Raw genomic sequence first — 70,059 nt, forward strand, 5'->3', positions numbered from 1 at the left:
CATTGTAGTTGAACTGTTGCTAGATTAAAATGTATGAAATAGGCCACATGCTATCGGCTATTGTTATTATTATTTTATGCAGCCCTACACGTATTTGCCTACAAGGCACAACAAATCTGGTGTTCTTATTATATATATATATATATATATATATATATATATATATATATATATATATATTAGGGGTGGCACGGTACATGAAAAAACATCCGAACCGTTCGGTTCGGAGCGTGTGTGCGTCACACGGTTCGAAGCATGCGCAATGTAGCCTCGTGCCCGTGCTAATACAATGCTAAATCATAAATCAGATGTATGTAGAATAACATTACGATGTCCAGCAATCGATTTAAATAGTACACTGGGTTTACTTAGACATTTAATGAGATCTACTCCACTATATGTTGTTTTTTCACGTGAATAAATACATAGATCAACTGTTTCACGTATGTATTTTAATGGTCCAGTGGCAGAACTTTTGCCAAGCGTGTCATAGGTTCGGAGTTCTAATCCGATAATATTTATCGAATATAATATTTGTATTGGTACATCCGTGCCGCAAGATGTTTCAAAAGTGGTGGGGACAATATCGACCCTGGCAAAAAGTGGTGGGGATATGTCCCACCCACAAATTACGCCTATGATGACGAGACACGAGGAGAAATTGACAAAGAACTGTCCGACACAGCCCACATAGCTCTCACTACAGATGGATGGACCTCCAGGGCCACTGAAAGTTTCCTCACGGTGACCGCTCACTATATTACTTCGGAATGGGAAATGAGAAGCTGCGTTTTGCAAACACGCCCCATTTATGAAATAAATAAATAAATAATTAGATAATTAAGCTATATATCATATGCTGAAGTAAATTTTTGGAGTGGTAAAGATTAAAAGAAAAAATAACAACAAGAACCGTACAGAACCGAAAACCGTGACCCTAAAACCGTGATATGAACCGAACCGAGGGTTTTGTGAACCGTGCCACCCCTATATATATATATATATATATATATATATATATATATATATATACACTGAATTACTAAAATTATAAACGCAACACTTTTGTTTTTGCTCCCATTTTTCATGAGCTGAACTCAAAGATCTAAGACTTTTTCTATGAACACAAAAGGCCTATTTCTCTCAAATAGTGTTCACAAATCTGTCTAAATCTGTGTAAGTGATCACTTCTCCTTTGCTGAGATAATCCATCCACCTCACAGGTGTGGCATATCACGATGCTGATTAGACAGCATGATTATTGCACAGGTGTGCCTTAGGCTGGCCACAATAAAAGACCACTCTAAAATGTGCAGTTTTATCACACAGCACAATGCCACAGATGTCACAAGTTTTGAGGGAGCGTGCAATTGGCATGCTGACTGTAGGAATGTCCACCAGAGCTGTTGCCCGTGAATTGAATATTCATTTCTCTACCATAAGCCGTCTCCAAAGGCGTTTCAGAGAATTTGGCAGTACATCCAACCGGCCTCACAACCGCAGACCACGTGTAACCACACCAGACCAGGACCTCCACATCCAGCATCTTCACCTCCAAGATCGTCTGAGACCAGCCACCCGGACAGCTGCTGCAACAGTCGGTTTGCACAACCAAAGAATTTCTGCACAAACTGTCAGAAACCATCTTAGGGAAGCTCATCTGCATGCTCGTCGTCCTCATCGGGGTCTCGACCTGACTGCAGTTCGTCGTCGTAACTGACTTGAGTGGGCAAATGCCCACCAAATGCCGGTTTTCACTGTACAGGGCAGATGGCAGACAGCGTGTATGGCTTTGTGTGGGTGAGCAGTTTGCTGATGTCAGCATTGTGGATCGAGTGGCCCATGGTGGCGGTGGGGTTATGGTATGGGCAGGTGTATGTTATGGACAACGAACACAGGTGCATTTTATTGAAGGCATTTTGAATGCACAGAGATACCGTGACGAGATCCTGAGGCCCATTATTGTGCCATTCATCCACGACCATCACCTCATGTTTGCAGCATGATAATGCACGGCTCCATGTTGCAAGGATCTGTACACAAGTACTGGAGGCTGAAAACATCCCAGTTCTTGGATGGCCAGCATACTCACCGGACATGTCACCCATTGAGCATGTTTGGGATGCTCTGGATCTGCGTATACGACAGCGTATTCCAGGTCCTGCCAATATCCAGCAACTTCACACAGCCATTGAAGAGGAGTCAACAACCAACACAATCAACAACCTGATCAACTCTATGCAAAGGAGATGTGCACTGCGTGAGGCAAATGGTGGTCACACCAGATACTGGTTTTTGGACCCCCCCGGAAATATGTTGAAATAAAATGTCTTCGTATAAGCAACGTATTTAACTGCAAATTAACATTTATATGCTAATATATCATAAAAACGATAGGTTACAGACGAAAAATGAATGCTTAGACAAGATTTCGTTGATTAGTTTAGGATAGATTATAAAGTTTTTACTGTAAAAAAGACTACTGTCACATCAAATAAGCTTTTGTTCGCCTGTTAAATATATAGTATGTGATGTTTTGTCAAGTCAAGTCAAGTCATCTTCATTTATATAGCGCTTTTAACAATGTAGATTGTTCCAAAGTGGCTTTACAGAGATACAAGGATAGTTTAAAGTAACAGAGATTGTTTTGGCTTTATAGCAGTTCTTGAATAAAGTTATTTTCCAGCTAAAGATTCACTTCCGTCGCAACGATCATTAGTTATTAACTTAGGGACCTCTAACATGATACCGTTTTAACAGGAAACTCTACACAGACTTTAAACGCAAAACCTGTGAGAACGCTGATGGCGTGCACATGCGTATTACGAGTTCAGTCTATTGGTATTGCGCGTTTGAAATATGTGCGCAGGTTTGTAATTCCCTACAAACCAAGCCTTAAAAAACTACTTGTCTGGCCTTAACATTTTGATACAGAATTGTATCACTTCGGGGTAGATACGCAAACCTAATTTTCCCGACAACGCTTTATCTGTAGAGTGGTAAAGGGATCCTCCATAAGGAGAAACTAGTTGGCACTTTAGCACCACGTTATGACATTGGGTCCAGGCGCAGGTCCTTCATCAGATCTGGATACAGCCTGGATCCGGCAGGTCAAAAATGTTGTCAAAAATAAAGTAGGTATATTGAATTATCAACTAAGATGTTATTATAGTGTTTGTTCCAATATTCATATACTATATACTAATGAATCCTTGACTTACGTATAATAAAATGTATACTTTTTAAAAAGAAATATTATACTTGAAATATTGTTAAAATTGCAATTGTTTTTGATTTACATGTGAAAACTTTTTAATAAAATAGCAAAACATATTTACAAGGTAGATGTAAGCAACATCTTAACCCTCTGGGGTCTGAGGGGTTTTCTGGCCCTGGAGGTGTTCTGACATGCTCTGACATTTGTGCTTATTTCTGTTACTTGTGACATTTTCATGGCTAAAGTCTGATTACACTGTATTTAGCACAAACTCTGCTACAATAATATATCAACAGCATGTATGTAAAATTTTGTAGTTTTGAGATAATGACATTTATGCGTGGTTTGTGAAAATACAAAAAAAAATTGTCACTGAAATAAGGCCATGAAACGCATACTGATTATTTCTTCACAAGACTTTTGAAAATTGTATCATGTAGCCTAGAATATTTGCTCCAAAACTATGTGAAAATCATCCTGACTGCTCATTCAGATTAGACAATATACTGATTTAAAATTTGTAAGACGTGTTTTGTGTAAGAAAGCTTTATGCGGGAGGCGTGGTCACATCATTAATATGTATGGCTTTTCACAACTGAGAAAGACAAAGACCCTCCCCTAATGGCCCTATTAGGAGCTATCAGGCCCTGTCATTCTGAGCAACCTTGCACAAAGAATGAGGAGATTTAAAAAAGAATGGCTTTTTGATTGTTTGGATTTATTTACAACACAACATAATCCAAAGATACACAACAAATGACAAAAAAAGCACATTATTGAAAACAATGAACCAAAGACAGAGACCTTTGTGCCATTCCTAAAAACATTGTAAATACCTTTCTTTTCCAAGGTGTTTGATTTTCACTTTACCATGTTCATGTACAGAGACTCATGTGAATGTTGAAGTCAGCAGGACTCAGTGGCATCTGGTCCCTGTAAAAAAAAAAAAGAAGAAATTTAGGAATAGATTTTAGATTTTTCTGGTTTAAATTGCTTTTTTAAATTCACAGAATACACACACACAAACGCTTCCAACAATGTATAATGAACACCAGGTTTGTTGTGCCTTGTAGGCATAGGCTACGGGCAGTGCTGCATAAAATAATAATAATAACAATAACTAGCAGCCTATAAATCTTCCAAAAGATTTCAGTAACGACTACGCTAGAGAAAAATATATTGATTAGCATATGTTACTTCAAATGTTTCCATTCGTTATGATAATATTAAATGAGATAATAGTAAAAACATGAAACCTTTGTTTGGTGCGTTTTGCTTTTCAAACCCACAAATATGATGCATTTAAACACAGAGCGCGCTCCGAAATATGATACATTCAAACACACAGCATGCTCCGAAATATGAAAAATTCAAACGCAGAGCGCGCTCCAAAATATGAAACATTATGGTTACCATATTTTACATATCTACGTTTGAGCACATATCCACAAACACAGTATTTAACAGTAAACACGGGACTAAATATTATAATATTCACCCTATATCTAGCAACAGTTCAACTGCAATGTGAAGTTTATGCAACAATAACATAAACTAATAATTAAGATTTTCTTACCTTACATCTTTCTTGTCTTCAAATCGCGTTCTTCTTCTTCTGAGGTAAATCCAAAGTACTGTAAGCTCACTGCGTGTCTTCCAAACTCGACGAAAAGCAGAGACTTGTGTAGTGTGGTGTTTTGTTTTTAAGGTAACGAGCGCGTTAGCGTTCCATGTGGAGATTTGCATGTGAATCTCTTTTGCGCGCGTGGGTGTGGTCAAATTAAAAATAATGAGCAAGCGTTTGAGAAACTGGACATCTTGTTGGTTTTATACAAATTACTTAAGCAGAGAATATTTGTTTTCAGTTTGAATCCGACAATTTAAAAGTACACACTTAAATGTTTATAAAGATATATGGCTCATAAATGTGTGACAAGTTTTGTTTCAGTTTATAGACGTGCTCAAGAAAAAAAAGTTCACAGAGACGGAGAGGCAGAAAGCACACCCTGTTTATTTTCTTTATTTTACAAAAGCACAATGTTTTGATTGTAAGTGGACACATACAAAAGTAGACATATCACAGATTCTTTTTTCATATTTCTTTTTTCGGTATGACCATAAATGACAGAGTAATTTAAGTCTATTGTGCTATTATGTGAAGAAAATCCAGCAAAACACGCCGGCACGTTTGCCGACCCCAGAGGGTTAACCATACTTGTCCTTCTAGACTTGAGCGATGCCTTACTGTATCACATAAGATACTTCTTGACAGGTTAGCTTCTATTGGTATTACTGGCACTGCTCTGTCTTGGTTTAGGTCATATCTATCTGGACACAGTCAGCGTATATAAATTAAAAGGTTTTTGATCAAGAACATCTACAGTCACCACTGGTGTTCCCCAGGGTTCTGTCTTGGGCCCACTTCTTTTCATTATTTATATGCTCCCTCTTGGTTATATTTTGAGGAAATATGGTATTAATTTGACACCCAACTTTACCTGTCTGCCAAACCTACTGGTTCTTTTCCGCCACCATCTTTGTCCAGCTGTTTAGCTGAAATTAAAGATTGGCTTTCAGCTAATTTCTTGAAGGTAAATGGCAACAAAAATGAGGCTTTGCTTGTTGGCACTAGATCTGTTGTGTCTAAATCTAATTGTCTTTCTTTGTACATTGACAATACTGCAATCTGTCCTTCTTCACAGGTTAAAAGTTTGGGTGTCATCATGGATAGCACACTATCCTTTGTAACTCAAATTAATAATATCACACGGATTGCATACTTCCACTTGCGTAATATTAACCATCTCCGTCCCTTTCTTTCAAATAATAATAATGCAGTTCTCATTCACGCACTAGTCACTTCACATATAGACTACTGTAATGCTCTTCTCACAGGTGTTCCCTCCAAATTGCTACATAAGCTTCAGTTGGTTCAGAATTCTGCAGCTCGTGTTCTATCTAGAACACCTTCTACTGAGCACATTTCTCCAGTTCTTCAGCAATTGCACTGGCTTCCAGTAAAGTATAGAGTTGAATTCAAGATCTTGCTACTTACTTATAAGGCACTTCATAATCTTGCACCCCAATACCTTACACAACTTCTCCATGTTTACACTCCTTCACGTGCTCTCAGATCTTCTTCTTCAATTTCTCTTGTGGTACCTCGGATTCGACTAACTACCATCGGTGCCAGATCTTTTAGTGATGCTGCCGCCCACCTATGTAACTCTCTTCCCCTTGATGTTCGCAATAGCGATTGCTTGTTGACTTTTAAAACGTGTCTTAAGACATATCTTTTTATACAAGCTTTTTTATAACATGTTGTATTGAGTCTTTAATGCACTTTATATGCAGCTTGTTTGTTGTGTGGTATTGTCTTATGCAGTGACCTGTATATTGCTTGTGAGGTGACCTTGGGTGTTATGAAAGGTGCCATTAAATAAAATGTATTATTATTATTATTATTGCTCTGCTTCGACCTCCGTCCATTCGACCTATCCCGCTCCCTAGGTCCCGTCCGCCAGGGCCATTCAGAGGCCGGGTCCGGGGTGGGACAGCGCTGGACCAGTCAGGGGGCCCACGTGTTCAGCCCAGGGGCACGGGGTTTACCACCGCTGGGGCTGAGGCTACCCCTCCATTTCCCCTGGATTCAGGGGAACAGAGGGCAATCGAGAGACAGATTATCTCGGAACGTGATGATTTTCCCCTGCAGCAGTCTCAGGATTAGTCGTTAAAACATGCGTACCAATGGTCAGCCTCTCCAACCCGACTGTTCGCTCACCTATCCCTATTTTGCAATTATTAAAGACAGGCTGTATCGAGTGACACGACACTCAGACAAAGCAAATTACAACCCATTTGTTAGTAGGGCTGTCACTTTTGTGAAAAAATCCCATTCGATTTTTGAGATATAAGTGTTCATTGAATCGATTGTAAAATCGATTTTCCATGTCTAAAGACGTTTCCATATTAAACGCCAAATATGGGCAAATCCACGGACAACTAACAGGCATTAGGATGAACATAAAGAGGGCGCTCGAGACGCGCACAAGTCAGCAAATATTCCTGATGATTTATTGGCGTGAAGTTTCACTCTGAGAAAAGACCGTTAAAATCGATTACCTATTTTCGTTTTCGAAACTTGCGTTGGTTGGTCCGATCGACTGTGCAATCGATTTTCGAATGTAAAGTGACAGCCCTATTTGTTAGTACCAAAAAGCCGTCGGGAAATGCTTTTCCAGGTGGCTAATTCTAATAAAGTGAAAGACCAAGAGGAGAGAGATCATGAGGGTGAACGTGTGGGTCCAGAGAAAGCGCTGTGGGTGCGACTGTTTGTTTATTTTTCTTTGAGTTTCAATAAAACACCCACTGACTCTGTAAGCCGACCCTGTCCTCTTCCTTCCCAACATCTTGAACTCTGATACACTAATCTAAAGCACAGCATGTTTGCAATGATAACCAGGTAAGCCTATGCAATAAGTAGGATTACAATGACAAACAGACAAGCCTGAGCAATAAAGTTTTCCAATATAACCAGAAAAACCTTAATTTACTAATACACTACTGGCTTATGGAACAAGCATGAAGCTGATACCCAGATAAGCTTAGTACAGTATGTTGCCAATAATACTAGAAACCCTAAAGTAACAAGCATGGTCCGATAACAATTGCCTTGAGCAACAGGTATGGTACCAATAACAACGTTATTGTTACTGATACCTGGATAGCCTTAAGCAACAAAGCATGTTGCCAATAACCTGATAGCTTTTAAGCAATGAGCATAATAAGGTAACTTGGCTTAGCTATGCGAAGACATTCAGAGATGAATGGAGAGTGAAATATAGCCAGCTGTGATGTGGATGCATGATATCCTTCTTCATGCGTGGAGTGCAAATCTCATCTAAACTTTGTTCTTGAGGCAGTCACATTAGTATAACTTCAGCGAGTCCATGTCAATAATGCAGCATTGCCAGAAACAATGCTAACTCGGATCAGTTCCAAATCAAGCAGCTTATTATCAATGCAGCAAATGTATGTGTTCAAGTTCACATACTTGAAATTGAGGTGAAATCCGTGTGGGGAATGAATTCCTCTCACTAAATTACAGATTGTGTCAGAGATACCCCTCTACACACTAATGGAATCCCAGGAACTAGAGCCAAACAGATATTTGAGAAATCTAAAAAAACAATTTATTTATCATTCACTCAGTAAAAGCTAGGGCAGATCTTCCCACAATGAATAAATACACGATTTTTACAATGAAATAAAATCTGTTCCCAAACAACAAAGCAGCTGTCCAAATTGCTCTTTGCGCTGGCCGTTTAAGTCAAAGGCTGGGGGCGTGGCGATCGCGAGGCACAGGGGTTCCCTGAAGGCGTGGCCGAGTGCAGACTTGTCAGAACGGGGGATTCCGGAAGTAACGTCTTCGCCACCGGCAGTAGCTCCTCCGACCCAAACAAGACAGAATGTGACAATCAATACACAACAGAACTGTAGCAGAGTTTAAACTCTCGTTCATGGACCAGTGCAGAAAAACTACTTTCCTGTCCGGGATGGAAATAAAGCCTTTCTCTCCTCCCTCGAGTCGTCTAGCAGGCGGGCCGGCCCGGCTCCGGCGTGGCTTGGCGGCTTTCCGACCTAGAAGGAATCAATCAAAAGTCCTCAGCAAAAGCGACTACATCGAGCGCTAGACCATCAGCATCAAGCAGTGGATTACGAGAGGAATAAAAGGAACGTCCCTTTCTAGGGATACTTGCGTGCGTTGTATACTCGTGTCGTGTCTTCAATCGATCGTGCCGGTTACCAGCCGAGGAACACCCGCGTAGGGAAAGGAGATCAGCGTCCGGACAGCGCACCCATGGTAAGTTTCAGTCCACTTTTATAGAGTAGTAAGTTCATGATTATGATCGGGAGGTGTGGCAGCTATTCAGTCAATGGGGACCACCTGTAGTAGTCCATTACATACCACACCCACAGTAGGCTTCCGATAAAACAATGTAAACAAACACACGTGCTCATTATAAACACATATCACACGTGCTCAATATCTTTACACACAGACACTGCACACTGAATCTCCACTGCAATCGAAATCAACCGCACACACATTTACAAAGGAGCCATACTATCCCTCCACCCACTTTACATTTCCCCATCTGACAGCTACCCCCCGACTTTAACATAAGTCGTCCCGACTATGTCACCGCTTGGTACCTCAATGGCCGGGTGCCCTGTGTAGATCGCTGGGAGCGACGTGGCCCTAAGGACTCTTCTACAGGGGCTTCTGGTGATAGGCATTCCATCTCTGTTGGACCGTCATGTACCTGTGGGGCTGTACTGGGCCTCCCTTGAGAGTCAGGGTCACCACTGGTGGCCTCCATCTCCGCTAATTGAGGTGGTTCCAAGTGTGGTGGAAGGTCTGGAGTAGGTTCCTCGGGTACTGGTGGGGGCTGAGTGCTCCAGAATACCAGGGGTCTATATCCACGGTTGTTGCCACCCCCCTGTGGCCGGGACATCCCTTCCTCCTGGGTGGATCGCGCCTGGTCATTGGCTGGCAGCTGCGGAAAAGACACTGGACACACTCGCAAGTTATTCCTATGAGCAGTACGAATAGGACCTTCCTCACCTTCTGGACGAATCAGGTATACCGGTCGGCCCGGGCGCAGTTGGGAAACTACCACAAAGGGTGTCGGTCGCCATCGAGGTGCCAGCTTTCCATAGGCTCGCCGACGGAAGTGCCTGAGGAGGACACGCTCCCCAACCAGGAGGTCCAATGCCTTAGCTCTCTGATCCCGACGGGTCTTTTCACTTTGCTGCCTCTGCCAGGTATGTTGTTGGACTACTTTACATACCTGGTTAAGTACCTGATGATGGGACTGGACCCACCCGTTGAGGGTCTGTCGTTTAGTCACAGGCCCGGCCTCGTGGATCCAATCTACTGGAAGCCTTGCGTGTCTTCCAAACACCACGAAGTAAGGAGTAAGGCCAGTGGTGCCATGTGGGGTATTATTATACGCCTGAAGGAGGGCAGGTAATCTCGATGGCCACTGGGACTGTGCCTCATCTGTTAAGGTTCCTAGCAACTTCAGGAGTGTCTGGTTAAATCTCTCGCAGGCTCCATTACCCCGCGGGTGGTATGCCGTGGTTTGCTTCATCCGGCATCCACACAAGAGACAGAGCTGCTGAAATAGGTCTGAAGTAAAGGCCGCTCCACGGTCTGAGAGGATGTGCTCTGGACTCCCATATACCTGGAACAGGTTCTTCCATACGGCCTTGGCAGTGGTGGCGGCGGTCTGATCCCTGGTGGGCACTGCAAGAGCATATTTCGAGAACAAATCGGTCATTACCAGAATATAGGGATATGCATCTCCTGGACGACCCAACGACAATAAATCAATGCCCACCATCTGAAACGGATATGAAGTCTCTATGGGCACCAGGGGTGCTCTTACCTCGGGGCCTGCTTTGTACACTACACACCTAGGACAGTCAGCAGCCCACCCAGTCGAGTCCCGTCTCATCCCATACCAGAAGAAACGCTTTTTTTAGCAAGGAGAGTGTTCTTTCCGCACTAGGATGGCCGCCTTCTATGTGGTATTCCTGCCACAGAGTTTTCGTGTGGGCACTGGGAACCAGGATCTGGCTGCAGAATTCACCCATAGGCCCCTCTGTTCTGGTTACTCTCCGCAGGGCATCGTGGCCTACTTCAATCTGGTCCCACTCACGTAAGAACTGCTGGAGTTCCGCACTCAGTCCAACCTGTTCTTCTACAGGTGGGGGATGGCCCTGTTGTTTCCAGGAGAGCAACTGACTTAAGTCAGGGTCTTCACGTTGTCGAGTATACCACACGGGCTGCTCCGTACAATCCTCCTCTTCAGTGGACTTTGCTCCCACCAGCCGGGTCATGACCTCTTGTTGTTCCCCTGGAAGTCTAGATAAGACGTCAGCGTTACGGTTAGCAGTCCCCGGACGGTATCGGATTGTATACTTGAAGTTGGCTAGCTGGGCTGCCCACCGTTGTTCTACCGCTCCAAGCTTTGCCGTCTCCAAGTGCACGAGTGGATTGTTGTCCGTAAAGACTTCTACCTCCATTCCCCATAGATAGTCTTTAAACTTGTCAGTCATTGCCCACTTAAGGGCCAGCAGTTCCAACTTGAACGAGCTATAATTCTGGTCGTTCCTTTCAGTGGGATGGAGACTTCGACTGGCATAGGCAATGACGCGTTCTTTTCCGTCCTGCAACTGGGCCAGCACTGCACCCAGACCCTCCAGGCTTGCATCTGTGTACAAACGGAAAGGCAGGTTAAAATCAGCATAAGCTAAAATAGGGGGACTCACCAGAGCTTCCTTCAGCTGTTGGAACGCCTGTTCGCACTCTATTGTCCAATGGACAGGTGCAGTCTTGTGGGTGGTTGCCATCCCCCGTAGCAGGCCATGGAGAGGGGCAGCAATCTTTGCGAATGCAGGAATATACCGACGGTAATACCCCACTAGCCCAAGAAAGGACCGGACCTGGCGGACATTCTGCGGGGCAGTCCAGGCCTGGATGACTGCGGCCTTCTCAGGGTCGGTGGCCACCCCTTCTGAGCTTACTATATGTCCCAAATAGGTCACTTGTTTCTTAAATAATCGACACTTTCTGGGCTGGAGTTTTAAGCCATGGCCATTGAGTCGCTCAAACACTCTGTCCAAGTCCTGGAGGTGCTGATTAAAGCTTGATGAATACACAATGACATCATCGAGATATATTAATAGTGATTCATTCAGAAATTCACCAAGACAGCGCTGCATGAGTCTTTGGAACGTTGCTGGCGCGTTACAAAGCCCAAAGGGCATACGCTCAAACTCATATAGCCCTAGGGGGGTGGTGAAGGCAGTCTTCTCCCTGTCCCGCTCGTCCACCTCGACTTGCCAATAGCCACTGGCCAGGTCCAATGTAGAGTACCACTGGGCGCCTTTGAGACTAGTCAGAGACTCCTCGATACGGGGGAGGGGGTAGGCATCTTTATGCGTGGCGGAATTAAGCTTCCGGTAATCTACACAGAATCGCCAAGACCCATCCTTCTTTTTTACGAGTACGATTGGGGCAGCCCACGGGCTAGAACTCTCCCTGATGACCCCACCATCCAGCATGTTCTTCAGCAAGCTCTTTAATTCGGGATACAGCGAGGGTGGGACTGGTCTGTATCGCTCACGGCTAGGAGGGGCAGCCCCAGTGTGGATCTGGTGTTTCACGATATTAGTGTGACCAAAGTCCTCATCATGCTCCGCAAAGATGGAACGCCATTTCATCAACAACTCCTGCAGGCGTCGGCGCTGTTCCTGGTTCAATGCAGCACCCTCTTGTTCAAGGCCAGATGGTAAGGTGGAGGGACCGGCACAGACAGTGCTGACCCCAACTTCGACCACTCCAGGACTGCCCGGTGTCAGTATAAGCTCCCTCTGCCCAACGATGTGTTCAGGTGGCAGTGGGGTAACTTCTGCAAGTGGCCGACGCTGGGGGACCTCTACAGGGAACATAGTTGGGTTGCAGAGCCTCAAAGGCAGGTGGCCGTCCTGTACTACAGCAATAGTGCGTGCTGTACGCCAACTTGACTCCTCATCTGCCAATGGTTCAATCAGCACTGTGCAGTTGTCTCTAGGCACTTCATCACTCGTTCGACACCACAGCACCATCTCTGTCTGAGGAGGAATAACAACAGAAGGCTGCTTAGTTAACTTCGCCACCCCATGCCCCAATGCTGTTGGCCCCTTCTGCTGTATTCGTCGACATACTGCAAAGGCCTTCTCCCATAAGTTACCTTCAGTTGGCGCCACAGCAGCCCGGAAGGCCACCACCCCTGGATGGATACCCTGCATGAGTTCTTTCCAGCATTCGGTTATCACATTCATTCCCAAGACTGCTCTGTCACTGCCCAAACATTGGTCTTCAACAATTATCACACCCTTGTTGGGAATACATACCCCTCCTACCTTAAAGTCCATCATGGCGTAGCCTATGTAAGGGATTTGTAGTCCATTGGCTGCCTTCAATGTCAACAAGTTTGATTCATCTATTGTATTAAGGACGGTCTCCTGGAGTTGGCTTTTAAACAGGGTCTCGCTGAAGAGGGTTACTTGAGAACCTGTATCCAAAAGACATTTAATTAGTTTACCATTGACTTCTACTTCTACTCCAGGGCACGTACCTATTAAGGCAGGTTTTGACGACGGGCCACCCTTGGCTGCATTCACCCCCGCCACTCCTTCCCCTGTGACGGGGGTCGCTAAAAACCCTTTGGCTGTCCTCGTCTTGGGCAGTATCTTTGTATGTGACCTGCTTCACCACAATCCAGACAGATTGGCCGGCCATGTACGTCCCACTGATAATTCATGGTGGATGGAGGTGGACGTTGACGTCGCACTGGAGGAGGAGCCTGCCGGATCCCAGGGATGGCTGATTGGCTAGTTACCGGAGTCACATAGGGGGATTGATTCCACAGTTCTTCTACCAATTTGCTACTAAGGGTCTTTAACTGTGCTGCCAGCTCGTCCCGCAGCTCGGACTTCAGGCTCTCTCGGAGGTCATCCAGGTCAGACTTACGTCCACCCCTTACATCAGAAGGAACGTCTGGGTACGGATAGCATGAGCCTCTGCTTCAGCAGGGAGGCCGTCTAACTCCCTTTCCAATACACGAGCTTCTTTCAGGGCAGCCTGAAACGTCAGCCTCTCATCTCTTCGCAAAAGTCGCTGTAGCTCCTGTCGTACTGGTCCTGTCCGAAGGCCAAGCACCAACTGGTCGCGTAATAGGGCATCTTCATCCGTGGCGGCATTCTGTTCGGTGGCGCGCCACCTAGCATAGCATTCTCGTAGCCTCAAGCCAAATAGACTGACGCCCTCATCTAGACCCTGGTAACATTTGTAGAACTCTGCACGTCGCTGAGCATGGGTGGCTGTATCCCCAAAAATCCTTCCTAAGGCCTCTATGACCTTCTCACCGTCAGCACGGTCCACATCCGGTAGGAGGGCTGCTTCCCGTCGGACTTCTCCATCCAGGGTGCTCAAGACAAAATCTACCTGTTGTTGGGCATTCAGGGGTTGGGCGCGCAGCATGGCTCTCATCTGGGTCTGCCATTCTCCAAACTTACGTCGCTCTCCAGTGAATTTAGGGGCCCAGGACGCACTGAAAAACCAGGGCATAATTAGCGGCGACATAGGTGGGACTGTTACATTACTACCCGACTGCCCGTCATCATTCTGTTGGCTCATGTTGCTGGGATCCTGCCGACTGCGCCACTAAAAGGTGTCAGAGATACCCCTCTACACACTAATGGAATCCCAGGAACTAGAGCCAAACAGATATTTGAGAAATCTAAAAAAAACAATTTATTTATCATTCACTCAGTAAAAGCTAGGGCAGATCTTCCCACAATGAATAAATACACGATTTTTACAATGAAATAAAATCTGTTCCCAAACAACAAAGCAGCTGTCCAAATTGCTCTTTGCGCTGGCCGTTTAAGTCAAAGGCTGGGGGCGTGGCGATCGCGAGGCACAGGGGTTCCCTGAAGGCGTGGCAGAGTGCAGACTTGTCAGAACGGGGGATTCCGGAAGTAACGTCTTCGCCACCGGCAGTAGCTCCTCCGACCCAAACAAGACAGAATGTGACAATCAATACACAACAGAACTGTAGCAGAGTTTAAACTCTCGTTCATGGACCAGTGCAGAAAAACTACTTTCCTGTCCGGGATGGAAATAAAGCCTTTCTCTCCTCCCTCGAGTCGTCTAGCAGGCGGGCCGGCCCGGCTCCGGCGTGGCTTGGCGGCTTTCCGTCCTAGAAGGAATCAATCAAAAGTCCTCAGCAAAAGCGACTACATCGAGCGCTAGACCATCAGCATCAAGCAGTGGATTACGAGAGGAATAAAAGGAACGTCCCTTTCTAGGGATACTTGCGTGCGTTGTATACTCGTGTCGTGTCTTCAATCGATCGTGCCGGTTACCAGCCGAGGAACACCCGCGTAGGGAAAGGAGATCAGCGTCCGGACAGCGCACCCATGGTAAGTTTCAGTCCACTTTTATAGAGTAGTAAGTTCATGATTGTGATCGGGAGGTGTGGCAGCTATTCAGTCAATGGGGACCACCTGTAGTAGTCCATTACATACCACACCCACAGTAGGCTTCCGATAAAACAATGTAAACAAACACACGTGCTCATTATAAACACATATCACACGTGCTCAATATCTTTACACACAGACACTGCACACTGAATCTCCACTGCAATCGAAATCAACCGCACACACATTTACAAAGGAGCCATACTATCCCTCCACCCACTTTACATTTCCCCATCTGACAGCTGCACAAATTTCTAGTTATATGATGTGGGTTTGCCTGCCGATTTTGTCATTTAATTAGGTCCTGAGCAACGCAAAAGAAAGCTGCTGATAGTACAAACAAGAGGAGTGGCTAGCCGCACACTGATCCACTCAAGACTAGAAGTCTACAAAAACATATTTTATTTTTCAAATTGCATCGTGCAAAAAAGTGCAAAGTGCATGTGGGTTAAAAACAGAATAGACACCAGCAAACGTTTCAGCACATTGCTATCTTCAGTGCTCATTTAGCAAACAACATTCACCCTTTTTAAGCAAGTCAGCAATTAAGGACAAAAAAAGGTACCAAATGGTCCTTATATATAGGGATGCTGTGACAGACGTCATATTCCTATAGGTAGACGAGGATCATCTGAGAGTCAGCAGATACAAGCTTGACTGACGTGACCTGCCAGAACTAACGCCAAGCTTGATTGTATAATATATTTAAAAAAATGCATTAATATTATTTGGAATTTATATCAGTAACTGATAACTCAAAGCAAAGTCAAATAATTAGTCTCTGTTTTACTCAAAGGAACTCTCAACCCCAAATACAGAACAGAGCTTTAAAATTCACCAGAAACAATTCCTTTGCTCTCCAACAATTCTTTTCATCAGAATTTGCTGTCTGTGTCATATGTGCACATTGGCAAGTGGAACACATCCTCTTGTGGGCTCAAAAAGTGTCTTCCTCGCTTCTTGCTTTCAGGTTTAAAATGAGCTACACGTCACAGGAGAGCAAATGATGCATTTGTCCATACTTGCTGCCCATGAGGCATGTGCAAATTCGCAAGAAAAGTGGTTCTCAAAATGGAAATACTGCCCTTAAACTGTAGGGAATATGGATTAGTTCAGTCAACTGTGGTGAATCTCAGGCAAAGACCGGCAAGACAAATATATTTATGAGCTTTTGAGGCAGGAGGGGCAGTGCTTTATAAGGACTGGTCTTTGAGTGCTTACTCATCTTGAAACTTCAGTCCCAGAGAAAATCGCAATATACATTTTAATTTGTTTAGAGTTTCACAACCATCTATTTTATCTTCAAAGATGGTCCAGACTTCACTACAGCGCCAGCAGACTGTTTCACCGTGATTGTATAATGTAGGCTCAAGTGCCAAAGTTAAAAGGATCTAGGTGCAGCTTTATTTGTGAAGGCAAGATAGAGGACATGAACAAAAACAGCCATGAATACTGACTTACCAAACGACACTGCCATAAAGGACAAAACATTGAAATGGTTTGTTTATTTTACTCTTTTTCTTCTTCTTCTTCTTCTTCTTTTTTAATGTTAATCATACAACAAACATATTTTGTGATGTATTTTCCTAGTTTAATATTTGAAGTCCAGTTTTGGGATAAGGGAAAACACTAAAGGCAGCATGCAAAAATGACAAATCATTGTCTTGTCAGCTGTGACAGCCTGCCTGAATAAAAATGTCACAACTTGCTCCACCCTGTGACAACACGTTTCTACCTTCAATTCTTGCCTGATTGTATGCCAGCGTGGCCTAATTGTTCACTTGTAACCCAGTTGCAAAAATATGTTTATATATATGGTGATAATTTTAGTTTAAAGGGGAAAACTTGTTTTTGTTTTGAAAAAAGTTTGGACATTTGACTTAACTCAGGGTGTCCATACATACAGTACAATACCAATACCAAGGCTACATTGATTTGATCAAAATACAGTAAAACTGTAATATTGTGAAATATTATTACAATTTAATAATAATAACAATAATAATAATAGACAAAGTTGTGCTGCTTAATATTTTTGAGGAAACCATTACATATTTGTTCAGGATTTTTGGATGAATAGAAAGAACAGCATTTATTTGTAAAAGTTTTTTTTATTTTTTTATGAATGTCTATCTTTTGTGAGTATGCCTATAGGTTGTGTCATGTTTTTTTACAATAAGAAAGAGCAAATTCTTGAACTACAGGTTTTAACCAGTTTTAACAAAGTGGGTTGGCTTATTCATTATTAGCCACAAGAGGGCAGTCAAGATAAATTGCGTGACAACTTATTCAGTGCTTACAGTAAACACCATCCCAGTACAGAGCGGAAGTGTGGGGGCAGAAGGTCCTATCTTATTGTTTGAAGGCAGAAGGAAAAGCCGCACCCTCTGTTATGCTGTCAAGGGTCACACTAGGATAAAAGTTACAATCAGACTGAGAACACTGTAATGGATCTGTGTTCATGTTACAGTCATCTTTATTTATTCTATCTATCTATTTTAATAAGTGGCAGGTACTTCAAAGAACTCAGCTGTCAGAACTTAAAAATCTGTAATTGTGTGATCTCTATCATAAACACACCTTTTTAAGTAACACATTTCACTATAAAAGCTTGTTAGGTTTTAATGATGAAACAATGTTAATTATTATTATTTTATTTTTTTTGTGAGGTTTTTTTTAGGAAACATCCAGGCCAGTTGGTAAAAAACAAAAAACAAAGCAATTGCTCTAAAGTGATGCAAATAGTGAGAGAAAATCTTTAAAGTAATTTGTTTGCAGATGCCGCTTGGTTTGACATTTTGTTATCTAATGCAATGATATTCAGACTGTTTAAGTGTCAAAAATACTTTTTGAGACCGCTGACATCTAGTGTCCAAGAAATAAAGGGACAGTATTAAGCAATCCTGAAACAAAGGTCAAAGTTTGTCTTCAGCTTCAGCTGGCTAGTGAAGTAATCTAGTGGGTGTTGTGGTTCAGCCAGTCCTCAGTGGTTTTGTTTCTTATCTTCAAACACACATTTCTTGCAGACGTCTACAACAAAGAGGTCTGTGGTTAAAAATATACCTCCACCCAACTCTGATACCTAGACTCTGTTGATAGAAATTTCTAAAAAGTGTAAAGTGTTTGGCTGCAAGAAGTGTGAGCTATTTTGTAACCAAATAACAAGCAATAACACTTCAATGACAATCACATAAGCAAATGTGTGACACTGACCACTTTGTATACTTGCTTTCATTGAAGTACACAGATTAGAACATTCTCAAATCATACTGGGTGACATATTATGAATCTTCAGGTTTTGCACAAACTCATTGGAGATTATGCCAATTTAGACTTCAGGTATGCTTGAATCATCAGTAAATTGTTTGTATAATTGTGTACAATAGTGTTGTGTGCGTGAGGATGAGCTGTCTTGTCCCTCTATATTTTTGTGAGTTGCATGTGAGCCGGACAGGAAGGGTCAGGATTAGAGAAACAGGAAGCTGACATAAGGAACTATTGTGCGTCACACAGATATTCACTGCTTAAAGACATTCCAGCCTCACCTCTGAAATGAAGTTTTTCCACAGTTCTCCAATGAAACTCTTGCTTTTCGCTGGTAAGTCACTTTGATCACATCCTATGATCTATTCTTCTAATAATTATATATATTTATATATATAATATTCGTCAGTAATTCTTACACTTTTTACTCAAGTTAATACTATTTTTCAAGATATGTTTATTTTTGACAGTAAGTTTCTGTTGCTACATACCTATATACATGTACATACAGTATTGACTGTTAGCTTTCTATGACTGGCCAGGAAAAATATACAGTATATTGATCATATGTTGACGCCTGTAGTGGAGCATGACGGCATGTTGCGTAATTTGTCAAAATGGGGACCTGCTGTTTATTGACAAGTTTTAATAAAATTAAATAAAGTACAAACGATACATATTTATGTATTAAATGTATTATAGGTTATTTATTTGCTTTTCAGCTAAATTTAAACAATAAAACAATTATGAACACACACACACAAATGTCAGCATTAATGTGACAACATACCCAATGTCTTATTATTATTTTTTTACACTTATGAAAATTACCCTTGTACTGAGAACACAATCGTGTGTGATTTTATTGTGTTCATTTGTTGTTCAATTGGTTACACAACAGCTATTGCAGAAACATGATGGTAAAGATATTTTTGTGATCTAGATGACAGATTTCTTAAAAAAAAAAATTTAAAAAAAAAATCTAATTTAAGAATTTTCTAATTTTCTAATTTAAGAAAGTATCAGACTTGGTGTTTGAAACCAAGGTACAAAACCGTAGGGAAAGCAAGCATTTGTGTAACAGGACGTTTTATGCTAAATTGTATTAACCATGTGACAAATAACATAAATGTGACCATGTGACAAATAACAGGTCTGTAATTCATGTGCATCCATCTTTGAAAATAATTGTATTTCTATTATATATTTATATTGATATATATCTTTTTTTTTTCTTCTTTTTTTAATATAGCTTGGTTTACAAGTGTGCTGGATCCATGCAGATTTGCTGACATTTGCCAGTCCTGTCACCAGAATGCCACCTGCAAGCCTATTGATTCCAAAAATGAATGCCAGTGCAAACAAGGGTTCACTGGTGATGGAATCAAAAATTGCCAGGGTTTGCAATTTATTTTATTACATTAAAACAAACTGGTAAACTTATTAGTGTAAGAACAACAAAGCAACAAGTTCAAACAGAAAAGACTGTAGTCCGACTGTATTGTATGAGTAGTTTATAAATCTTGTTACAATATGTGGGTCCCGCTTTATATTAGGTGTCTTTAACGACTATGTACTAACATTTAAATTAAGAATTTTTATACAATGCACTTATTGTGTACATCCATGTTTACATTGTACATTGTACTAAAAAAAACCCCTGCATGTAATTACAGCTTAATTTCTGTAATAACATTTATAATTACAGTGTTGACCATTCTCTTTCACTTTTCATTCCATTCTTTTTGCACATTCTCTTGGATAATATTCTGATTGTTCCAATTCAATCTGACTTCTGACCTTTAATGCTGACTGAATCATAATCATACACTGTTTGTTCGTTGGCCTGAGGAGAACTCCTACTATAGAACTATAGAACTACTTAATATAGGGTAGGTTTAGGATTTGGTTCAGGGTTAGTCGCATGTAATTATGCACAATTTACTGTTATTACTATGGTAACTACATGAAAGATTTGTAACAAGGACACTGTAAAATAAAGAGTTACCAAATAGTGTAACCCAAAAGTGTTGTAAAATATATTTACAGTACATTGACACCTACTGCTACAGGTCCCGGAGTCCTCGGGGGGGACTGTAAGCATTTTAAAATCTTTGCAGTAATTGAGAGAGAGAGACAATAGTTAATAGCCGCTTTCCGACCGGAGGAACCTTTTCACAGTTCCTAGAACTATTGGCTAAAGTACCCGGATGTCGGCGTGTTCGCACCGCAGGAACTAGGAACGATTTTAGTTCTAGGAACTCCATTTGGAGGAACTAATTTAGGTCCTACTTCAGAGTAGGGTCTAAACCAGCACTATAGGAACTACCTGTGACGTTAGTGTACGCTGATGACCGAACGCACGCGGAACACCAGCACCCGCCATTTTTAAAACGGCTAACTGTTATATGTAAACACACAGATTATAGCCTATATATTTACTCCAGAAACTAACTATACAAACATGGAAAACAGTGATAGATGGGCCTCTAAACCTTTATGCTGAAGAGAAAATCCAACGCAACTTGTCTACTTTCTATAACAGTTCTATCTAATAACATATTAAACAGTACTGTTAGACAGATCGCTAACTAATAAACAGAGAATGCGAGCATTGTTTGCTCTGGCGTTCTCAGCGCGTCAAAATAACGGTCTGTCGCGCCTTCAAAATAAAAGTTGCCGCGCTTGCGTCACTCCCTTACCCCTCCTACCAGTTCCTATGGCCACATGGCCAGTGCAAACGCAAACAGCAAAACTAAGTTTGGGGGAGAGTAGTTCATAGAACTGTTTAGAAGTGGACAGTTCCTATAAGTTCCTATAACTACATGGTCGGAAAGCGGCTATTGATTGCTTAAAAGATCCAGTTGATGTCACCCCTTAAGTGTCACCGGCCCACCGGGCCCACAGGCATTACATATTTAAACAACTAGAGAGTATCTAGAGAGTAAATGAGAGCGAGAAACAAGAGTTAGTGGCTGCTTAAAATATTCTTTTCCCTTTCATTCGGGAACTCCTACATCTCGTCGGAGGAGTTTCCAACGGATTGGGATCACGCTAGGAAGACCAATTGCCTTCGAGTGAAATAAAACGAGCCAATGAACATTGGCATGCAACATTTGCATTCCGCAGCCCGCCTACGAGAGCGGGTATAAAGGCGGAAGCAAGCGCATACACAAACGCTTTTAGCTTCGGAGCTGACTGGTTGTGTCCTCTCTGAGTGAATGAGCTTTAAGATTGTATCTATCTTACGCTCTACGAGTCTGCTGTTTCGGGAAGGGATCTCTCTGTGTTGGTGAGACGGCGTTTCAGCGACCGCGCGATTTCCTGTCTGCCGGCTGCGTCTACACACTGTTAATTCAAAAGCTGTTTTCACAGCTGGTAAACGGTTGAGTGCGCACAGCGGGCTTGTAGTTTCCCCGCTGTGTTGCCGCGTTGGGTCCCTGTGTGCTTCAGCACAAAAAAGAGAATACTTTCTTCCTGAAAGAGCAACACGAGTGAAGATCGCGTCCTTTTCAGGATGACGTTTCACTCGTGTGTTTCTGGATGCGATCGTTTCCTGTCCTCATTTGACGGCCACGTTCATTGTTTCACATGCCTAATCAGTGTGTGAGACTACGTTCGTGGGTGGTTCATGTTCTCTCAGGAGTGCATGACCACGTCGGCACGTTGTTCGTCTCCCCTTTTTAAAGGCTCGAGCCGCTCAGCGTGCCGTGTGCCGTCGAGCGGCGGTTGACAGCGCGGGTTGTCACGGCAACCCATCGCGCGTCATTCGGCGCTCAAAATGCGCGAAGATCAAGACTCGCGTGCCTCTATGAGGTGAGTCCCTTTGCTTATTTCCCGATCTAGTTTCTCTTCTGGTGCTCCAGAAGAGGGCTACTTTGGCGAATAACATTGGTGATCTGAGGGTTACAGTGAGCACGAACCACTCACTCCTCTAGCGCATCGCAAACATGCTGAGACTGTGTTCGTGAGTGGTTTGTGCTCTCTACATGAGAGCATGACCACGTCGGCACGTTGTTCGTCCTGCCTGAGGGCTTGAACACTCAGCGTGCCGTGTGTCATCGAGGCGATGGCCACGTTCACTGTCTTGCATGCCTGGTTGACGGCCATGATCGCTGTTTCACATGCCTAATCAGTGTGTTGAGACTGCGTTCATGGGTGGTTCATGTTCTCTCATGAGTGCATGACCACGTCGGCACGTTGTTCGTCCTGCCTGAGGGCTTGAACGCTCAGCGTGCCGTGTGTCATCAAGGCGATGGCCACGTTCACTGTCTTACATGCCTGGTTGACGGCCATGATCGCTGTTTCACATGCCTAATCAGTGTGTTGAGACTGCGTTCATGGGTGGTTCATGTTCTCTCATGAGTGCATGACCACGTCGGCACGTTGTTCATCTCCCCTTTCTCGTAAAGGCTTGAGCCGCTCAGCGTGCCGTGTGCCGTCGAGGCTTGAATGGGATTTTGGTCCTTCTCATGAGGGACCAAGCATTTCATTCGGGGCCCCAGGGGAGGACAGATGTCGATCGCTACATCGGAGAGAGGGCTGTTATACTCTGAAAATGATGCTGAGTTCCTACTGTAATGGTGTGTTCTCGTGCTGAAGATTCAGACTCGACAGCCACACTTCCTGGGTCTAAAGTGCCTGGATGTGTGTGAAAAATTTTGGCAGTATGGAAGCATTTTGGTGCCAATATGGCAAGCCAAACATGCCTAAATCTGCAGAAGTTTTTCCTCTCTCACTACCCCTGCACATTCAGTGCACGTGGGTAGTTCTGATTCGGGGTGGAGCTGCGCTTAGTGACTGACCATGATTAGTCACAGCGCCGGCCCTCGGTCAGACGATGTCCACACTGGTGGTCCAGAAGCGCCTCAAAACCAGCCCGCTCGGAGTTCGTTTCCCCCCCAGCAAAGGGAAGGGAAACGACCCTGAGAGGAGCGACCCGGAGTATGTGATGTCTACTCTTCGGAAGTGCGTGTCATCACCACTCTTTCCCCTGGAGGAGGGCCGGGTGGAGAATTTCGTTTCTGTTCCGCCGCTGGTCATTCAGTCAGCGGTACCCAAAGTTTGAGCAGTCCACTTCCTCTGAGTCACTCACGGGCCCCAGCGCTCAGATGACAGTGAGGGCTACGGCCTTGTACCCGGACTTATTGCCCCCGGGCCTCGCTCCTCGTTTCCCCTTACGGTCGAATGGTCGAGACTGGTAGTTCAGGACGACGCTTAGTTGCCTCGCCGCTCCCAGTCTCCTCCGTCCAAGAGGGCCAGGATGACAGTGCGCACCGCAGTATTGCCTCGCCACTCTCATTCCCCTCATTCCAGTGCTCAGATGACAGTGATGCCGCCTCGGCCTCATCACTCTCATCTCCCACTGGGCAGGGAGGTGCGGATACTTGGACTCGATCCCCTCGGGCGTCGTTCCTTGTTTCCCCTCCCTCCTTCGCATTGCGGCAACGAACAGCCGAATGCCTCCGTGCCTTCCCTGTCGATTGCCCCCGCGTGGAAGCAGGTTGGTGCTGTATGTCACACCCAGACTCCACTTCCGGCCACCTCAGGGCCTCCGGAGTCGAGTCCCTGCCTTCCACCTTGCTGCCCCACCCCGGGTACGCCGGTGGTCCGGGTCGGCTCACTGGTACGGTTCTTCGAAGCCTGGATAGCGTTCCCAGGCCGTCCCGGTGGCTCGCCCGTACCATCCGGCTCGGCTATGCAATTCAGTTTGCTCGCCGGCCTCCCAGGTTCAGGGGCGTCCACAGGGGCGTCCCGTGTGCGGTCAGAGGATGCCCCTGTCTTGCGGAAAGAGATCGACGTCCTGCTGGCGAAGGACGCAATTGAGCCGGTCCCTCCAGCCGAGATGAGGTCTGGGTTCTACAGCCCTTACTTCATTGTACCCAAGAAAGGCGGTGGGTTACTGCCAATCCTGGACCTGCGAGTTTTGAATCGGGCCCTTCACAAGCTCCCGTTCAAAATGCTTACGCAGAAACGCATCTTCGAATGCATCCGTCCCCGGGATTGGTTTGCAGCGATCGACCTGAAGGACGCGTACTTTCATGTCTCGATTCTTCCTCTTCACAGAACGGTTTGCGTTTGAGGGTCGGGCATATCAGTACAAAGTCCTACACTTCGGACTGGCCCTGTCGCCACGTGTCTTCACGAAAGTCGCGGAGGCGGCCATTGTTCCCATGAGAGAACGTGGCATTCGCATTCTCAACTATCTCGACGACTGGCTTATAATAGCTCACTCGCGAGACCTGTTGTGCGAACACAGGGATATGGTGCTTCAGCATCTCAGTCGGTTGGGACTTAAGGTCAACTGGGACAAGAGCAAACTCTGCCCTACGCAGAGGATCTCTTATCTCGGTATGGAGCTGGACTCGGTCGGCCAGACTGCACGCCTCACGGAGGAGCACATCCAGTCAGTGCTCAACTGCCTTAATTCTTTTCAAGGCAGGTCAGCGGTCCCACTGAAACAATTTCAGAGGCTCCTGGGGCATATGGCAGCCGCAGCCGCGGTAACGCCGCTCGGCTTGCTGCACATGAGACCGCTTCAGCGCTGGCTTCACGATCGAGTCCTGAGATGGGCGTGGCAGAGCGGCACGTTCCGGGTGAGTATCACTCCGCACTGTCACCAAACTTTCAGTCCTTGGTCGGACCCTGCATTTCTACGGGCCGGAGTGCCTCTAGTCCAGGTGTCCAGGCATGCTGTGGTCTTCACAGATGCCTCTGCCAACGGCTGGGGGGCCACGTACAACGGGCATGCAGTTTCGGGTCTGTGGACGGGGCCCCAACTGCATTGGCACATCAACTGCCTAGAGTTGCAAGCAGTACGCCTAGCTTTGTGTCACCTCAAGGGGTTTCTCAAGCACAAGCACGTACTGGTCCATACGGACAGCACTGCAACCGTTGCGTACATCAACCATCAAGGTGGTCTACGCTCCCATCGTATGTCGCGACTCGCCCGCCATCTCCTCCTTTGGAGTCAGAAGCATCTGAGGTCGCTTCGAGCCATTCATATCCCTGGTGCGCTCAATCGTGCGGCCGACGAGCTCTCACGACAACCGCCACTTCCGGGAGAATGGCGACTCCATCCCCAGGTGGTCCAGCTGATATGGGGGATCTTCGGAGCCGCTCAGATAGATCTGTTTGCCTCTGCGGATACGACCCATTGCCAGTTGTTTTATTCCCTGACCGAAGGAACACTCGGCACGGATGCACTGGCGCACAGCTGGCCCCAGGGTCTGCGCAAATATGCGTTTCCCCCAGTGAGCCTTCTCGCACAGACACTGTGCAAAGTCAGGGAGGACGAGGAACAGGTCCTGCTAGTTGCACCCTATTGGCCCAACCGGACTTGGTTTGCAGAACTCATGCTCCTCGCGACAGCCCCTCCTTGGCCCATTCCTCTGAGGAAAGACCTTCTCTCTCAGAGACGGGGGACTCTATAGCACCCGCATCCAGACCTCTGGAAACTTCATGTCTGATCCCTGGATGGGACGCGGAGGTTCTAGGTGGCCTACCACAGGCTGTGGTAGACACCATCACTTCCGCTAGAGCCCCCTCTACAAGGCGCCTCTATGCGTTGAAGTGGAACCTATTTGTCGATTGGTGCTCTTCCCGCCGGGAAGACCCCCGAACTTGCCCAATCAGTGTCGTGCTTTCCTTCCTGCAAGATGAGTTGGAGCAAAGGCTGTCTCCCTCCACCCTCAAAGTGTATGTTGCCGCAATAGCCGCACATCACGATGCAGTAGAAGGTAAGTCCTTGGGAAAGCATGACCTGGTCCTCAGGTCCTTGTGTATGCGCTTGCTAGGCGATTGAATCCTCCTCGTAATCAGCACCCCGTACCCTCTTGGGATCTGACTTTAGTGCTCAGAGCACTCCAGAATCCACCTTTTGAGCCCTTGCATGCAGTCGATTTAAATATCCTGTCAATGAAGACAGCTCTCCTGCTCGCTTTGGCGTCCATCAAGAGGGTAGGGGACCTGCAGGCATTTTCGGTCGACGAATCGTGCCTAGAGTTCGCGCCGGATTTCTCTCACGTTGTTCTGAGACCCCGGCCCGGATATGTGCCCAAGGTTCCTACCACTCCGTTTAGAGATCAGGTAGTGAACCTGCAAGCGCTGCCCCCGGAGGAGGCAGACCCAGACCTGGCTTGCTCTGTCCTGTTCGCGCTCTGCGCTGTTACATTGACAGGACGCAAAGCTTAGGACCTCAGACCAGCTCTTTGTCTGTTACGGAGGCCAGCAGAAGGGGAAGGCTGTCTCCAAGCAGAGGTTAGCCCAGGACGTGCCTTGTCCACCTAGGTTGAGGGCACACTCTACTAGGAGTGTTGCCTCCTCCTGGGCTTTGGCTCAAGGTGCCTCGCTGACAGATATTTGTAGAGCTGCGGGCTGGGTGACACCTAACACGTTCGCTAGGTTTTATAGCCATCGTGTAGAACCTGTTTCCTCCCATTCCTTCGGCCAGTAGCGTGAGGAATTAGGTTAGTGTCGGCTTGCTACGCCATTCTCGCCCCATGGGCTAGATACGTGCGTTATTCTGCTCCGTTGGTTACCCAACAAACGGCTAACCTCGTGAGTTCCTCCATCACCCCCTCCAGCGACAGGCGAGGCGGATCGCCGGTCGCCAGGCCTTTCCTCTATGTTGAGCTGAGTTTAGGCTGGGTCCTATGTAGTGGTCCCTACGGGACCCCATAGGTGTTTTCCACGTTAGGTTACCCTCCGGGTTAGCCAGTGTCTTCCCCTTGACAGATTCTATCTGTCGTCTCTGCTGAGTACGCTCCCACCCTCCGGGCTGGGACTACCTCAGAGACTGCCATGTGTTCACTACCCTACGGGCTAGTGCACATGTGTTTTCCTAGTGCCTCCCTTCGGGCAGGCTTGGGCTCCGCAGCGTTCCCTTCTACATCTTGGGCACGCTTTCCCAGTGTTATCCAATGTCCACTGAGCGGGTCTTGCGGAACAGCAGTGTGACTCTTCCCAACTAAGCTTCCGCACATAAGAGATAAGTTTCAAGAAACTGCTGCTGAAGCTTAGGCAGGGCGCTGGAAGGGGCCAGCATCATGGCGTTTTATTAGGGATCCCAATTCGTTGGAAACTCCTCCGACGAGATGTAGGAGTTCCCGAACGAAAGGGAACGTCTCGGTTACGTATGGTAACCCTCGTTCCCTGAGTAGGGAACGGAGACGTCTCGTCCCGTCGCCATGCTGCTGTACCTTCGCGGAGGACTGGACACCGTTCGGCTCCTCAGCGAAAAGCGTTTGTGTATGCGCTTGCTTCCGCCTTTATACCCGTTCTCGTAGGCGGGCTGCGGAATGCAAATGTTGCATGCCAATGTTCATTGGCTCGTTTTATTTCACTCGAAGGCAATTGGTCTCCCTAGCGTGATCCCAATTCGTTGGAAACTCCTCCGACGAGACGTCTCCGTTCCCTACTCAGGGAACGAGGGTTACCATACGTAAACGAGACGATTTCTTTGTCTGAGGATGTGCCACAGTCATCACGGTAACTCTACTCTCTACTGCCACCCAGAATTCGGAAAATGCAGCTGAACAGGGGTGCGTTTCCCAAAAGCATCGTTAGCCAACTATGGTCGCAAGTTCCGCCATTATCAGCATACAGTTCAAGGAGTCTGTTTCCCGAAAACATAGTTCTAACGAACATTCGCAAACAGCATCGCAAACTTGAGTGGTTGGAACGACAGCTCTTGACCTGTGGTATAGTTTCTTGTTTGCATGACATGTGGACTCAATAAATCTTCATCTTGAGCCAATTAAGAAAGCTGACATGCAATAAAATCTGTATCTTTTATTTAGAATACATACAAATGTCATTTACGTCTTTTAATTTGTCAAGAGATTACGCATGTGCGAACGTGCTCTGTAAGATCAAGCCTATGATTGAATCTGGAAATAAAGCAAAATAAATGAGAAAAATTATAAATAGTCCTCAGATGCCATGTCCGTAATTTAATGCAAAACATCTAGTATTAATTCGATCTCAAACAGATTCATTAAAAGAAGTTATTACTCCAACAGGTGCGTGACATCATTAACCAACGTGGTTGAACGACCAATTTGCAACAATATGTTTTCGGAAAACAGTCGTGACTAGCTAGTTGATTTCTTCAACGATGCATTGTACTATAGTAGTGAAGCAGCGAGTTACGTCGTTGTACGGGAAACGCACTCCTGTTTGGTGCAAACTCACCAAAACACACCAAAGTAATCCAAACAAAACCCATATACATGTAAACAGAAATAGACATACGTAGGTAAAAAAAAAAGAAATATATAGGCTACATATAATTTAATATTTTTGTGACCCAACTGTACTCTCCCCAACAAAGAAACTAATGCCTCCAAATATTATTTAAATAACCACATTAACTTGTTGGTTGAATGACAATAAACCATGAAAAGATTCATTCACATTGGGGAATTAATTAAAACAGACTATATGAAAAGATTCTTTAAATGTGAAATAAATTAAAACCGCCAGTAGGTGGCAGCAAGTCACCGTTAATGAGTGAGTCACTGAGATTCAACCGATCCATTCAAATGGCCGATTCATTCAGGAATGAAGCATTTGTCCTAGGAATTGAATCATTGATTCAACTGATTTGTTACAAAAGCTGATTCCTTCAGTAAGGAAACGCCACCGTGTGTTGCTCAGAGACGCAATTGCAGTGCTGTGGCTTTGTTTTGAACTATTTCCCTTGATGAAATAGAGCAAAAACAGGCAATATGTTGTCTAAAATGTAAGCCACTTAATATTAACTTCTTGTTTATTAAACTTGACTAAAATCAATACCACATTTGCTATCATGCTGATATCTGGAGAGAAAAAAATCACTCTTCTTGTGATATTTATTAACTATATTAAATGATATAAATATAGACTAAATCACGCAGGTAAACCTGCAATCTAAATGTGCACCCACACTAGTCTAATCTACAAGACTACATCACGTAGTGAACTCATGCACTCTCTGGATGTGTGTGAGGGATATACCCGATAATGTCAAATCGCACATCATTAAAACTACAATTACGATATTATCGCAGACGATATATATCGCACACCCCTAATCTGTTTGTTTCTGCAGCTAAGTATTCTTCATCTTTTTGTGTTTCTGTAGGTTGCTCTTTTTGTTTGCTTTGTCTCTTTCTTCTAGGTTCTCAGAGACTGAGAAGTTTAAGTTCTTCTGTAGATTGTCTGTGATTTGGATCTCTCTCCTTTGAACACGTAGGTTGTAGATTGTTATCTCTTTTCACTGTACTCTCTAGTATCCTTACCCAGTAGTTTGTATTTTTTTTCTTCAGACTCAGTGGTGTCACTGTTTGAGGAAGTATTTATCTGTGCTTTAGACCTCGTCTTTCTGTTCTTCCCATTTCCTACTGCAGGTGGCATCTCTTACACAGGTGACGGAACAGGTAGGTCAACAGATAAGTCACTTACAAGGTGTTGCAGATTTCTGTGTAGAGTACGCATTTTTGAAGTATCATTCTCTATGACTCTATATACTGGGCTGTCGTTTAGTTGATCTCTAATGATGTAGATTTGTTTCTCCCAGTAAGACTTAAGTTTTTCTAGTCCACCTTTTCTCATCGTATTCTGGACAAAGGAGTCTATCTCCAGGGTGCAGAGTGATTCCCCTTGACTGACGGTCATACTTTCCTTTTTCACTAGACAGTTTGCTGTTTTCACTTACAATTCTTAATGCTTCTTTCATTCATGCAGCCCATTTATCAGCATATCTTGTCGGAGACTCATCTGTTTCTTCAGTCCAAACATTAGATCAACTGGCAAACGAGGAGATTGTCCAAACATTAAGTAGAAGGGTGAGAATTATCTCATGTATTGTGCAGTTATAAGCATGGACAGCACATGCTAGATCGGCTTTCCAGTGCTCCTTTTCCTTCTCTTGGGGTGTTCTCAGCATTTATAAGAGAGTCCTACTGAATCGCTCAGCTGGGTTGCCTTGGGGGTGGAAGGGCGTGGTCCTTGAATGTCCAACTCCAGATAGTCTACTTAAGGTCTTGAACAGTTCATTCTCAAACTCTCTTCCTTGGCCGTGATGTAATCTGCCGCTGTTCTTTCAGCCTTGTTCTTGGTTGCATAGGCTTGAGCATACCTGGTAAATTGATCGACTACAACCAGTATGTCTCTCATGGGTAACTTTCATATGTGGCCAATACAATATCTCTCTTGCCAGATGTATCTCCCTCTCTGTGCCAACATGACCCATGTCATCATGAAGATTCTTCAGAACCTTCTTCTTAACTCTCTGGGGTTGTTTGTGCTTTTTGTGCATTTGTGCTTATTTCTGTTACTTGTAACATTTTCATGGCTAAAGTCTGATTACACTGTATCCAGCAAAAACTCTGCTACAATAATATGTGAGCAGCATGTATGTAAAAGTTTGTAGTTTTTTAAGAAAATGACGTTTATGCATGATTTGTGAAAAAATAAGTATTTTTTGTTCACAAGACTTTTGAAAACTGAATCATGTAGCCTATGATTTTTGCTTCAAAACTATGTGAAAATCATCCTTCCCACTCATTCAGATAAAACAATATATTGCTTTGAAAATTTTGTAAGACATGATTTGTGTAAGAAAGCTGTATGCAAGAAGGGCGTGAATCATCATTAATATTGATGTGTTTCACACCTAGGAAGACAGACCCTTCTCTCATGGCCCTATCTGGTGGGACTGTGAGGTAACTTGCACAAAGAATGCAGAGTAATAACTTTACATAAATCCATTTTTTGGGGGGGAAGAAAGGCTATAACTTTAAATAATTAGAAAGGAACACTACACTCGAGAAAAAATATATGGATTATCATATGTTACTTCAAATGTTACTTTGAAATGAGATTGGAGTAAAAATATGTAGCCTAATGTTTGGCGCATTTTGCTTTTCAAATGCGAGTGACCCAAACTCACAGCGCGTGAAGAGACTGCGATCGAGCTGCTGCTCAATATGAAACATTATTGTTACCACATTATAAACATCTACGTTTTAACAGATATCCACAAACACAGTATTTAACAGTAAACACGGGTCTAAACATTATAATATTCATCATGTTATTGTAAAAGGATAACTATAATGTATGGCGGAATAGCACTTGGGAGCACTTCGACTCGGCGCAGTAATATCATCACTCCTGAAAAATCCTCTCCCCCTCTCCCTCTCACTTCTGTCATTAGAACCAATGTGACTTTTTACTGCGCCGAGTCGAAGTGCTCCCAAGTGCTATTCCGCCATACATTATAGTTATCCTTTTTACCCGCTTAGAAAAGCGCCACATTTTATTTTGTGTCACCATACTTGGTCGTGTAACTACTCGTGTAACTGTATTTAAATAGGGAAAACGTGGAGGTGTTTGGTCGCTTCTAACTTCATCTCTGTTTGGATCCTAATGAATGAACTGGGCTAAGCTAAGTGCTATCAAAGTGTCGCCGCGCGCCAGAGCGATTGATGGCACGCACTGAGACGAGAGAGGTATGTATCAACTCGTCTTAGTTAAGGGAATAACATAGTTTAATATGATAATATGAAAAAACGGTGGAGCCTTTAAAGCTTCGATTTGTACTGCTGAATGGTCTTATCTTTTGTCGTCTGCAGCTGAACTGTTCAGTGCAAAATCACCAAAACGCACCAAAGTAAACAAAACAAAACCCATACACGTGTAAACAGAAATAGATATATGTAGGTTAAAAAAATAAATATATATATATACATACAATTTAATATTTTTGTGACCCAACTATATGTAGGGTGGTCACAGTACCTAACATGTATGCATGTATGTATGTTTTATTTGTTTGTTTGTTTGTTTGTCTGTGTTTGTTTGTTCATTTATTTATTTGTTTGTTTGTCTGTCTGGTTACACTTTATTTATATTTAAGGTGTCATTGTTACAGTGTAATTATATATTTAAGTACTGAGTAATATTAAGCAACTACAGACCCTTTCCAAAAAATTAGAATATCATGGAAAAGTTTATTTATTTCCATAATTCCATTCAAAACGTTAAACTTCCATACAGGGGCGTAACACAAGATCCCGGGCCCTATGCATAGGCAGTCCTGATGGGCCCCCATGTTCCTCAAAAAAATAAATAATAATAATAATATGGCCTCTGCACACATGAATCTGTAGACCTAGATATTTATAGCGTAATAACTATTAACTGTAAGTGCTTAGAGTAGCCTGATAATTTGTCATGTGTGCACACACATTTCAAACCTCTTTTCAACATTCTCTAGCCTACTTTACTGTGGTTACTAAGTTTAAGCTAAATGATATTACAATTTTTTTTTTTTTGTATATAACACTCAACGTAGGCTATATAATTGCTAATTATTGCTAATTTTAGATATTATAGCCTATTCATTTAAAATTAAACAGGTTTCAATTTAGGCTATTATAATGGTGTGTTGTTCAAACAGCATTGTTAGTGTACAGTTTATTTATTTAGCCTTTTCCTCAGATTACATGTATAACCAAATTATCATCTGAAAGTGTATGTTCTGCTCTTTCAGTGGGTTGTCTCAGTTGATTTTTAGCACTAACGATCGCGGAGATATTCAAGCAGTTTAGCACTACAGATTTCGTGTTCTAGATTGTGCTCACCTTTCTTTGAAAATAAGTCAGTTACCAATTGTTTCCCCTCATTTTGTTTTCTTTCCTTCTAATGTCGTTCCTTTCATTTTGGGGGGCCTGATCTGCCTTGCTTTGAGAAAGACATTTCTACAGCAGAAGTTTGCGCTCCTCCAGATGCTGAACTAACTAACATAAACAAAATGCGTGCAGATGGACTAAACCATTTGGCGCATAGCAAGGGGTGGGACCAGTCAGTCAATCAACAAAGTTATTCAGCCAATACACTCATTTTACATTTCATCTGACATTCATTATGAAATTTAATTAGGAAATGAAAATATCTAGGTAACATAAAATATATTCCAGACTTTTCAAGGGCCCTCTCTCCCTTTGGGGCCCTGGTAATCAGTACTGGTTTTACCCCCAGTCCGACGCCCCTGCTTCCATAGATTATAGATTCAGGGCCCACAACTTAAACGATTTCAAGTATTTAGTTGTTTATTTGTACATAATTTGGGCTTCCAGCTCATAAAACCCACGAAAACAGGATTTCAAAAAATTAGAATATTACATGAAATCACACAGTAATTACACAGTGATACCATGGTCACTGAACCAGGTTTTGGTTATTTTGGCAGTGTGGGCAGATGCAAATCCTGCTGGAAAATGAAGTCAGCATCTCCATAAAGATTGTCTGCTGAAGGAAGCATGAAGTGCTCTGAAAATGTCCTGGTAGACGGCTGCGTTGAGTGGACAGCACAGTGGACCAACACCAGCCGATGACATGACATGATGACCGGAAACTTCACTCTGGACTTCAAGCATCTTGGATTGTGTGCCTCTCCATTCTTCCTCCAGACTCTGGGACCTTGGTTTCCAAATGAGATGCAAAATTTGCTCTCATCAGAAAAGAGGACTTTGGTCCACTGTGCTTTATTAAATCCAGAGTCAACGCAGCCGTCTACCAGGACATTTTCAGAGCACTTCATGCTTCCTTCATTTTCCAGCAGGATTTGCACCTGCCCACACTGCCAAAAGAACCAAAACCTGGTTCAATGACCATGGTATCACTGTGTAATTACTGTGTGATTTAATGTAATATTCTAATTTTTTGAAATCCTGTTTTCGTGGGTTTTATGAGCTGGCCCTAGCCCAAATTATGTACAAATAAACAACTAAATACTTGAAATCGTTTAAGTTGTGGGCCCTGAATCTATAATCTATGGAAGTTTAACGTTTTGAATGGAATTATGGAAATAAATAAACTTTTCCATCATATTCAAATTTTTTGGAAAGGGTCTGTACATGTACTTACTATATGGTTAGGTTAGGATTAGGATTTGGTTGAGGGTTAGTTGCATGTAATTATGCATAATTTACTGTTATTACTATGGAAAGTACATGTAACAAGGACACTGTAAAATAAAGTGTTACCGGTGTCTTTAACTGCTATGTACTTACATCAATAATAAATATGATGTATATATTGCACTCATATTGTATTGCAAAACACTTGTGCTGCTTTTGTGGTTGGATACAGGTAAAGTTAAGGACATGTTTGGTGGTATGGGTAGGTTTAAGGGTGGGTTAAGGTGTAATGGAAGAGTCAACAGTGATATCATAGATGTAATTGTAGAAATGAATTACAGCTGTAATAACATGCAGGTAAATCTTTAAAATATAATTACAATTTAAAAACACGTATGTACACAATAAGTGCATTGTATCAAATAGTAAATAGTAGTTAAGAATGCCTAATATAAAGTTATTTATTTATTAATGTATGAATGAACGAACGAACGAACGAATGAATGAATGAATGAATGTTAGCTAAATGGTAGTTTAAAACACCTAATATAAATTGTGACCTTATAAATATATCTATGAATTGTATCCATGAATTATCAGAATAAATATATAAGTCAGTTAAACCTTCAACAGTCTGATGTAATAAACTGTATATCATGTATATCCATATCTGAATCAAAACACAAAACAAAATCCATAATACTGAATCATTACAGATGGTTAAAGGGTTAGTTCACCCAAAAATGAAAATTCTGTCAGTAATTACTCACCCTCATGTTGTTCCAACCGCGTAAGACCTTCGTTCATCTTCGGAACACAAATTAAGATATTTTTGATGAAATCTGAGAGCTGATCACTCCTCCATAGGCTGCTAGGTGACCGAAACTTCCTGGCCCAGAAAAGTTATTAAAGAGATCGTTAATATAGTCCAAGTGACTACAGTGGCTCAATCTTAAGTTTATCAAGCGACGAGAATACTTTTTGTGCGCAAAAACAAACAAAAATAACGACTTTATTCCACTATTCATTTCCTTCTCTCTGGGCCTCGTAGTGTTTTTGCGCTGCGCGTCTGTGTTACACGTCATCACGCATCACACACATGACCAGCGTCGGCCAATAGTGAGCCTACGTGGTGACGTGCAACACAGACGCGCTGCGCAAAAACACTACGTGAACCAACTAGAGGCCCAGAGAGAAGGAAATGAATAGTGGAATAAAGTCGTTATTTTTGTTTGTTTTTGTGCACAAAAAGTATTCTCGTCGCTTGGTTAACTTAAGATTGAGCCACTGTAGTCACTTGGACTATACGATCTCTTTAATAACTTTTCTGGGCCAGCAAGTTTCAATCACATAGAAACCTATGGAGGAGTGATCAGCTCTCAGATTTCATCAAAAATATCTTAATTTGTGTTCCGAAGATGAACGAATGTCTTACGGGGTTGGAACAACATGAGGGTGAGTAATTACTGACAGAATTTTCATTTTTGGGTGAACTAACCCTTTAAGGTTTTATTACTGGATAAGTAGATTTGTATGTGTTTTCTCCAATAAGAAACTGTCAGATGTGGTGGAAACACAACTCTTCAAATGTGATTTTGACAGGAGTGCTGATATTTAGCTGATAATTAGGTAACACTTTATTTCAGTGTGACATTTTTCTTTAAGATTTCTTTAAGACTGCAAGGGAAGCTCGGTTTCCCCTATAATGTCAAAAAATTAATGGTCAAATATGTACTATTGTGTTAATATTGTATTGACTAAAAATGCGTTAGATAACGTTCATCTCAAAGACGAGTTCTTTCAGAATCAGTTACATATAGCAGGTTGGCTGACTCGATTTCCTTCTCATACATTCACGTAGCGTCACAGTGCATTTCCCTGTTGAAGCCCAGCGTCCACTGACTTCAATGGGGCTGCTTTGAACAGTTTTTTTCAGTGCTTCTAAACTAGATGGTCATTGAATAAATTCTGCGATTATGTCCCGCCTACGGACGCTCAGCGTCTCTGGGGGTGAATGGAGGAGTGGGCTGGCCTGGACTCCGGGCTTCTGCGTGATGATTGGAAGGTCTGTCGAAAGGCTGCATATCCTTTTGATTGACAGCGATTTCATACAATAAAAAGTTGCTGATTCTGAAGCTATTCGAGCTCAGTCCCGTCGCGGACTTTGCAAGTATAGTCGAAAGACAAACTGCTGCAACCTATTTCTTGGTATTTGCTTGTCGAAATTGCTAGCCAATTTTCATAATACATTTTACACAATTATACATTTATACCTTTATTATATTATTACTTATTATATTTTTTATATTATTATTAGTAATAATTAAAAAATAATTATTAAAATAATTTAAAAAATATATCATTAGTAGTATTATTATTTATACCTTTATTATATTATTACATTTATATAATTATACCTAACTCTGCTGGCCATTGAGAGGACACTGGTCAAGTCACTGGAAAAGACGCCTAGTTGGTACGACATGGTCACAGAGCATTTTCTTGAAAAGGAACGTAGGGCAGAATTTACGTATAAATAAATGGACAATTTTTATGATGTAGGCCGAAAATGAGCTTCCCCTCTTTGAAATACCAGCAGCCGCCACTGACTGTTATACACATTACTACATGTACTAGCTCTAGTAATAACAGTAAATTATGCCTAATTGCAAGTAACTAACCCTAACCCTAAACCAAACCTTAACCGTAACCATAACTCTATAGTAATTACATGTAGTTGATTAATATTACTCAGGACTTAGTTGAATAAGAACAATGTAAATACGTCACCTTAAAAAATAGTGTAACCAATAATTATTTTCCAATGAACTTTTCTTTATGTTACATGTTCCCTTTCGAAAGGGAACACGCACTGCTTCAATTGACGCTTTGAGGAACGCCTCAGGCGTGACAGGTGTCTGAAATCACAATCAAATCACAGCAATCCTATTGACCGGCGACAGCCCATGAATCATTAACATGCGACCTGAAAATATATAAGGGCGCCTTGCAAACATGATAATCATCTTTTCGTGTTCAGGGATTGTTCTGTCTGTAAGCACTTGAAAATCAGGTAATTATGAAATGCACTGAGAAGGCTGAGTGCTTTCAGAAGTGTGCAGACCACCGCTCAAGATATTTGACACCGGGTCACACACACAAACTGCGTTTTTTGTCTGGGAAGGAAGAGCATGCACAGGCAGGTCTCGAGGGAACTGCCTGTGCAAATTGTGAGTGTTTTTCTCACAAAATGCTCCGCTCTCGTCTGGCCGTCTGTCCGGTGACTGGACCTCGCGGCTCAGGTCCCGCTCGTGCAAGAAAAAGAAGAAAAAAAAGCAGAGCGGCGACGTTCGTTATGGAGTTCCCAGATGGAGCTTGCCGATCGCCTTGAGAGGGGTGTAATGGTGAGGGTGCGCGTGAGGGTGAGCTGCAGGTGGATGATGAAAGTTTTTCTATAAAAAAGAGAATTTAGTCCAGCAGCGAGTGCTCTTCCGGACGAACAGGAGATGGCTAATGAGGGTGGTGATAATCGGATAGATCCTGAATCTTCTCAGCCACCCTGCCCCGTGTATGGTAGATCTACGCTTACAGGCTGGTCCTCACCAGGGCCGCCTCTGTAGCTGGCCTAGGCTATGCTAGGGATAGTGGAGGCGTTCTGTTAAAGCATTTCTACCTCTGGCCCTTCAATTTTTGAATGTAGGTTTTTAGCATCCCTATATGACAGCCCCCTTCTATGGGAGTCATTAGGCCAAGGCCCGCCCCCGCATTCGGGCCTTGCATTCTGGGGCGAGAAGAGTAATGCAGCTTGGTGCAGAGGCATGGTTTATAAAGACCCTGGGTTAGGCCTCAATAAGGTCTCCCTAGTACAATGGGTCTTTCTTGAGCAGGGTTAGGCCGTCTTTCGCCTCACAAAGAGACTGGGTTTTGTCTGTCCGACCCCGCCGTGTAGAACTAGCATATGGATTTGAGCCACCAGAATAGGCTCCACTCACCTCGCTGAGCTACTGCTCAAGCGTTGGGTTGTAGATGTGTGGTTTACAAGCAAGCCCCACTCCCCCCGTTCTGTCACCTCTAGAGCCGCTGGCGGGCCCGCACCCTGTTAAATCTCAGGGTGAGGTGGTAGTATTGAGGCCTCCGGGCCTCCGTTGAGGCAGAGTGGTGTATGTTGTACTGTTTTTTGCTGAGTACACTGCCATGGGCAATGTGATTAGGTACCAGGATGCTGTAGGCACTCCTTGACTGGGCAGCCCCCAAAAGGGTGCGGTAGGCCAACTTACCTCAGCTGGTTGGCCTTAGTAGTTCAGGTAGTAGGTTTTAAACAGGCCTCCCCGGGGTCCTTAGGCCTCCTGTGGGTGGCCTCAATATTTGTGTTGGTGTAGTATGGTTCCCAACGGTATATGTTTGTAGCAGAATAGACTGGCTATCAGCTAGTAGGCCCAACCAGGCCTCACTGATGGCGAGTTCCCAGTAGCATGAATTTGGTTGACCGCACTGACTTGCTTCAGGCCTAGTAGGCCTCTCAATCTTCTAAGTGAGTCTTGAGTGACGGGGTATACAAACAGTGGTGTTGATGGTCATGCATTGACCTTAGCAAGGGCATCCTTGACCCTGAGCCCCATCATGGGGTGCTCGACTGTTAATTCGCCGGCCAATCAGACAATTGGCTTCAGTGGGCCTCTCTGGAGGCTAGCCCCGATTATGATCAGCCAAATAAGATTGACCACTGTCAGGCGGCTGGCCTTATCAGGCCACCATGTAGCTCGGTCCCCAACCTTACGGCCATGGCAGTCAGTTTCTTACCTAAAGAAAACTTCCAGATGACCAGCTTTAACAGGCAGCTCCGAGACTGAGCCCCAAGACTGGCAGGCCTTAGCAGGCCACCCTGGGTCTGACAGCCGGAATCAGGGTTCATAGCAATAACCAGTTTTAGCTTGCTATCAGGTAGTAGGCCTCTCCAGGCCTCCTTGAAGGCAGGTAGTAGGCCTCTCCAGGCCTCCCTGAAGGTGAGTTCCCATGGATGCTAGCTATCAGGTAGTAGGCCTCATCAGGCCTCTCTGAAGGCAAAGTACCAAGGATGAGCAACTGCACAGCTAGCTTTACTGGCTGCTAGGTAGTAGGCCTCACTAGGCCCCCCTTAAGGCGAGTTCCCAAATACGGGCACTAGGTAGCCAGCCCTCTGGTTATCAGGTAGCAGGCCTCACCAGGCCTCCTTGTAAGAGGTCTCCCATGTATATAACGCCAGGTCTTCCTGGTGGCATTTCTGGTGAGTATGTTCCCCTGAATAGTGATTGGCTGGGGCTCCTTCGGGTTCCCTAGCCACATTCCCTAGAAGGGACCCATTCTAAATTTGAAGCTGTGGTCCTAGGCCCTTGAGTAGGCTCAGGTAGGCCTTTCATTAAACAGTGTTTATGGAGGTTTTCTTGTGGAATGTATAGCTTGGGCAATGACTGTAGGGAATGCTTTCACTGACAGCCCAGTGTAACCTGAGGGTGAGTGGTTCTGGCATTTCATTTGAATTTTGCTGGATCTGACAGTTGTCACTGCCAATTGGCATGCACTCCCCTTAGCATGGTGGCGTGGGTATATCGTTCCCCAAATATATCGTTCGCAGTGCGTCTCAGGTTACAGTCTGAGAACAGGGAACGAGACACTGCGTCTTTTCGCCATGCCTCGGGGCCTGCCTACCAAACAGTCCCTTCAGACAAAAAGGGTATTATCATGTTTGCAAGGCACCCGTATATACTTCCAGGTCGCACGTTAATGATTAACGGGCTATCGCCAGTCAATAGGATTGCGATTTCAGACACCTGTCACACCTGAGGTGTTCCCCAAAGCATCAAACGACGCAGTGTCTCATTCCTTGTTCTCAGGGAACAGAGGTTACAGTCGTAACCTGAGACGGTTTCGCTACTGAGTGGCAACAAGTCTTGTTTTATGTTATAAATCAGTCATTGAATTATTCACTTTAACTGAATCATTCAAAAACATGATGCATTCAGGTACAAAACAGCACTAACTGTGTGTTCTTAAGACACGTTGACCATTTGGACTATTTTTGTTGGCTGCAAATGTAACTTCTTGTTTATTAAGCAGCTATAAACAAGCAATATCACTCTCACAATCAAGTTTTTTTTTTTTTTTCTTTTTTTTTTTTAATTGCTAACCTGTCTTCCAATACAAAATCTAGCAGCTGCCTTTCAAACTTCAAATTCCCAAGTATTCAAACTACATAAGACACTTTCAGAAAAGGCTTTGTGAAGTTAACATTTAAAATGTCCTATCGTTATTTCTAATATATTGGAATTTTTAATTCTTTCATTTACTCTCTTTTGAATATTCCCATGTCTTGCTGAAACACTCAGGTAAAACACTTGGTTTATCAGATGCATATAACTGCTGCTTCTTGGTTTAATGAATCTGTTTATCTGACCCCCCACAGATGACAATGAGTGTGAGAATGTAACTGGAATATGTGGCCCACATGCCAAATGCACCAACACTATTGGAAATTACTACTGTACCTGCTTGTCTGGATTTAAATCAAACGGAAAGCAGGAATTTCAAACTAATGATGGGACCAACTGCACAGGTATGAATGGCTCCAAAAGATATTTGGACACTACATAAAAATGTATGAATGGCGAGAAGAGTACACAAATTTACTTTATAATGAATATGAGCAAGGATCTTCTTTGAATTGTAGATATTGATGAGTGTGAGGATGATGCTGATAGATGTGGACCCTCTTCTGAATGCCACAACATAAACGGCTCATTCATCTGCTCATGTCTGAGAGGTTATACGTCCCCAGCCGGGCCCTGGTTCAAGCCTAAAAGCGGGATAGACTGCACAGGTGAGAAAAGTTACACTCTGCTCTCAGTATAAAATGGATAATCATTTTATGTTCTCCCACATTTTGACATATTTAAAAACATTTAACTGAATAAAATGTAAAAGGTAAAACTTTGAATAATATACATTTTTCATATGCATTTATGTGTTTCTGTGTTTGTGTCAGAAAACCCAGAGAAGCACTGCCATCAGGACCACAAATGTATTAAAGAGGCTATTAACAACACACTGCAAAAAGTGAGTGACATTTTTACATTAAATATTGGTTTCACAAAATAATCCCATATTATAAACGTTATTATTATTATTATTATTATGATATCGCAATTCGCTAGGGAAACAATAAATGTCAGCTACTTGACTAGCTTTTTGCAATTATAGATAAATAATATAAAAAATTGGTTCCCATTTTGTATTAAGGGTTTTTCTACTAAATATTAACATTTAAATTAATTATTTGATTTAGTGCACGTATTGTGTATATACTCTACCAAGCAAAAGTTTAAGATCAGTACGGGTTTTTTTTTAAATGTTTTTAAAAGAAGTCTCTTCTGCAGTAAGGCTGCATTTATTTGATCCAAAATACAACAAAAACATTGTTATTTTGAAATATTACTTCTATGAATCATTTTTACCAACTGGCATGAAGGTATTTTTGTGGATTTTTAAATGTGACATCAGTGTCCAAATATTTTCAAGGTAATGTAACTGGTTACAAAAATGTATAGAAAATATAAAATGGGAACATCATCATTCATAGAAAGTTTTTAATATAACAATGTGCAGAATGTGACGGCGCTGCTTTCTGTCTTCATTTTTAAAGTTGTATGTGTGTAATAGGTCAGTGCTTATACTCTCAGTGATATCTGGAAATCTTGTGACTAGAATTCAGTCACGTCTCTCTCAGATTTATCCTTTTACCTTGCTGAGAACAGCTCTAGCTCAGGAAACAGCTGTTCTGGAGGTTTTGTCATGATATTTTTGTCATATAACAATCAGGATGGACAGAGTATTCTAGGAAATGTCATCAATATTTCAGGAATGGTGTGAGACAGGAATGGTGTTTCCTTTTATTTTATTTTAGTAAAAAAGTAAGTAAGTAAGTCAAATTTATTTATACAGCGCCTTTCACAGACTAGGTCACAAAGCGCTTTACAATAGACAATAAAACATAATAAAGAACAAACTAAAATAAATAAATTAAAATAGATACAAATATCAATATATAAAGGACAGAGATTACCCAAAATCTAACCTGAAAAAGGGCAAATACATTTATACATTGTGCTTCACATTCAAGAAATGAATGAAAATATTAAAACTAACAACTATAATACTCTAAGACATTATAATACAAACAATATTATAAATTATAGTATAATACTATAAGGCTATAAGCTATTTTTTATATATTTTTGTAATTTTAGTTCCCTTTCAATATGGTTCACTAGCATTGTGTCGGTAACTGACGCATATATGGAAAACGTGCATGCGTTCTTTTGCCTTTTTAAGAAAGCATTTTCTTTATTATCTTTATTCTTTTTGCGGCGTAATTTTCACCTATATTTAACAGCGCTTCGTCAGAAGTAGGCCTACAAATACAACAGCCGTTTTTTAAATCCTATCCAATGGTTGAAAGGAAAGGAGTAAACACGGTCACTATAGGTTGTGACGGCTGTCAATCAAAATGTGGACCGGTGATTCGTTCCATGTGTTCCCTGTCAGAAAACAATTAAAATTTTAATTTAACAGAATTTATCAACTTGTTTGCCTGCTGTGGTTGTTTTAATTCACATCCTTTCTAAAAATATGAGTTTTTGGTTTAATATAATCTTAATATATAAGACTGTCAATGATCTAATTTCATGTTGTTTTATATTTTATTTGCTCATTGTTTATTTTGTTGGATTTTAGTTGGATTCGGTCAGAACTGTTTCAGAAATAGTGATCTGCATGATTCCTGCTGCTTTTGGGCTCAGTGATGTTGAATTTCATTTCATTTCATTTTTTTATTTTTATTGCTCCATGGTAAAACACAAAACATTTAATTTTCTTCTTTAGATAATTTAAATTCCCATGTGCAAAAGGGAACAGAAAGAAGATAAAATCTTATAATATCTGTCCCCTATTCCAAAAAACAAAATAACCTTTCTTAAGCAGCTTACAGCCAAAATTACATTGACAACAAACAATGCTGGTTTAAATATCAGCATTCATGCAGTATAATAAATCAGGCAATGCCCAGACAACAAAACAACAAGTAATCCAATACATATAGAGGAAAACAAAACAAAACAACATGGACCTCACCATATTAATACTAACCGAATTTACTCTGTTTATATTTATACTTATACTGACCAATATTACTAGACCCAATATATATAGAGAAAAACAAAACAAAACAACACAAAAAACAAAACAAAACCAAACAAGACCAAAAACAACATAGACCTCACCATATTAATATAATTTAAGATAATATGGTATCACCATATTAATGTCATTTAAGAATTTAAATGGCATGTCAAATAAAGACATGTTATATTACATTTTGATGTAATGGTGTTTTCTGGAAGGGACTAAAGAACAAATAACTTATATCAGCTGAAAGGCAGAATACCAATGTTTTTAAGTTAGATAGACATTATAGCCTATAACAGTTTCAGGTTATGTTTTAGTGTTGGTAACATGTCCCACATTGTCCCACACAAACTTTTAATCGTCCCACATTTGGTTTGTTTGATGGTGGTCACCCTACTGCAAATGGCAATCAGCCCAGCCAAAACAGATGGGGCCGACTGCCTATTTAAGCTGTGCTGATTGCCATTTTTGTTAGAATTTTTCTCCTTCAAGCGCGAAGATCATATCAAGAAGAAGATAGAAGATCAAGAAGATGATAGGAGCCTTTCTGCTCTCCATTGAAACAATCATGCTCATCCAGCTGATTAACAGCACTTTAGTGACTGCAGCTGATTCAGCGCTTCTCCCCTGCAGCTATCCAGTGACTCTTTAAGAGCAAATTCCACTTAAAAGAGCAAATTTTAAGCAAAGTTTGTTGCAAAATGTCGCGCCATTAGTGTGGCTCATGCAGGGCTACAGAATCCAGTTTGGATGTTGTCCACCCAGGTTCAACAGGGTGTTACCTACAGAAGTGGGCTCCGAGCAGACTCGGGTGATGGAACAGGAAGTTCAGTCTTTTTTGGCGAAGGAGGCCATATAATGTATTCCTCCTTTAGAGAGAAATGTCGGGTTCTACAGCCGGTATTTCATTGTTCAGAAAATAAGATGAAGGAGGAGATCTCGCTCTCTGAGGAGATTCCAGTTCAAGATGCTGACGATTCCTCTTATCGTGCCTCAAATCAAGTCCGAGGACTGGTATGTCATGATCGATCTAAAAGACGATCTACTTCCATATTTCCATCCTTCCACAACACAGGAAGTTCCTGAGGTTCGCTTTTGGGGACGAACCGCACCAATATCGGGTTCTTCCATTCGGCCTGTTATCCCCTCACACTTTCACAAAATGTATGGATTCAGCTCTGGCTCCTCTGAGACTCCAAGGCATCCATATTCTTAATTACATAAATAACTTGTTAATATTAGCCCAGTCACAGGAGATGGTGGCTCGGCATCGAGATGCATCAGTAACCAGAATCAAGCTAGGCCAGCTCATCACTGTGAAAACGTTTCAGAGACTGTTAGGGCTCATGGCAGCTGCATCCAACATCATACATTTTGGCCTGCTGTGTACATGAGACCCTTGCAGTGGTGGCTCAGGACAAGGGGGTTTTCCCCAAGTGGCAACCTGTTTCGCACGATCAAGGTTACGTGTAGATGCCTTTGTTCCTTGGTCATGTGGAATAAATTTTGGAAGAAACCTTTTCCAAATCCTAGTGTTGGGAACATCCTGTCATCGCAAGACTGTGTTAAAAGATGCATCCCTCACAGGGTGGGGAGCGGTCATGGAAGGCTGCTTGACCCAGGGTACAAACTGCCTAGAGATGTTAGCTGTATTGCTAGCCCTAAGGCATTTCCTCCCAGACCTCAGAGGCCACCATTTTCTAGTTCGAACAGAACATATGTTGGTGGTCTTGTATATAAATCATCAGGGTAGTCTGAAGTTGCTGTGGTTCCAGGGCAAACTGCCTTCCACATGCCATTAAGTGGGGGACCATTGGGAAAGCACCACTTGGTAACTCGTTTCCTTCATGGCACCTTGAGGATGAGGCCCACAGCTCAGGTTAGAGTCCAGGCTTGGGACTTAGCAGTAACATTAGAAGGGTTGTGCCTGGCACCCTTCAAGCCCTTGGACTCAGCATCAGATAAATGCATTGATTTAAAGATTGCATTTCTGCAGCCAATCACATCACTAAAGAGAGTAGGAGATATGCAGGCCTGCCAGTTGCTTCCTCCTGCTTAGAGTTTGCTCCGGGTAGGGTGAAAGTTATTCTCCACCCAAGGCTGGGCTATGTACCTAAGGTACCCACTAATGTGGCCTCGTCTACAGTCCTCCAGGCCTTTCATCCTCTTCCTCATGTGTTGGTGGAACAAGAGAAGCTATATTTAATTGAAGGGCCCATCTGAGCCTCTGAAGTCTATATGCGTAAGACTTATCAATGGAGGAAAACTAATCAACTGCTTGTATGCTTCGGGCCCACCAAAAAGGGCTGCTCGGCCACCAAACAGACAATCAGCAGATGGATTGTGGAAGCAATTTCTTTGGCTAATGAGGCACACGTTGTGTCTTTGCCTCTTCTAATCAAAGCACATTCCACACAAAGTATTAGGGCTGAACGATTAAAACTCCTTGCCCGTCAGGGATCACTGGTGATCCCGGATTATTGTTGTTCAAAATTCATTCCTCGTCAAAACATCACACTCTTACTTGATCTGGACAAACTCAGCATTATAAGAAAAGTTTAAGACTCCAGCTTCGATATTTGACCACTGTTTATAATAAAACTGGTTTGGAGTGACATTAATTTCTTAATTTATGACAGGAGTGCAAAATAATTAATCTGTAACGATCGTTATTTTGAATAGAAATCCTGACTCACACAACACCCATTCTCGTCTTCTCTGGTTTATTTGTGTTTAAATACATAAACTATACAGAATCCGCCAGGGATATACTGTAAGTACAATGGTGCACATATTTGAAGAAATAGTGAATAATTATCACATGCTAGTAAAAAATTCCGCCATACAGAATACTAGTTCTATTCATTTTCCACTGAATTATGCGATCTGAAGAGCTCAAACAGCGAACGGAGCGAGATGTGTATCTCCTCTTCCTGATTTGCGTCAGATCTGACCTCTGAGAAATATGATTCGGCTGTACGGCTGTCAATCATCTCACGTGATTCAACGTGACCTCTTCTGCATGACGCGTCCTGTGTATACTTCCTGATTCTGGACATCCTTCATAAACAAAGCGAAAGTGACATTTCTTCACCGAAACAAGTTCTAATAAATGCACAATTTAATTATATGTGTTTTGTGTGTTATTATAGTGCGATTTCGGGTATTTTTATATGAATAAAGAATAAAGGTATGGATAAGCATAGCCCATAGCTTCATATAAAATGCTAAAAATAACATATTTCAAAATCTTTTTTGGACTTAAATCCATTTTAAACCGCGACCGGAATATGATACAAATACTCGATAGTGTTTTAAAGTGACCTTTAAAGAAAAGTGTAATATTAATAAATTAAACTGTGTCATGTAGCTTGAGGCTACCTGTTGTGCTAATGCACCTGCTGCAGGAGCTTTCTATTCCATAATATATATATTTTTAAAAGAATTCGCATTTAAAGTTCCAATAATAGTTTTTTTGTTGTTTGTTTTCTAACAAGACTTAAGTTAATGCGTGTATAGGGGGTTACAAGGTGTAAATGCCCATGCATTATGCCAGAAGAAAGGCTATAATGGCTGAATTCAAACAAAAGAATAAGGATAAATAGAATAATGAAGACCAAGTATCATACCGGCAGAGGTGTGAAAGGTTGGTCGATTTAAATGAAAAGAACATGAATGGGGCCAGTTCTCCTCGCCAGACATTAGTCAGAGACAGTAAATGGGTGTTTACAGGGCAATAAAATATTTGATGAAAATCTTTTAGCCTTCTCCAAAGTCTCCCCTGACATGGTCTCACAATAGGCTTCATAAAATGCATAATTTTAGAGATATCATTCTCAGATTTGAAACGAAGCATGACCACAGTTGTTACAGTTGCTATCCTAAATTCACATAATATTTTTATACATTTAATAAATATATTCTTAATATTTGTTGTTTTTGTTTTTATGTTTGAGCTTATATATCTCAATATTAATAACAGTCTGGTTAATTTTGAGTCTTGAACTGTAAACTCTCAAGGGTTGGCTTTCTAAATATATGTTGGTTATGTGTCTATTCAGAATGACTTATGAGCAGCAACCTTTTTAATGTGGGTATGTCATGTATGCAGCACTTGCCAAAATTGGGGGTGATGAGCAAGGTTGCTGGTGTCTCTATTTTCACGTTACATGTAATAGAATCGCTAGTAATTAGGGCACTTTCAACAGGATTCACAGTGGGTGTTTCACTGAGTGGGGAGAATCTGTTTGTTATTGGTATTGTAATCGGAACGGAAGAGCGGTGTTTTGTTCCGCAACTACAGCGTCTCACGGTCCCCCAGATGAGTACAGAGTGAACTACAGAGTTCACTAAGCTAGTCGCATCCAAAGCAGTATCCAAAGCCCTTGCACTCTTACTATCCTTGATTAAAGTTTGGATGCGTGTCTCTAGTTCTGAAATCTTCTCCGTCAGCCTGACTATCTCCCTGCATTTATCACATGTAAATCCTTCAACGCTGACAGAGAATGCTATGCTATACATGTGCCACGAAGTCCAAGTGACAATAACAGGAGAATACATTACTCACCGTGTTTGTTGACTGATCCAACTCTTCACAGCTGTCTGATAGACTTGTAAAAGGCGCGAGAGAAAAAAGAAAACGGCAAGCACGGATGGCAGGTTAACAGGCTAGCGATATACTAGCGTGGTGTGCTAGCAATACCGATTTCGTTAAAAGCTAGCGATGTCAGATTAACGTGATAGGCTTTATTAGACAAAATCTAATATATGTTGATGAGTAAGTTACATTTTTAACGTGAGCTGCTACCTGCGACTTTTCAACCCCTCGCCTCCACGGAGCCAAGCTTAGAAAGCCATTCCCAGCATGTCAGATTGGGTTTTGGAAATAATTAAATGAGGCTTCTCGCTCCAGTTCACTTGCAGGACCCTCCGCTTCAGGGGTGTGATTCACAATTCATTCTCTGACGACGACACATACGTCTTCTGAGATGAAGTACAAGCTCTGCTAGCAAAGGCCGCTGTAAAGAAAGTTCCCATGGCCCACAGCAAGTCAGGCTCGTTACATCCTCGTTCCGAAAAAGGAATGGCGGCCTGGAAATTATGGCAGTATTTCTGGCTTTGAAGGAGTTCCAGTCAGAATTTAGAGGGCGCCACAACCTGGTCCGTTGGGAGACTATGACAGTGGTAGCATTTATAAATCACCAAGAGGGACTCTGGTCTCATGTGCTAAACAAGCTGGCATACCGCCTCCTTATGTGGGCACAGCACAATCTTCGCTCAGTGAGAGTGGTGCACCTGCTGGGCTCCATGAATACAGAAGCAGATATGCTGTCCTGGAATGGACCGTCTCATAAAAAATAGCTTGCCATGCTACTAAGCTTATACATGAGTTGACGCTCCTGCTCCTCAGTTGAAAAATTCTGACAAAATAAGCAATCAGCGCAACTTAAATAGGCAGTCGGCCGTTGTCTGTGCTGATGCAGGAGTTTTCCCCATAAGAGTCAATTACTGATGCAATGCTCGTTCCCATTATCTCAGGCAACCAAGGCTACGTTAATAACTGAAACATTTTATATCTTAGTATTTTTCTTGTTAGTTTTAATATTTTCATACATTTCATGAATGTGAAATGTGAAGCATGATGTTTACTAAAACAAAATAAAAAGAATAATTTCTTAATGTTCCTGTGTGGCCTCTCACACCATTCATGAAATATTGATCACATTTCCTAAAATACTCTGTCCATCCTGATTGCTATATGACTAAAATCTCATGACAAAACACAGCTGCTGTTTAGGTCCTTGCAGAATTCAGTCTATAATCACAATGTAAGTGTGAGAAAATGGCGTCCTCTGCTGGCAAATTAGCAAATCTGTCCCAAGAAAATTATAATTTAATTTCAACACCCTTTAAACTGATTCCATTTGCTTATTATCTGGTTGGTACTAGCCTTGTTATAAGTTTTTTTTTTTACTTTATAAAATACAAAAGACTAATCATCCTATAAACAAATTCGTCTGAGGAAGTTTATACATGAAATGTTTGTACAGAAATGTTTGAATGTGCTTGCTGATTAAGGCCTCTGATATAAGCATGTTAGAACACCTGTGTGTTGTCTGATTTTTCCCTGTAATTTATGATCTTTCAAATAATGTGATCTTTAATAACATTGTATATTTGAGTGAATATTAATTCTCTTTTCTTCTCTCTGGGTTGTAGATGATTAATCTGTCAACTCCAGAGCGTCTGAAAGAAATAAGACATCAAACATCAGCTGAACTCTCCCCTATTCTCCTCATATCATACATCGAGGCCATGGCCAGCCATAAACTAGGCGCTAGAGACAAGTCTGAACATCCTGAGGAACACATCAATGAAACCATCATGGTAATTTGTGTACCATTCCACATACAGGACATGATATAAGACAGAAACACACCAGTCAGTTGTAATAAGCCTGAATGGTTTACACCAAAGTTTAAAATAGAAAACTTAACCCCCAAAAACCTACAAGAAACTATAAATAAGGCCTATAGAGAGAAATGTAACTTTCATACGGGTCACATAAGCAGAGAGTATTTCTTGTTTTGAATTGGTTCATTTAAAAGTAGACATTTCAAGCTTTATATAGATATAGGCAAGTAGCCTATAAGCTTAGTTTCGATTATTTTTTAGATGTGCTCCAATTCACGGAGACTGAGATGGCAGAAAGCGTGTCCTCTTTGTTTTCTTTATTTTACAAAAAGCACAACATTTTCTTGCAGTTGTGAGTTTAACTAGACACTTTACAGTTTCTTATGATGTCTATTAATGATACTCTTTTCTGTATGACCAAAAATGACAGAGTATTTTAAGTTGTTTCTGCTGTTGTCTGGAAAAAATGCAAGGGATTGCGCTGGCGCTATACTTTAGCATCCACACTCCACACACTTGAATATCGCCTAATAATAGGTTAATGTTAAAGCGAGCAGCCATGTAAAGTTGCTACTTACATGTTTTAAATGACAAGCCATTTTTTAGGTCGATGGATGATCAGAAAACTTTTGGTTTGGCCCCTGAGGGAACTAACTTAAACTATGGTCTCTCAGCTGAGGTTGTTGAAACCATCCTAAACTCCCTTCACGAGGAAATGTTATACCTTAAATTGGGGAGTCCTATAACCTTTATTCAACCAGGAAAAAACTCTTGAGATTTAAAATCTCTTTTACAAGAGGGTCCTGGCCAAGACAGGCAGCACACTTAGTTAAACATGAAAAAAGATTTGAACATGAAAACAAATACATTAATTACATATAGATTTTTTTATATATATACAATATCAGTTAAAACAATAACAAGTAGTAAAGCCGTAACCAAATCATTTAAAATACTCTTAAATTAATTTAGAGAGACCAACTCTTTAAAGCATAATTTATCTTGTAACTGATTCCAATCAGACAGAGCAGCATAACTAAACACCCTTTTACCCATATTTGGACTATTGGGATGTTTAAAAGATAATATTCTTGTGAACGAAGACCATAAATTTTTACACCTTTTTGAATGGTATACTGCTGTAAACAGGAGGGAAGCAAACCCAGGAAAGTTTTATGTAAAGATGTACCATTGCTTGAGTCTATAGATTGACAGTGCGGGCCATCCAACCCAAGAGTACATTAAACAATGATGGGTAAGGGCTTTTGAATTGGTAATAAAACTTAAAGCTCCATGAACTGAATCCAATGCCTTTAAACAATGCTTGGGTGCCTGCAGATAGATAATATCAAAATAATCCAACACTGAGAAGAAAGTAGCAGCTACCAATCTCCTCCTTCACTTGTCTTTACTTTATGGTGCAGAGAACATTAGTTGGACTTTGCCATGTACTGTAAGACTTCCAGCCTGGGATTTGGCAGTGGTTCTGGAAGGTTTGTCTCTGGCATCCTTCAAGCCCCTGGACTCAATTTCAGAGAAGTTATTAATATTAAAGATGGCTTTTATGTTGGCTATTGAGTCCCTTAAGAGGATAGGAGACTCGCAGGCCCTGCCATTTTCTCCTTCTGCCTGTTACAGTCGTAACCTGAGATGTTCTGTGTTTTCTGTATTTTTCTAATAGAATTTGGTTTTTAGTGTGAATAACTTAGTCGAGAAGGATGAGAAGGTGGAATGGGACAGGATAAATGAGGATTTGAGGAAGTATTACATCACCACACTCCTTCACACAGCAGAGATGGAAACACTGGCCCTGTCTGCTGGTTACACACACACTATGCAGATGCAGGTGGATGCCGGTGAAGTAGGTGAGATTTTTGTGGGCTAAAATATAAACAAACACTCTCTAAGAAGAATCTGTAAAAACTGGGCCCAATTTTCATATTAGGGAATTTTCCATTTTGATTTTCCGCAGGTATTTAACCATTTAAAGGTGCAGTGTGTAATTTTTAGCGGCATCTAGTGGTGAGGTTTGCGAATTGCAAACAGCTAGTCACTCACGGCTTATCCCTCAAATTGCAAACTCGAAGGAGAAGCTATGGTGGCCGACGTAGGATCGGAAGATGTCGTCTGAGTCTGAGTCAGCAGAGAGTAGCAAGTCAAGCAATGAGGCTTCTTTATATTATATTTTATATTAAATTATATTTAATTAATTATTCAGTAAAACCACATGTTATTGTGATTGTTATTTTTACTTGTTCATCATTGTGTTAGTCTTTTATTCACTGACTTTACTAGGCATGGGAATTGATAAGAATTTATCAATATCAATGCCACTGATGGCTCTGCTTATCGATCCGATTCTTTAACGATTTTCTTATCGATTGTTGATAGCACTGTGTGGAAAAATGTAGTCATATGCTTTTCAAAAAAACAAGTGGTTTTATTTATTTTAAAGCTTAAGCTTGAGTAAGCAAACTGTACTTTTTATGTAATTTATGTAATAAATAGAACCTTATTGTAAAGTGTTACTGATTAGTTATACACTGATTCAGACGTATACTGAGTTCACTGTTGGAAAGATCAGTTGTTTTAACCATTCATTAAAATCGGTTCAAAGGAGTCATTAATTGGACATGTCATGTGCGTTGTGTGATTATCCCAGCAGTTAGGACATGGACATCCAAGATTTGTGTCAACACAGAAAACATTTCATCACTGGATAGTTTTTTTCGTTTAATTAAAGTGTTGTGTTATGTCAGCTGAATATCCGGAACGCTTTTCACAGAAGATAAGGCAACTTATTTAGCACAATTCACACCCAGCGGTAATTCAGGAAAAAAAAAAATAATCTCAGAATGCTCCACATGAAACTTTGGTCTTCCGACCTTTTACCACCGTGTCGATTTATTTTGATTAATATGTGCGAGGGAGAGAGAGCAAGACAGCGCTTAGTTTGGAGACGGTGAAGTCGTTTACACTTTCGCCTGGCTCCGAAGACAGAGAGTCCGCGCGCGCGACCGGGGCACTCTCTCTCTCTGCTCGTTCTTTCAGTTAAACATGCACCCTGTCATAAGCGCTGCAGTTCATCTACATTACTCACCGATCAAATAAGACTTTGGCGGGACAAAAATTTGCTTTGGCGGGCGCTAAAACAAGTTCAATGCAGGAAAAACCCTGTTATTGCAAACGACATAATTTGTCTCGTTTAGTAAAATAAAGCCAAGCTTTAGATCGCCTCTTCCTCTCCATGATTACCTCCTCTGCTCAAATCAAATCGAAATAGCTAACGTTACGGTGTCCGAGGTGTCGTTCAGACAGCATGTATTTCTCCACATTTGCAGAGTCAGGGACAACCTGAGTATTCTGCTGCGTCTTTTTCTGCTGCTTCTCATTCAAGTTAGTGACGAAACGCACTCTGTAGCGCTGTTTGTTCTCTGTCGGCTACGGTAGAAACATGACGTCACAATATGTCGACCTTCATAGAAGGGGGGTGCCCGCGGTTATGTAGATATAAATGACTCATTCTAAGGTAATAAAAACATAACGGTTCATTAAGTAAGGTCTTTATACACCACTGAAAACATAGTTATGGATCTTAATGTGTGTTTTTTTTTTTTTTTTTGCAGCACACTTTACATTGAATTTACCTGTTTTTATTATTATTATTTTTTACCTGCTTTTGATGAAGGTGCTAATCATTGTGTTGAATAATTTCTAGAAATGAAACTATACACATTTGAACCCCACCAAGCACATAAGCATCCAGTTTCAACCAACATCCAAGGAAACTCCATTTCACTGACCCCTAAGAATGCAAAAAACAAAAGCAATAATGGTTTGTAATAGTGTTCTTTCTTAACTTCATAGCAAATTGAATACAAATGCACCAACTGATTCAAATGCATGTCTTCCATCTGTCTCTGCTGTAGGAAGCACCTCCATTGTATTTCTAATCTATAACAGTATTGGGGATATTTTAAAGCCAACTGATGACCCTGGTGTGGCCGATTACTCTCGATATGCAGCAGCGGGTGAAATTACAGTTAATTCGCCAGTAATAGCAGCAGCCATCAGCAATCCAAAGACATTTGCATTGAACAACGTGACCTTCACTCTCAAACACACACAGGTGCAGTGTAACTGATTGATTAATTAACTTGAAATAGTTGTTGCTTTGAATGTCATTTTAATATGCATTGAAGTTTTGCTTTTTTCATAAAGGAGATAGATCCTGGCCATGATGAGACTAAGTGTGCATTCTGGGAGTATTCCCAGAGCATGATGGGACACTGGGGTTTGGATGGCTGTAAACGCACTCATGTGAATTCCACTCATACTTCGTGTTCCTGTGATCACCTGACACACTTTGCTATTCTCATGTCCTCTGCTCATGCCAATGTAAGTGAACTACTGCTGACCCCTACTGGTCTCCTCACAAAATACGGTGGCCCAACCAACATTTCTTGTTATTTCTACCTGAACCGTTTAAACAATTTTACATTACCATTCAAAGGTTTGGGGTCAGTACGATATATTTTTTTAATCTTTTTTTTTTTTTTTTTTTTTTTTTTGGACTTTTATTCAGCGAAGATGCAATAAATTGATTAAAAGTGACAGTAAAAATGCCACAAAACTATTTTCGACATTGAAAATATTAAGAAATGTTTCTTGAGCACAAGTCAGAATATTAGAATGATTTTTGAATCTGTGACACTGAAGACTGAAAATTAAACTTCATATAACATAATATCATCACATAAATAAATCACATAAATAAATTACATTTTAAAATATATTAAAATCAAAAACTGTTATTTTAAATAGTAATAATATTTCACAATGTTACTGTTTTACTCTATTTTAATAAAATAAATGCAGCCTAGGTGAAAACACTGCAAGATATTTATTTCAAAAACATTAAAAACTCTTACCGACCCCAAACTTACGGTATACACTATGTTTATGATTGATTAAGTCATATTAAATATTAATAAAAAATGTTTTACTGTGTAAGACTTTATATTTCTTCTAAATTCATAGAAAAAAATGTCTTAGACTGATGTTATCTTTAAAGTACACTTTTAAAGTTACAGTGAAGTTACCTTAATCATTAGAAATAAAGAATATAGTTGATCTGTTTGTTCAGTCCAGTATATCTTATTAGTGGTGATTGCTGTCATAAACCTCACTATTATGCTCCCTCATACTTGTTAGGAATTTGAACAAACTCCTAACCCTAAATATTAAACATCAGCATGTAATGCATCACATATTGTTTGTGCTACAATGATTTATGAAACATTTAATTATGTGGTTTGTTGAGAATAGCTGACATTGGCAGACAATACAACTTTTATGCAGGACTCTAAACTATATCTAGGAATTTTAGATATCATAGTCAGTTAGGGCATCAAAACAGCCACGTAACAATGTGCGGTAACATTTTATTTTACAGTATCCTTGTTACATATGTTACATGTACTTACCATAGTAATAACAGTAAATTATGCATAATTACATGCAACTAACCCTCAACCAAATCCTAATCCTACCCTAACCCTATAGTAAGTACATGTAGTTGTTTAATATTACTCAGTATTTAAATATATAATTACACTGTAACAATGACACCTTAAAATAAAGTGTAACCCAATGTTCTATAAAACCACCCAGAACACCTTAGCAACATGGCACAGGTGAGTGTCACTCACCTTTTCTTCAATGTATGCTATTATTACTTTGTGAAAACAACTGACTCAGTTTGTAAGCATGGTACAATTAGAGCAGAATTCACAATTTGCTTGTAAACAATCCTAAATGCCTTTTCCTGCTCTGTTTTATGTAGTTGCTTGCACATTATAATGTTCTGACGAGGATAACGCAGCTGGGAATGGTGATCTCCATAATATGCCTGTCCCTGTGTATCTTCACATTCTGGTTCTTCCGAGACATTCAGAACACCAGAACCACGATCCACAAGAACCTGTGCTGCAGCCTTTTCATGGCCCAGTTCATCTTCCTCATCGGGATTAACAAGATTGCACACAAGGTTCTCTCCTCAGACTTTTTTAATGTGTCAAATGGCAACATAAACCCTTTACAAAAGTAGTTTTTAAGTAATGTAGTGCAATGTAATGTTGATTCATGTTTGTTCACTTTGTGTTTCAGTGGTTCTGTTCTCTTATCGCTGGCCTGCTGCACTATTTCTTCTTGTCTGCATTTGCCTGGATGTGTATAGAGGGGATCCATTTGTATCTCATTGTTGTTGGTGTCATCTATAACAAAGGTTTCCTCCACCGGAACTTCTACATATTTGGTTATGGGAGCCCAGCAGTGGTCGTCACAATTTCTGCAACACTTGGATATAAATATTATGGCACCAGTACTGTGTAAGTTATTAGAATTTAAATTTAGTGGTATTTGGTAAAGAAAGTATGACTATTACTATGAGCAGTCCACCTTATTTTGATCCACCAATATTATTTTGAATGTGCAAGGCTTCCGTTGTCTTCAGTTATTTTAGCTGTACAAATATTGTATTTTATGCTGCTTGATATTAAAAACTGGTATTTGCTTTCATATTATATTATTTACTATCATAATCATAAACACAGGTTTGTAGCTCAAATAGTTACCGTTTATTTAACTTTATTCTTCTAGTTATTTAATGTATAGCGGCTAACAAATCGTAATTCTCATACATTCACACACACACACACACACACACACACACACACACACACACACACCAACAAAAAAGGCTTACATCTACAGTACGTTGCAAAATAAGGTGGATTGCACCACTCACATTTTCTTCAAACAATGTAAATTCAGTTTTACAATAATTGTAATTATTATTTCATATTGTTATTAATCTTATTAAGGTGTTGGCTGAGCACTGAAAATAACTTCATCTGGAGTTTCATAGGACCAGCTTGTCTGATTATTCTGGTGAGCATCTCTTCTTGTGTTAGTGTAACATCCACAACACTGTAATATAGACTGTCTGTAACCCATGAACATTACTCTGGGCTCACGCTCAGCAACAAATCTCAGTTACACTATACAACTCTTTTCATTAGAACTATGCTGTATTTTTAATCAATCTAAATAAATTGTAAATCTAAATAAAATAATATCCAAAATGTAATTTCATTAGAGCTGTCAATAAATGTAAAAAAGAAAAAGAAAAAAACATATTTAATTGATAACATGATATGCTGTTTAATTAATCAAATGAATTGCTACATGTAGTTCATACTGTACTTTCTTGTTGGATAAATATTACATCGAAGCCATTTATTCCCTCCCAGGTTAATCTGCTGGCATTTGCTGTGATCATCTTTAAGGTTTATCGTCACACTGCAGTAAAAATACCTGAAATCAGTCACTATGAAAATATCAGGTAAAGAAATTGTTCATCATTTCAATTGTCACATCTCCTATTCTGTAATGTTATGACTCTTTGTGTTTGCAAGTAACTTGGACTCCATCCTTTATATCCCACTTTTAGTAAAAGTAAAATTTTATTTTATTCATGTCAGGGTAGCAAAATACTAAAGTTACTAATCAAACAGCTGAATCAAACATATTTTTAACTTTTGCTATTCAATAATTATTCCAAAGGTCTTGTGCAAGAGGAGCTATTGCTCTTCTATTTGTTCTGGGAGTTACCTGGACTTTTGGTGTCATGCACATCTTATATGAGACCACCCTGACAGCGTATCTCTTTACCTTCGCCAATGTGTTCCAAGGGATGTTCATTTTCATTTTCCTTTGCGTGCTATCCAGAAGGGTAAGGTCCACACTATTCTACAATTCCCTTTAGATGGAACTCAGCACTGCGTCATGACTTTGATGCTATGGGAATGCCCCTGAATGAGCAAGTGTCTGAAGCATGTGTGGAAGTGTCAGTTTTATTGACCAAAGGTGAGGTTAGCTGACATAGTGTAAGTGTGTCATAAAGACCATAAATAGTCACCTGAAATAAAGATCATCAGCTTCTTTGCTTTAAGAAACCAGAGTTGTGTTTGAGAGACCCTCTGTGTTATGGCACATAAATTGTCTGGAGATGAGGGCTGTATTTCTACCATGGGGCTACCATGTGTTAGTCCAGATGGACAGGCTCAGGATTCTCCACCCTTGACCCAAGATTTGGAAGCTGTGGTTTGGCCCCAAAGGGTGTCAACTCGCAGATTCCAGTCTCTCAATTGAGGATGTGATGCAGTTTATTTGGCCTATGACGTGCATGGAATGGCTTTACCTTTAGGCATCAAGGCCCACTCAACTTGGAGTCTGGCCTCTTCTAAAGCATTATCTAAGGGTGCGCCTTTACAGTATGTTTGTGCTGTGGTAGGCTGGTCCTCTCAGCACACATTCATAAGGTTTTACAGTTTGGATTCATGGCTCTTAAGTCCTTTAGGGTTAATCCTCTCAGTGGACCACAGGGTTTGTGTGTAGCGTAGTTCACAAACTTGCTAGCCAGGCATTTTTCAGTATGGCAATGTGGGTATTAACATTCCCATAGCGTCAACATCAGCGTTGAATTCCCTCGAAAGTGAACGTCTCTGGTTATGTAACCCAGTTCCATGAGAAGGGAACAAGACCCTGAGTCACTTTGCCATACTTTATGCATGCCTGAGTGTCTTCCTTCAGATAATTAGAATTTGATTAATTTTATTTCAAGTGCCTATTTATAGTCTTGATGATGTGATTACACTGTCACCTGACCTCGCTTTGGCCAATGAAATTGCTGTGTTTCCACACATGCTTTAGTCATCATAATGCAGTGTCTTATCTCCCTTATCAGGGAACTGGGTTACCTAATCAGAGATGTACATTTTTTTCTTATTCAGTATTAATGTTTACCATTTTACACCTTAAATTGCAAATGTTTTCACTTTTATCATCAGATTCAAGAGGAGTACTACAGATTATTCAAGAATATTCCATGTTGTTTTGAGTGTCTGCGATAAACTTTATCAAGAGAGATTAACTTCAGCGCCAGTTTACAAATGCTTTTAAATCTAAGCACTATAAAGATGTACTTATGAAAATATGTGCGAAAGTTCCAATATATTTATTTTTTGAGAGAAAAGTATTAAAATGTTATAAAAACTAAAATGTTACTGAATGCTATGATGTAGAAGTTGTATAACCAATTGCAGTCAGCTATAAGTTTTACAGTCAATAGCAAAAAAAATATTTCTTTCTGACAACTGATTGTCTAAGATGATTTTCTATGTACTGTATTATGGACTAATAAAAACATTTATCTCCTTTGATGTGTTCATGTCGCCCCAAGTGCAGAGTTAATAAATCTGAAACTATATTTAATACACAGTAATGTCAAACAAAGCCGGAACAAGTAGGCAGGCCCTTCTGGGTATAGAACTGGGGCAAATCACAGAACAGGACTAGAAAAACACTTAAAAAGAGCAACACAAGAACTAGAGCAAAGGGCACAATCCACTCCTGGCGTATTGCACAAAACAATCCTATGGATAGGAGGAAACACAATAAATAGAGAGGGAAAACCATGAGAAACAGGTGTTGGCAATTAACAGAACGACAAGGGCACTTACAAGGGTTAAATGTGGGTGTGTGGCAAAAGGAAACATGGGGTCGGGACAAGGGGAGCACATGACAGACACAAAAAAAGTCTGCATTCGAAAGCTTAGGCAGTTGGGTTTTTTTTTTTTTTTTTTGCCTCACTGCCCTATCAGGCAATGACTGTTTGTGCAACAGTTTGTGCATGAAACTGATTTTGGACAGACTTCTGAAGAAGCATAATGGCTTAAACATCTACAAGAAAATAGAGGGAGGATTGACGATAACTTAGTGGATATTTAATTACTAAAGTTTTACTAATTGTTTTGCTAGACATTAAAACTGGAAAAAGTTGGTCAAAATGTACATTTACACAAAAAAAAAACAGAAAAAAAATCAATTACATATATATATATAGTTTTAGATCAGTAAGATTTTTAATGTTTTTAAAATAAGTATCTTCTGCTCACCAAGGCTGCATTTATTTGTTTAAAAATACAAACAAAAACAGTCATATTGTGAAATATTATTACAATTTAAAACAGCTGTTTTCTATATATAGTTAAGTGTAATTTATTCCTGTGATCAAAGCTGAATTTTCAGCATCATTACTCCAGTCTTCAGTGTCACATGATTCTTCGGAAATCATTCTAGTATGATGATTTGATGCTCAAGAAAAATTTATGATTATTATCAATGTTGAAAACAGTTTTTTACATTTTTATTTCATGATGCTATGATGAATAGAAAGTTCAAAAGAACAGCATTTATCTGAAATGGAAAGCTTTTGTAACATTAAACACTACCCTTCAAACGTTTGGGGTCAGTAAGAATTTAAATTTTATTTTTGGGGGAAAGAAATAAAATAAATCAATACTTTTATCCATCAAGGATGAGTTAAATTGATCAAAAGTTACAGTAAAGACATTTATAATGTTAGAAAATATTCTATTTTAAATAAATGCTGTTCTTTTTAACTTTCTATTCATCAAAGAATTGGGATAAAAAAATGTACACACAACTGTTTTCAACATTGAAAATAATAATGAATGTTTTTTTTAGCATAAAATCAGCATATTAGAATGATTTCTGAAGGATCATGTGACACTGAAGACTGGAGTAATGATGTTGAAAATTCAGCTTTCATCTGAGGAATAAATTACACTCAATAGAAAACAGCTGTTTTAAATTGTAATAATATTTCACAATAATACTGTTTTTTTAATTGTTTTTTATCAAATAAATGCAGCCATGGTGAGCAGAAGAGACATCTTTTAAAAACATACAACATCTTACCGATCTAAAACTTTTGACCAGTAGTGTATATATATATGTGTATATATATATATATATAAGGTTATATATATATATATATATATATATATATATATAAGGTTATATATATAAGGTTTTTATATATATATATTATAAATCTTACGATAATTGCATTTATGTGTGTTTAAATATTTTAAAAAAAATATTTAGAGTGGCAGCTCATCAAGGGAGGCACAACCTGCTTAAAATTTTGAGGTCAAAATCAGAGAAGGACGATTTAATGTTAATAAAATTCCCAGTTATTAAGTTCATGTCTCAGAATCGGTGTTTCTTGTTTGTAATTTTACCACTGTAAGTTTAACCACCGAGCTCTTCCCCGAATGTGCCGCACCTGCTGATGTCATTCCAAATGTTAGGAAAACTATGCTAAGGTAAGTCGGAGGGGATAGAGAAGGGGAGGGGGAGGCAAATAGCTGGAGACTTGTGCCTCCGTTTGTAAAAAAAATAAATAAAAAATAATAATAATAATAATAATTAGCCAATCACCATTGAGTATTTCACTTTCAGCTATTAGGAGAGTTGAGAAAAGAAACATGGCAGAGGAAACTATTATAACTAGTCCTCTTCGATCCGTTCCGAGCGGGATTCAAACTGAGGTCTCTGGTATGGGAGGACTCCCCTGATTTACACAGCCAGCTCTTACTGGCCGTTACACTCACCCACCCCCCTAAACCTTACACCCATCTGGGTCAACGTCACCAAATGTAACTGATCCTACTCAACCTGCTCTGTGCAGGATTCGAACCGGGGTCTCTGGCAAGGCGGGTGTGCTAACAAAGGCGCTAAATACCGCTAAAGTCAGTCGCTTGCCCGCCTCTTGAGGTCAGGCGAGTGAGGTTTACAGGCATAGCTCTTACTGGTCTACGTCCATTACACTAGCCTCCCTTGATATATCAACCAATCAACGAAGAGATGTAAATTACATTGTATTAGTTTGAACTGCTACCGCTTATATACCAATTACATATGGAGGAGATTTTGAATATTTGGTCGCAAACAAATTTACCATACTGATGTAATGTCTCAAGCAAGACAAACAAAGGAGCTCTTTGTTGAAAGCTTTAATGCAGAACGCAAACAACCATAACAACAGGCATAGCAGCCTACGCAGCAATTATATTTTCTTATACAGCACTTCCTAATCTCTCTGCATTAACCCCATAAATGCTGGTGCTATAGAAAACAGCAAGTCACAACTATTACAAACAGACTGCTGTGCTACACTACCATTCAAACAACCGCTACAAAAACACACAAAAAAAAAAGGCCCCACACCTAAGATATAGACTATAGGCTATACAGCAATCAGCTTCACTAAATGGCCAAACATGCTCTTAACACAGACATTTACAGGACAGAATGATGGATTTTTGCTTCAAGTGATGGGCTAGGTGAGAAAAATTATATTTAAATTGTTTTTTATTAGTCATTTTCTTAAAATTTTCTGTCAAAAAAGCCATTTTAAAGCAGTCAGTCAGGCAAAAAAAAAAACTTGGGAGGGGATCCAACTACTAAAATGTTGTAGTGTGATCTTGTTATTTGTTTAGCAGGTCACATGCTCTCCTAATAGGTTGTGATGACACTGTCTGTGATCACACTGACCTGTCTCACACCTTTGTCCCCTAGTTCTGTTTACTCAAACTATTTCTACAACACAAACCGTGTGTTTCATTCTCATAGACAAGCATTTACAGAATATTTTTCAATTACATATAATTTTCCATTAAATTACATAAATAGGTTATGTACCTATGTACTTAACATACATATGTGCATACTGCCAATGTGATGAACAATTTCTACTTTTCATGTTGCAAAATATTCTTGCAATACTCATACAATTAAACAACTTACTCATGCAATTACACAAAATCCTTGGTGACCAGGTATAAGACGTGACATATATACTTTATATTGTATATTCTTAAAATTTTTAGCAAAAAAACAAAACAAAAAACTTATATATATAAATAAGCAATCAAAAAGTATATTTATAGGTATATATATATATATATATATACCTGTTGCACCAGAACAAATGTGGTGCCACAAGTCAAATCAAGTCACCTTCATTTATATAGCCCTTTTTACAATACAGATTGTTTCAAAGCAGCTTTACATTGATAATAGGAAATGAATACAACAAAAATAGTTATGGCTGTACAACAGCTCTAGAAGAAAGTTATTGTCTAGCTTAAGTAAGTTTTTGATTGATTAATTTCCGTTGTAAATCATTAGTTATCAACTTAGGGCGATAAGCGATACCGTTATCATCTCCATGTAAACTTCAAAATCGTTAATCTGTGTAAACGGTGACAGCATGCATATGCGTATTACGTGTTTAGTCTATAGGGATGCACGTTTGAATGCTTATGTGCACGGGCGTGAGGGCTTTCTTTACAAAGTGAGATTGCCAATTACTTGTCTGGCATGCATAATACAGCGTTTTAGTCGTTTAGTTATTTTGATAATGTTTTCATCTGTACAGAGGTTGACACGGTGTCAGGTGTTATGGGAAGTGTTACCGGTTGCAGCTGACCTAATTTATGCAGCCTAATAATCATTTTACATGATTTGAATAGAAATTGATAATGTTCTATGAGTATGCAAGGTTAAAGAGATGTGTTTTGGTCTAGATTTAAACTGACAGGGTGTGTCTGCTTCCCGAACAATTCTAGGAAGACTGTTTCAGAGTTTAGTTGCTAAATAGGAAAAGGATCTACTGCCAGCAGATGATTACGATATCCTAGGTATTATCAATACCACAGGGTCACTTTACCTCACTAACTGCATCAGATGAGGGAGTAGGAGGGAGCTCCCTGTTATAAAAGATGATGTCCAAGTGACTGATACCACATCTGGACTTAGACATGTGGCGGTTGTATCTCTGTCTCCTGGTAGCCCTGGCTGGTGAGTAAAAAAAAAAAAAAAACAGAAAACAGTTAAGCCAGATTCAACTGCATGCAGAGTGTGGTAATGATAATTTCTGTTTAAATATTATTTAGAAATGAATATTTTCCCATTAAACTTGTACTTTAATGCTTAAAGGATAATAGTAATGTTTTTCTTTCTCCTCCATTAGCAAGCGAGACTGACAATTATGGTATGTAAACAAAATAATGTACAAAAACCGACAGAGATTGCCTCTATATTCTAAGATATACTATAATATTATTTTTACTATTATACATGATGTATATGTCTATAAATCATTTATAAATAATAAATATTTTAAAACAAGTTATTTAGGACTCTGATACATACTGTTTCATTATTTCTCAATGGCCAACATTTTAGAGCCTTTCTTGAACTCTAAAAAAACGTACGAGTATAAATATGAGGGATTGGTACGAGTGGGACAGGATATGCCAGACCTGGTTGAGTCAGCGCTGAAGCTGAGGTGCACTTTTAAAATCATTGGTGAAACGCCACAAACCTTTGTCCTTCAGGTACTAACACTTTTGCTCCAATTCCATCACATTTTAATATTTTTAAATCTATTCTAAACTAAGATGTATGATATATTTTGACTCAGCGGATATTAAGAATAATTCTATAATGTCTAATCATACTATAAAAATTTGCTTTTCCTTTGAAGATTTCAAATGTAGACTTTGAAGACTTTAATGGCATCCCTGGAAAAAGTGTATTTAGCCCTTCCGAAAAGCTCACTAAGCGTCTATCTGCCGAGTTCAGCCAGCCAATCGTTTTTGAATTCTCCAAGGGACAAATTACTGACATTCGGACAGCACCTGGGGTCTCAAACGCAGTTGTAAATATTGTGAGAGGGATCCTTGGATTTCTACAAGTCACAGTCAAAACCACACAAAGTTTTTACGAACTGGTGGAGGTACAGTATGAAATCTACATGTTAATAGAACAAAACAGCCATAAATAAGAGAATGGCCTCATGGAAAATACAAAGTGTATTTTTGTATGTCTTTAGTTGGGAATTCATGGTGTATGTCAGAGCACTTACACTGTTGAAGAAGACTCCAATGCCAAAGAGTTGATAGTGACCCAAATGGTTGATATCAAAAACTGTCAACAGCCAGCTGCTTTGTACAGCGGTATGGCTCACGCCCCTGAAGACAAATTTAGCAAACAGGTGTGTGTTTCATTTAATTTCAGTTAAAAATCTGAAAGTTCAAACTTGAACTGATCTGAATGCTGTTTGAACTTACAGAGGGGCGAGAGTGTTGTTTCGACAGTGAAACACACCTACACAGTGAAGTCCACGGCAGATGGCGGTCTGATCACTAAAGCATCCTCTCAGGAGCGCCAATATTTCTCTCCGTTCAATGTAAAGGGAGGAAACTCTCGAATGTTGGCATTGTAAGTGCTTTATATAGTCATCAGCTAACAAATTGTTGCAAGACTGCTGATTGTGCATGACATTTGTTGTGTTCCCTTCTGCAGACGGGTCATTGAGCTTCTCAAAGTTTCAGACACAGCTGACAAAATAGTGACTGTACAGGTGCAAAGCAGAGGCAACCTAATGTACAAGACAGAGAAGGACCTTAAACCAATTCCTGTTGTGATGATCAACCTGAACAACCCAGCGCCAAAGGCAAACCTCCAAGATTATACACATAAATATTCAACCATAGATGTGTAGATTATCTCATGAACAATTGTTCTGTACTCCACAGATTTTAGATTTAATTAAGCGCTTAGCTCAGGCTAACATATATCACGTGGACAGCGCTAGCAGCACGGATATTCTGGATCTAATCCAGTTGCTACGTGTGGCAACACTTGAAAATCTAGAGCAGTTATGGAAGCAGGTCTCAGGAAATGATGAGCACAGGTATTTTCTTTACACTTGTCTAAATACTATACAATCCAAGAACTTCTTCCACTGACTCTTCTTTTCTGGTCTTCAGGAGGTGGTTCCTGGACTTGGTTGTGGAGGTAACAGATGAGAGGATCCTCAAATTCCTTGAGACCAGATTCAAAGTAGGAGACATTACAGCGAATGAGGCAGGACAGGCACTTGTAGTGGCATTTAACCACTTGTCTGCTGAGCCTGTGTTAGTGGCATTAGCTCAGGTGAGTCAGTGACCTAGTGAAATATTTGTTACAATCATTAATAGCATTTTACTGGCCTTCTGATACTGTGTTCTGCTTTCCAGGAGTTCTTGACAATTCCTTTCAGTAAATCCCCAACTCTCCTGTGGAACACTGTGGTTTTGGCATATGGATCTCTTTTATACAGATACTGTGTGTATACTGATCCATGCCCCATCACTGTGGTGCAGGTATATTTGGTCTCCCACTTCTATATGCCGGTTGATTCGTACCAATGTCATATTTAATAATCTGCTAGCATTATGTATAACGTCTCGGTAACCCTCATTCCCTGAGGGAGGGAGCGGAGACGTACGTCGTGACCGACTGATAGGAATCTCGCTAGAGAGGCCAATCTACTTTGAGTGAAACTAAAACGAGCCAATACACTTTGGAATGCAATCATTTGCATCAGCTGTTCAGCCTCGCAGCATGGGTATATAATGGGCAGAAGGTGCATTTGCATTTAGGTTTTTTTCTGAGGAGCCAAGCTAGGTAAACTGACTGCCCCGGCAGGCAGCAGCAGATGTGGCGACGGGACGTACGTCTCCGTTTCATCCCTCAGGGAACGAGGGTTACCATTTGTAACCGATACGTTTCCTTATCGGTCGGTCACTCTTGACGTACGTAGTGACCGACTGATAGGAATCCCTACCAAAGCGCCACATCTGCTGCACCCCATCCAGCGCCCGGTGTAAGCCTGTACCCCTTCTTGCCTGGAAGGACGATAGGAGAGGGCTTACACAGAGTGTATCTGTCACTGTTGTTCCGTGATAACCCATACAGTGAGATTATTGGATAACACTGGGAAAGCGTGCCCTTTCTATGGAAGGGGAACACCGCGGAAGCCACATTCTTCGAGGGAGTTATGTGGAAAAATACATATGGACTAGCCCGAAGGTTGTACTGCATACGAATATTGGGTAACTTAGCCCAAGGGAAAGACACGTGACTTCGATTAGGAGCAGCCGTGGAAAGATACACATATGGGATCCCCGTAGGGTCACACATATGGAACCCAGCCTAACCAAGGGTCAAGGATTCAGCGGATAAAGGCCTGGCACGGGTGTTGGAGGACTCACAGGTTTTTCACTATGGATAAACAGGGAGCAAAGGAGGGTGCAGCAAGTCGACAGAGCCAGGCCTCTCAGTGCTTCTACCCATTTAGGGTGAGAGCACGGGAGGAGACCGGCTCTGGACGTAGGCTATAAAATCTAGCGAACGTGTTAGGTGTCGCCCAGCCCGCAGCTCTACAGATATCTGTTAGCGAGGAGCCACGTGCCAGCGCCCAGGAGGATGCAATGCCTCTCGTGGAGTGAGCATGCAACCTTGTGCTTGGTAAGCCAAGATCCAGTGGGCCATCATCTGCTTGGAGACAGCCTTTCCCTTCTGCTGGCCTCCGTAACAAAGAGCTGGTCTGAGGTCCTGAGACTTTGAGTTCTGTCCACGTACATATGCAGAGCGCGAACGGGACAGAGCAAAGCCAGGGCTGGGTCTGCCTCCTCCAGGGGCAGCGCTTGTAGGTTCACTACCTGATCTCTGAAGGGAGTGGTAGGAACATAGGAACATACCTTGGGCCCATAGCAAGGCCGGGGTCTCAGTACAACATGGTTGTCACCCGGCCCGAACTCTAGGCACGATTCGTCGACCGAAAATGCTTGCAGGCCCCCTACCCTCTTGATAGAGGCCAGTGCAATCAGCAGCAAAGTCTTCAAGGAGAGAATCTTTAAGTCTGCTGATTGCAAAGGCTCAAAGGGAGCATCCTGAAGTGCTCGAAGCACCAGAGAAAGGTCCCAAGAGGGTATGAAGGGGGATTGAGGAGGGTTTAACCGTCTCGCCCCACTAAGGAACCTGACGACCAGGTTGTGCTTTCCAACTGATTTGCCATCATGTATGTGGTCATGATAAGCTGAAATAGTGGCAGCATGTACTTTGAGGGTGGAGGGAGACAGCCTTCGCTCCAACCCTTGCTGCAAGAAGGAAAGCACAGGTCCTATTGAACATCTTCGGGGGTCTTCTCTGCGTGAAGAACACCACTCGACGAACAGGTTCCACTTCAAGGCGTATGCACGTCTCGTAGACGGCGCTCGCGCAGAAGTGATGGTGTTAAGTACCTTTGGGATAAGTCACCTAGAATCTCCGCGTCCCATCCAGGGACCAGACATGGAGTTTCCAGAGGTCAGGACACGGGTGCCATAGGGTGCCCCGTCTCGGAGTCAGAAGGTCCTTCCTCAGACGAATGGGTCAGGGAGGGACTGTCACGAGGAGCATGAGTTCTGGGAACCAGGTTCGGGTGGGCCAATAGGGGGCCACCAGAAGGACCTGCTCCTCGTCCTCCATGACTTTACACAAGGTCTGCGCAAGTAGACTCACTGGGGGGAACGCATATATGCATATACTTGTGCCAGTGCATCCGTGCCGAGTGTTCCCTCGGTCAGGGAGTAAAACAGCTGGCAGTGGGAGGTCTCTGAGGAGGCAAACAGGTCTACCTGAGCCTCCCCGAACTCTCTCCAGATCAGCTGAACCGCCTGGGGGTGGAGTCGCCACTCTCCCGGGAGCACAGCTTATGATAGCTCGTCGGCCACACGGTTGAGCACACCGGGGACATACATGGCTCGAAGCGACCTCAGATGCTTCTGACTCCAGAGGAGGAGATGGCGGGCGAGTTGCGACATGCGACAGGAGCGTAGACCACCTTGTCGGTTGATGTACACAACGGTCGCAGTGTTGTCCGTAAGGACCAGCACGTCTCTGCCCTGTAGCGGCCTCTTTAAGCGGCTCAGAGCAAGACGTACTGCTATCAACTCAAGGCAGTTGATGTGCCAATGCAGGTGAGGGCCCGTCCACACCCCTGACACTGCATGCCCGTTGTACGTGGCACCCCAGCTGGTGGCAGAGGCGTCTGTGAACACCACAGCATGCCTGGACACCTGTTCCAAGGGGACTCCTGCCCACAGGAACGAGGGGTCTGACCACGGGCTGAAGGTCTGGCAGCACGCCGGTGTGATTGTCACCCGGTGAGTGCCGTGATGCCACTCCCATCTCAGGACTCTAAGCCAGTGCTGAAGCAGTCTCATATGGAGCAGCCCGAGCGGACTTACCGCTGCTGCCGCTGCCATATGCCCCAGAAGTCTCTGAAAGAATTTCAGTGGGACCGCCGCCCTGCCTTTGAAGGTGTTCAAGCAGTTCAGCACCGACTGAGCGCGTTGCTCTGTGAGGCGCTCTGTCTGTGCGACCGAATCCAACTTCATACCGAGAAAAGAGTTCGTCTGCACGGGGGCGAGTTTGCTCTTCTCCCAGTTGACCTGAAGACCCAACTGGCTGAGGTGCCTGAGCACAAGGTCCCTGTGTTCGCATAACTGATCTTGAGAGTGTGCTAATATGAGCCAGTCGTCGAGATCACTGAGCATGCGCACGCCCTGTTCTCTCATGGGGACTTTCGTGAAGACACGGGGAGACAGGGACAGCCCAAAGGGCAGGACCTTGTACTGATATGCTCGACCCTCGAACGCAAAGCACAGAAATGGCCTATGTCGAGGAAGAATTGAGACATGAAATTATGCATCCTTCAGGTCGATCACTGCAAACCAATCTTGGGGACGGATGCATTTGAAAATGCGTTTCTGCGTGATCATTTTGAACGGTAGCTTGTGGAGGCTCCGATTCAAAACTCGCAGGTCCAAGATTGGTCGTAACCCACCACCTTTCTTGGGTACAATGAAGTAGGAACTGTAGTGACCTGACCTCATATCAGCTGGAGGGACCGGCTCTATCGCGTCCTTCGCCAGTAGGACTGCGATCTCCACTCGCAAGATATGAGCATCGGCTGCTCTCACAGTAGTGGAGTGGATGGCCCGAAACTTGGGGGGACGCCGGAAGAACTGAATCGCATAGCCAAGCCTGATGGTCCGAATGAGCCAGCGAGACGGACTGGGGAGTGCTAACCAGGCTCGTAGAGACCGTACAAGCAGGACCTAAGGGACTGTA

The 70,059-nt window shown here is 41.7% G+C and overlaps 2 protein-coding genes and 1 long non-coding RNA gene across 3 annotated transcripts in view; all 3 read left to right on the plus strand.

The window, feature by feature from the left end:
- The first annotated feature begins 18,777 nt into the window (after window positions 1–18,777).
- Window positions 18,778–59,399, plus strand: adgrl4 (adhesion G protein-coupled receptor L4). Its single transcript, XM_084101976.1, has 16 exons — window positions 18,778–18,914; window positions 19,833–19,979; window positions 40,928–41,077; window positions 41,192–41,341; window positions 41,507–41,577; window positions 49,924–50,091; window positions 51,800–51,983; window positions 53,837–53,953; window positions 54,048–54,247; window positions 54,340–54,516; window positions 55,964–56,167; window positions 56,287–56,507; window positions 57,003–57,069; window positions 57,432–57,523; window positions 57,745–57,913; window positions 59,031–59,399. Exons 1-16 carry the CDS (start codon window positions 18,869–18,871, stop codon window positions 59,091–59,093), a joined length of 2,226 nt encoding a protein of 741 aa, XP_083958102.1. The 5' UTR covers window positions 18,778–18,868; the 3' UTR covers window positions 59,094–59,399.
- LOC311074935 lies at window positions 29,688–32,034 on the plus strand. Its single transcript, XR_014604410.1, has 3 exons — window positions 29,688–29,812; window positions 29,971–30,000; window positions 31,941–32,034. It is a non-coding gene; the product is annotated as an uncharacterized lncRNA (long non-coding RNA).
- A 4,383-nt stretch (window positions 59,400–63,782) lies between the features above and the next one.
- The window catches only part of vtg3 (vitellogenin 3, phosvitinless), an 18,661-nt gene continuing 12,384 nt past the window's right edge, over window positions 63,783–70,059 (plus strand). The window contains exons 1-10 of the mRNA XM_084101360.1: window positions 63,783–63,912; window positions 64,085–64,105; window positions 64,300–64,451; window positions 64,601–64,852; window positions 64,949–65,110; window positions 65,189–65,337; window positions 65,422–65,572; window positions 65,655–65,812; window positions 65,889–66,054; window positions 66,138–66,263. Of these exons, the coding sequence (XP_083957486.1) occupies window positions 63,873–63,912; window positions 64,085–64,105; window positions 64,300–64,451; window positions 64,601–64,852; window positions 64,949–65,110; window positions 65,189–65,337; window positions 65,422–65,572; window positions 65,655–65,812; window positions 65,889–66,054; window positions 66,138–66,263 (1,377 nt within the window). The 5' untranslated portion in view covers window positions 63,783–63,872. The remainder of the gene's footprint in view (window positions 63,913–64,084; window positions 64,106–64,299; window positions 64,452–64,600; window positions 64,853–64,948; window positions 65,111–65,188; window positions 65,338–65,421; window positions 65,573–65,654; window positions 65,813–65,888; window positions 66,055–66,137; window positions 66,264–70,059) is intronic.

Source organism: Abramis brama, assembly GCF_963993115.1.
Source record: "Abramis brama genome assembly, chromosome: 23".
NCBI lineage: Eukaryota > Metazoa > Chordata > Actinopteri > Cypriniformes > Leuciscidae > Abramis > Abramis brama.

Coding starts and splice junctions, on each gene's coding strand:
- adgrl4 (XM_084101976.1), top strand. CDS start 18,869: ATGAAGTTTTTCCACAGTTCTCCAATGAAACTCTTGCTTTTCGCTG. Junction 18,915..19,832: donor GAAACTCTTGCTTTTCGCTG/GTAAGTCACTTT, acceptor TTTTTAATATAG/CTTGGTTTACAAGTGTGCTG. Junction 41,078..41,191: donor TGATGGGACCAACTGCACAG/GTATGAATGGCT, acceptor TTTGAATTGTAG/ATATTGATGAGTGTGAGGAT.